This window comes from Clarias gariepinus, chromosome 2 (assembly GCF_024256425.1).
Source record: "Clarias gariepinus isolate MV-2021 ecotype Netherlands chromosome 2, CGAR_prim_01v2, whole genome shotgun sequence".
Taxonomy (NCBI): Eukaryota; Metazoa; Chordata; class Actinopteri; order Siluriformes; family Clariidae; genus Clarias; species Clarias gariepinus.
Genome location: NC_071101.1, coordinates 6,601,131 through 6,662,078, shown reverse-complemented (window position 1 = coordinate 6,662,078; position 60,948 = coordinate 6,601,131). Strand labels below are relative to the sequence as shown.

Sequence of the window (60,948 nt, the reverse complement as noted above, 5' to 3'; positions counted from 1 at the left end):
ATTGATGATTTTAGATGTATCCTCATCAAACTGGTGCCACAGCTTGTGCTGCTTTGCTGGAGGCCAATTGATATGTGGGACTACTCTGCTTGGACCCGGAGTGTTTGGCACTTGGAGGTTTAGGCGTCGATTCTGTGCGCTGTGCTGTAATCTCCTGTACCAGGCATTTCATCCGGCCCTGATGGATTTTTATAGGTCCATCCTATTAGTGTGCTCACTCCCTACCTCTCGGGCACCCCGGGGGTATTTCTCCGTGTAGCTTATTTGGGTATTTCCTTACAGAAGTTGCAGGTTGGGCTTCTACCGCTTCCTGCCCCAGGTGCCGTCTTTCCGTGCTGTCACCGACTCTCCAGTCGTCACCAAACTATACTCGGTTGTTACCCGCCTATTCCTGGGAGTCACTGGACAAGCCAGTTAAACAGTACTTAGATACTTCTCTGGATGCGCTGGGAAACTTCATCTGTCTTTTTTGACAGAAAAGTTGAAGAAAATTATCCAAATAAAAATTAGCTAACAATTGCTCAACAGACACTCAAGACTTTGGAGGTGTTAGGGGAGGTGTTATATAATCCTACAAGTGGATTATAAGAAAATAAACTATTCACACACCGGCATCTCGTGTGGTAAGAGAAAATTATTTTCTAAATTTGTTTCGAAATAGTAATTATGGTGGATACGTGCTGCTCAGTAAAATGTAGCTCTTTGTTTATTTATTTTTTTATTATACATTTTTGTATTGTTTAAATTCTGCACTTTGTTTTTAAGTGAAAAAAACTAATGCTATGAAAAACAGGTTACATTTAATTAATACATTTAATTGTTCAGTTAGGTTGTGAAGTTATTGACTTAAGAATCATGAGACCACTCGTGTCTAGTGTCACTTCTCAGCCAAGGGAGACAATTTTGCCTAAGAACTCAACAAGAATGGTTCAAAAACATCCTTTAAGAGCAATTTCTCGTGTGGTCAATCCTCAACAGGCAGGTGAACAGAAATCAAACAAACAACAACAACAAAAAAACAAATTCTGATGAACACCAACCATTGATTATGCAAGAATGGGCTTCCATCAATCAGGATGTGGCTCAGAAGTTGATTGACAGCTTGCCAGGGTGAATTGCAGAAGTCTTGAAAAAGAAGGATCAACACAGCAAATATTGACTTTGCATAATCTTGATGTAATTGTCAATAAAAGCCTTTGACACTTATGAAATGTTTGTAACTATACTTCAGTATACCAGAGTAACATCTGACACAAATATCTAAAAACACTGAGACAACATTTTTAATTAATTAATTATTTATTTATTTCTAACAAACTTTCTTTATAGTCCTTGCTTTGTGCGCTGGGACACAGTCATGTCGGAATAGAAAAGGGCCTTTCTTAAACTGTTGCCACAAAGTTAATAAAAAGCATAGCATTGTCCAAGATACACATGTCACATACACAGTCATACACAGTTAGATATGCAGTGAAATGTTTATATGACCGCAAGTGACCTCAAAAAATAAAGAAATATATATGAATAAAAAGAAATACAATAGAAATTAAATTTAACAAGGATAAAAATAAAATATTCTGTACAAATAAGGACATTATGTACAATATAGCAAAATATATTTTTTTTAAATAGAAATTTTGTGTAAAATATAGAAATTTAGTGTGTTTAAGAAAAAGGAAGTAAACATGACTGGGGTTGTGCAAATATGCATAAAAAGTGTCTTTTTAAAGTGTCTTGTGCAATGATCCAGAATGAAAATATAAATATGTAAGTGTAAGAGTGCATGAAGGTGTCCAAAAGTGATTTCATTGGGAAAAAGGGGCCTAATTGAAAAATCTTGAATTCAATAATTAACAGGTTTGGCCAAAAACTTTTATCCCTAGAGAGAGAAATCCCTAGAGCTCTATGTTATAGTGACATCTAGTGGTCAAACCACGTCATGTTTTTAACACTTTTTTTAACATCTAAAACAAATCTCAAGTAAACGAGCTGTGTTTTAGCTTCAAATAGAGAATTGTACTAAAATGATAAAAAGTATTTAAATTATAAATTTTGAACAGATATTAAACAAACCATTAAAATCCTATATATATATATAATCAGGACGGATTTATTAATATTAACTCAATTAAGGTTAAATTTAGTTGATAAACCGGACAGTAATTAAATAAACCCAGTAAATGAACGTGTTAAAGGAGCGGCATTAGTTCATCATCATGGTCTCTGTGCGTCATGGACGAGGGTCAGGGTCACGTGAGCGCGCGGGCTTTTTTTTATGACGTCATTGACGTCAAAGTGACCGTTGAAGCCGCAGAGCAGAAAAATCACAGTGTTTCCTAAAACAAACACCTGGTTATTATTCATTTACAGCCGGGCTGGTCGGGTTTCGGCGCTGCAGTGATGAACTTGTTCCTGAAGTTAGTTATTGACGGGTTGGAGTTTATGCCGCGCCCCCTGCTGTACGCGGCCGGAGCTGCAGTCACCGCGGCGGGACTTTATTATATACGGAGGAGCCGCGGAGACGGAGAGACAGGACCTGAGCACACAGTCACCACTGAAGGTCTCTCTCTCGCTGTTATAAGCATATATCATCTAATACTGTTATATACTGTAAATAATATACACACAGAAAAAGGGAAAAAAAATCACTTGTAATAAGAAAAGAAAAACTTGTATCAATACTTTAATACTAATTTTATTGCTATATGTTATATATTGATATATATGATATATTATATTAATCTAATATGCATCATATTATATATATATATATATATATATATATATATATATATATATATATATATATATATATTATTATTTATTTATTTATTTATTTATTTTTTAATTATTATTACTTTTATTTTAATGTATTGATGTTGTTCACAGATGTTTCCTCACTGGATCCGAGCTCGGTGTTGGATGTGTATAGAGTCAGAGTTACTGCACACACTGACAGCACCGCCCCTGAGGTACTCCCCAAACCACAATCACACACTTACACATATATCCAGTGATCACAAAAAATGTCAACAATTAAACAAAAAAAAGCATTAAAAAAAAGATGTTTACATGATCTAAAATTGAAATAGAAATAAGCATATTTAAATTATGCACACGACTTATCCGGTCAACACAGGCAGGAACAAGGTTTAAACCTCCTGGCCCTCAAGGTGCGCGACAACAGTACTAACCACTAAGTCACTATATCAACCCCACAGCATCTGCTATTTCCAAGTGCTAACCAGGCTCTACAGTTTAGTTTAGTCAACTATTAAAATATAAAAATCGACAAAACTAATATACTGCAATAGCTGACTCACCTTAAAAAGTATATTATAGTTGAAAAACGTAAAAAAATATATAACAGTTGACTAAACTAAAGGAAATAGCAGGTGCTGTAGGGGTGACATGGTGGTTTAGTGTCATCCTGCACCTCGAGTTTAGACACAATGCTCATATGTCTGTAAAAATATCAAACATTCACCTGTTCAGACGACAGGCTTTAATACTTCATAGGGAGGAAATGAGAAAACCTTACGCATGAAGTTTCCTCAGAATTTGGTGATGAACTCTGATTGTTCCTCTATCATACACTGTATTACAGATGATAAGTAGATTTAAACATAAGTACTGAAGTTTAAACCGCTTGTGTTCTATGTTTGTGTTACAGCTGTGTGATTCAGAGGCTGTCATGACCCGGAAGGTACGTTTTCTTTGATGTTGCTGGTGGTGCGTGTGTGTGTGTGTGTGCCCTTATATTCTTTGTGTGACAAGTGATGTGTCTAGTGTTTAAAAGTGTCTGTGTGTACAAAAATACATAAAGGTGTCTCAGAATGAATCTGAGAAGGAGGATTGGGATCCGGTGGAGTCCATTGTTCAGATGTTGAGTGAGATGTTTAAGTCCCAGGAGAACACACTGCAAGGCTCCGTGGAGGAACAAGAGAAAGAGCTTTCTGAAACACACCCCGAGTCTGATGAAATGAGGGTAAGTAAAGTAACTAAGTATTGCTGCGCACAGGCAACTGATGCCACGTGCATGAGGCGTATAGCACAGGGCTAATTTGCAGCCCCAGTCAATAGCGGCCAGTCAATATGGGGCGCTGTGGCGCCGCCCCCTTAAAGTTAGGCAGAGAAGAATGCTTTTTTAACATGTAATTATTTAACATAATAATTATTTATTTTTATAATGAAATAAATCCATTTAGTCACAATATTTCGCTGTATTTCTTAATATAATTTATTTACAATAAAAAAAAAAGCTAAACTGTATTACATTCATTTGTGTTTGTGTACACGGGGCGCTGGACAAACGAGTGTCTATGTAGGCACGTTAATTTTTGAAAAGCATGTGATTTGGGTCTGAACTCAAATTGGATTTTTTAAAATCATCCTTGGGGAGGAGCACTGTGCGCCCTGAACCCTCCCACTTTTGTTCTTAGTGAATCAATATTGTTTTGAAATATTTGGGCTCATGTGATTGGACCATTCTCAACGAGTCTAATTAATGCTCAGCGGATTGTTAGTTAATGTATTAAATAGTGATTGATGTGAAAGCAGCTAAATATGAGAGAAAATTCTGTAATTTCTTTGTTAAAAAACCCCTTCACAAGGCGATCGGATGAAAAAAGTTGAAGAGTTGGACCAGATCTTCTAATTAAGCAGCAGTCAAGTGATCGCGCCCGAGATTACACTCTCTGCTTTTCCAGCACTTTTTATGGCTATTTACAGGCGATTATTAAAAGTTTAATTTAAATTTAGTTTGCGCCCCAAAAATATTTTTTGCACCAACCGCCACTGGCCCCCGTCCCATGTTAGGCTTTTACATCGAAACAAAACAAACATCAGAGAAAAGAATATATATTAAAAACAAAACAAAAGAAACACTGACACAACCACGGACATGCACAACTCCATACCAAGGCACAAATACAAAGTCTATGACATCCAGGACACAGTGAGAAAACACAAACTTTGCCAGTGTGAATCCAGAGATCCAACCCAAGCTGCTCAATGCTCACATTGCTGTTGCGGTTTTAGCCATTGTTTCAGCTTTGTGGAGAACTCACCGAGTGCTGTTTGTGATTTCATTTCTAATGGTAATGTGTTCCATAATTGTGAACCTATCATTACATTACCCAGTTTCATTAAGGTGCTAGTGTAGAAACAGGACACACTGCACCTGCGGGGGATTACATGAGGTTAAAAATGTTGTCTTGTCATTACAGGATCAACTGGACCAACTGAAGTCTAATAGAATAACAATTACGGCACACATAGGCATTGTACACATACAGATTGCTGTAGCAAATACTAGTTTACTAAAGAGCACAGTCGATTATTGTAGTAAATACTACAGTTTACTATGGTGTGTGGTCAGTTACTGTACTAAATACTACTGTATACTACAGTGTTTATTCAGTTACTATAGTAAATTCTATAGTTTACTATGACATATAGTAAATTACTACAAAAAATACTACAGTATATATTTAATTACTATTAGATTCTAAAGTTTACTACATTATGGTGTTAGTTATTATAGTAAATACTACAGTGTGTATTCAGTTACTATGGTAAATACTAACAGTTTACTATGACATGTAGTTAATTACTATATTGAATACTACAATACTACAGTTTATTATGACAGTAGATCATAATAGTGTAAGTAACACAATAATTACTGTAGTAAAAACTACAGTTTACTATGGCATACAGTCAATTACTATAGTACATACTACAGTGTTTATTCAATTATTATTGTTAATACTACAGTACTGTATGTATTTAATTACTAAAAAATACAGTTTACTACATTATGTAGTTAATTACTATAGTAAATACTACACTGTGTATTTAGTTACTATGGTAAATACTACAGATTTTTACGATATAGTCAACTGCTATATTAAACAATACAGTGTGTATTCAATTACTATAGTATATATTACAGTTTACTAAGGTGTGTAGTCAATTACTATAGTATATATTACGATCTACTAGGGTGTGTAGTCAATTACTATAGTATATATTACGGTCTACTAAGGTGTGTAGTCAATTACTATAGTATATATTACGGTCTACTTAGGTGTGTAGTCAATTACTATAGTATATTTTACGGTTTACTAAGGTGTGTAGTCAATTACTATAGTATATATCACGGTTCACTAAGGTGAGTAGTCAATTACTATAGTATATATTACGGTTTACTAAGGTGTGTAGTCAATTTCTATAGTATATATTACAGTTTACTAAGGTGTGTAGTCAATTACTATAGTATATATTACGATCTACTAGGGTGTGTAGTCAATTACTATAGTATATATTACGGTCTACTAAGGTGTGTAGTCAATTTCTATAGTATATATTACAGTTTACTAAGGTGTGTGGTCAATTACTATAGTATATTTTACGGTTTACTAAGGTGTGTAGTCAATTACTATAGTATATATCACGGTTCACTAAGGTGTGTAGTCAATTACTATAGTATATATTACGGTTTACTAAGGTGTGTAGTCAATTTCTATAGTATATACAGTATTACAGTTTACTAAGGTGTGTAGTCAATTACTATAGTATATATCACAGTTTACTAAGGTGTGTAGTCAATTTCTATAGTATATATTACAGTTTACTAAGGTGTGTAGTCAATTACTATAGTATATATCACAGTTTACTAAGGTGTTTATTCAATTACTATAGTATATATCACAGTTTACTAAGGTGTGTAGTCAATTTCTATAGGATATATTACAGTTTACTAAGGTGTGTAGTCAATTACTGTAGTATACAGTATATTACAGTTTACTAAGGTGTGTAGTCAATTACTATAGTATATATTACAGTTTACTAAGGTGTGTAGTCAATTACTATAGTATATATTACAGTTTACTAAGGTGTGTAGTCAATTTCTATAGTATATATTACAGTTTACTAAGGTGTGTATTCAATTACCATAGTATATATTACAGTTTACTAAGGTGTGTAGTCAATTACCGTTGTATATATTACAGTTTACTAAGGTGTGTAGTCAATTACTATAGTATATATTACAGTTTACTAAGGTGTGTAGTCAATTACTATAGTATATATTACAGTTTACTAAGGTGTGTAGTCAATTACTGTTGTATATATTACAGTTTACTAAGGTGTGTAGTCAATTACTATAGTATATATTACAGTTTACTAAGGTGTGTATTCAATTACTATAGTATATATTACAGTTTACTAAGGTGTGTAGTCAATTACTGTTGTATATATTACAGTTTACTAAGGTGTGTAGTCAATTTCTCTAGTATATATTACAGTTTACTAAGGTGTGTAGTCAATTACTATAGTATATATTACAGTTTACTAAGGTGTGTAGTCAATTACTATAGTATATATTACAGTTTACTAAGGTGTGTAGTCAATTACTGTTGTATATATTACAGTTTACTAAGGTGTGTAGTCAATAACTGTTGTATATATTACAGTTTACTAAGGTGTGTAGTCAATTTCTATAGTATATATTACAGTTTACTAAGGTGTGTAGTCAATTACTGTAGTATATATTACAGTTTACTAAGGTGTGTATTCAATTACTGTAGTATATATTACAGTTTACTAAGGTGTGTAGTCAATTACCGTTGTATATATTACAGTTTACTAAGGTGTGTAGTCAATTACCGTTGTATATATTACAGTTTACTAAGGTGTGTAGTCAATTACCGTTGTATATATTACAGTTTACTAAGGTGTGTAGTCAATTACTATAGTATATATTACAGTTTACTAAGGTGTGTAGTCAATTACCATTGTATATATTACAGTTTACTAAGGTGTGTAGTCAATTACCATTGTATATATTACAGTTTACTAAGGTGTGTAGTCAATTACTATAGTATATATTACAGTTTACTAAGGTGTGTAGTCAATTACTATAGTATATATTACAGTTTACTAAGGTGTGTATTCAATTACTATAGTATATATTACAGTTTACTAAGGTGTGTAGTCAATTACTGTTGTATATATTACAGTTTACTAAAGTGTGTAGTCAATTACTGTTGTATATATTACAGTTTACTAAGGTGTGTAGTCAATTTCTATAGTATATATTACAGTTTACTAAGGTGTGTAGTCAATTACTATAGTATATATTACAGTTTACTAAGGTGTGTAGTCAATTACTATAGTATATATTACAGTTTACTAAGGTGTGTAGTCAATTACTGTTGTATATATTACAGTTTACTAAGGTGTGTAGTCAATTACTATAGTATATATTACAGTTTACTAAGGTGTGTAGTCAATTACTATAGTATATATTACAGTTTACTAAGGTGTGTAGTCAATTACTATAGTAAATACTACAGTGTGTCACTTACTGTAGTAAAAACTGCAGTTTACTACGGTATATAGTCAATTAATTTAGTAAATACTACAGTATAGTGTGTAGTCAATTACTATAGTAAATACTACATTGTGTCTTTGTCTTAAATGCTTCTTGTGTTTTACTGTATGTGTGTTTGTGTGTCCTTAAATTCTTTGTGTGGAGCTTCTTTCCACAAAACATTTCAGTATGTTCTGAGAAATGATGTGTCAAGTGTTCAAAGTGTCGGTATGTGTGCACAAAAATAATTCAAGGTGTCTCTCAGGCAGAAGACTGGGAAGTGATAGAGTCCATTGTTCTGCAGTTGAGTGAGATTTTTGAACCACTGTCCCAGGAGAACACACTGCGAGGCTCAGTAGAGGAGCAGGAGGAAGTGCTTTCTGAGACCCACACAGAGTCTGATGACATGAGGGTGAGTCTGATATCAGTACATTAAGCAGTTATATTGTTGTGTTAGTGTTAGAAACACGCTGTAACTGTGACAGTGATTGCACAAACACACTGAGAACTAATTATTAAATTTGTACAATGTCGTAGTTTAATAATTAACTATATGCTATAGTGAACTTTAATATTTAGTTCTACGGTGTAATTAAACTGCAGTTTATTATGGCATGTAATCAATTATTATAGTAAATACTACAGTTTAATAAAGTGTTTAGTCAATTTCTACAGTAAATACTACTACTAGTTGACTGTGGTATGTGACTTACTATAGTAAATGCTTCACTTTACTATGGCATGTAGTTAGTTACTTTAGTAAATACTCTAATATAGTCTGTAGTCAATTAGTACAGTAAATACTACAGTTTACTATGGTGTGTGGTCAATTACCGTAGTAATGTCACATGTAGTTAATTACTATAATAAAACTATGGCATGTCAGTTACTATAGTAAATGCTATACGATGGTACATAGTCAAATACTATAGTAAAAACTACAATTTAATATAGTGTGTAGTCAATTACTACAGTAAATATTACAATTTGCTATCGCACGCCAGGTCAATTAATTTAGCAAATAGTACAGTTTACTACAGAGTGTATTTATTTACCTTAGTAAGCCTAGTGTAGTAAATATTTACTAGTAAATACTAAAGTTTACTACTGTGCATATTGTTACTATAGTACAGTAAATACTACAATTTACTACGGCATAAAGTCAATTTCTATATTAAACACTACAGTAGAGACTTTCAGTACCCAAACGGTACGCTTTCTTCGATGTTGTTGTGAAGCTTGATTGTTTAGTGTGTGTGTATGTGTGTGTGTGTGTGTGTGTGTGTGTGTGTGTGTCCTCACAGTTTTTGTGTGAACCTTTTTTCCACAAAACATTTTAGTTTCTTCTGAGAAGTGATGTGACAAGTACTCAAGAGTCTGTATGTGTAAAAAAATACTTAAAGGCATCTGAGGCTGAATCTGAGAAGGAAGATTGGGATACGATGGAGGTGATTGTTCAGCTGGAGAGTGAGATGTTTGAGCCGCCGTCCCAGGAGAACACACTGCAGGGCTCGGTGAAGCAGGAGAAGGAAGAGCTCTCTGAGACACACACCGAGTCTGAGGATATGTGGGTGAGTCTGATAATCATTACATTAAGCAGTTTCATTGGGCTGCTAGTGTAGAAACAGGACACACTGTAACTGCAGGATCGCATCAGGTAGTGAGTTTTGTCCTGCCATTTTAGCATCATTACACTCAGACCCGGGATCTAAACAAAAAAACAGGTATTTGGTGCAAAATCGATGAATGGGTAATATCACACATTCTAAAGTCTAACACAATTCCAATAACGCTACAGCTTACTGTGGTTTGCAATTAAAGTGTGTGTGTCCATATATTTTTGTGTGGAGCTTTTTTCCACAAAACGTTCCAGTGTGTTCTGACAAGTGGTTTGTTAAGTACTCAAGAGTCTGTATGTGTACAAAATTACTTGAAGGTGTCTCAGACTGAATCGGAGAAGGAAGATTGGGATACGATGGAGTCCATTGTTCACCTGGAGAGTGAGATGTTTGAGCCGCCGTCCCAGGAGAACACACTGCAGGGCTCAGTGAAGCAGGAGGAGGACGAGCTCTCTGAGACACCCACCGAGTCTGATGACATGAGGGTGAGTCTGATAATCATTGTATTAAGAGGTTTCTTTTAAGGTGCTAGAGTAGAAACAGGACACACTGCAACTGCGGGATTGCATGAGTATTTAATAGTATTTTTCTTTGGGGCGGGGGGGGTCTTTACAAATCTTTCCCCACTTTTACAGTAAATTGTAAGAACAAGAAACTGAGATCTTGCACTAGTGATTGTCTTTTAAAACCACTATATCTATTGTCCAGATATTAATATTAAAAATATCACCCAAAAGGGAGTGCAGTTATGCTGGTTATTGGCACAGCGGCGAGGCAGCCAGAGTGCTAACGGCATCACAGTCGTACTATCAACCAGCACAACTGCATGTGTGATATCATTTTTATATAACAGTTCAACAAACACAATTTATTATCGACAGATTATGATTTGTTTGTTCATTTAACCAGTTATCTTGCTCTGCCAACACATATCCTTCCACGACTGTCAGAATTAACTAACTGCGACAGGTGAAGCTGGCGACCAGCAGTTAGCAAGCGACAGTTAGTGTAATTATCAGGGGTGAAAGTAGTTTTAAATTCTTACTGGTAGTATGAAGCCAAAAGGTGAGGAGAATAAACTATAAGGGCACTGGTGGCTCAGTGGTAGGTGTTTCGCCTGCCATGCGGAAGGCCTGGGTTTGATTCCCAGCCAGTGCCCAAACCCACCAGCTACTGGATGCAGTGCCGGTCCCAAGCCCGGATAAAATGTCAGGAAGGGCATCCGGCGTAAAACCTGTGCCAAGTTGTAGTGCGGACTGGGTATTCCGCTGTGGCGACGCCTTGCTGGGACAACAACATTTTGCTTTAGAATATCAGCTCCATTAACTTCCAGATTCTGGGGTTGAATCCCAAATAGTGTTACATGGAAAGCTAGTGCACTATGTAGGGTGTACAATCCCTTGTCCAAGTAGTGCCTTTGAGTATGAAATACAAAGGGATTTGGGATTGTGTTAGACGCTAGTTAGCTTTCTAGCTTGGTTTAGGCTTAAATAAAACAACATGAATGCAATTCGGAATGAATTCGAAGGTTTTTGTTTTTTTTCAATTTTCTCCCTAATTTAGTCGTGGCCAATTCCTCCTCGTCACTAGGGGGCTCCCACATTAAGGCTACTACTACCACTTAGTCGGGAGGGCGAAGACTATCTGTGTTTCCTCCGAACCGCGTGACGTCAGCCGACCGCATCTTTTCGAACTGCTTGCTTACGCACCGTTAGGGGCGGAGTAACACATTTAGAGGAAAGCGCTAGCCGCTCCTTCCACGTGTGCGAGCTCACAGACGCCCCTGATTGGCTGAGAGCCGTGATTAATGTGGGAGCGCAAGTACCTCTCATCCCTCCCCCCTGAGAGAGCTCGGCCAATCAGCTCTCTCTAGACCTCCGGCTGTGAGAGGAAAACAATGACTTTGAAGTTATTAGGCAGACAAAATGTTTAAAATGGAATTCATTATTAAATTTTTTTTCTTGTTGAAAGTGCTTCTGTGACTGGCTGTGAATGTGGGTTTTGGCAGGCAGCTGTTCTCTCTTCAGTACTGCAGACCGTACAGACCTAATCTCACCCACGCTGCAACCGACAGCTAGTGTAATTAACAATTGTTAGAAGACCTGGGATGCCGAGTGATAAACAATCCAGTGCATCTATTACCACTTCTTGAATGCCTCTCGTCCAATCCGATTGCTCGGTCGGAACTAATTGTCATATAGTTACTTTTTGATACTGAATGTGTCTCCTGTAGAAATTCATATGTTGTTCTTTTAGGACTCTTGGGTGAGGATAGATTTGAGAAGACGATGGAGAACAATAATGAACTGGAGAAGATCTTCTACCTGATGTCCAACATTTTCACACTGCTAGAGGAGCTCTCTCTGAGCCAGGTTACTTGTAAAGAGCTACTGTAATGAGCGTTCTTGTTTAGTCATCTTCATGTGCCAGTACTGAAAAGTGTCTTTACGTACAAAAATCATTTAAGGTGTCTCTGGTTGCAGCTAAAACAGCACATGGCACGGGACATGCTCAAGGCCGCCAAGTACTCTGCTGAAGAGCAGGAGAGATTTTTTAATCGGGACAGACACTCATAGGGTAAGCTTCTTTTCATGAAAGCACACATCTTGTTATAAACATTGTGTGTTCTGTTTATTCTTATTAATATTGTAAAATATTTTAGTCTTTTCTTATGAGTGATGTGCGAGTCCTCCTCTGTGTGTGCAGAAGTAAATAAGATCAATAAGATTTGGTTGTTAAACTTCCAGGCTTTTTAGGCTAAACTTACCAAGGATTGCCACCAATGCTGACCTGGTGACTGAGCAGACTGACCTCAGAGCTGAAGTGAACAGCCTGCAAGCCTTATTGCATGATCAGGAGGAAGAGCTCACTGAGAACACGGGGAAGCTAAATAAGATGACCTCATGAGAATTTAAGGGCTTGAGCCACAAGATAAATCAGGGAAGAAGGGGCACTGGGAAATCAGAACCCTTTTAGTAGCTCTCGTTTGCCATAATTGGTTGTTGGCTTTGCTTTCTAAGGCTTGTTTGGTCTCAGGGTCACGGACTATTCCAGGATCTCCGGATGATAGGGCGAGCACTTTACCACTTCCTCTTCTATGCCACTTTCCCCTTTACTATATAAGGCTCTGTCACCTAACCCCTTAGGGTGGTGGTGGGGAGAGGTTGGACCTCCAAAGATTTTAACTGGGCTACACCCAGATGTGTTTGTGGGTGAATGCAAGTGTTTATCACAACTTCTTTCAGCAACATTTGGATCCTGCCCCTTGAGCATTTCTCATTTGGCCCACAATTTTCATGCAAGACAATTTATCTTTTACACCGCAAAACAGGGAAAGCAGTTCCATGAAGCTAACGATATTGAAATTGTGACAGCAGGCCTACAGTCAGCGCCTCTTACCATGTGACAGCTCCTCACTTGACCAAGAAAAGAGAGCTCAATGCGCATTCAGCACCTTAGCCAGCTCCCATGCATGCTTGAGAATGGTGCACTGTGAATTGCCATGGCTGGCAGTAAATTATCACCTACCATCCTGGTGTCACCCACTCTCTATAAAAGGACCTCTGCAGTCCAGTCCAGTGGGTAATATGGTCTGGGTGCAAGGCCCATAGATCTGCTTCTTTTGTTCTGTCTTGGAGTGTTTCAGAGACTCCCTGAAAAAAAGCAAGCTACCAAGGAGAAGTTTTTCGTGAATGCTTAACTTGCCACCTTGGAATCCTCTTCTTCAACCACGGCCAGCCTGGCCCATCAATCAACCTCAACCACCCATTTTTGCCACCATAGGCCCAGAGATTGCAGCTAACCTTGCAGCCCTTGCACTAACTCACCTAATTTGACTAACTTGCTTTCCCCACCAACTGATACTCCTCACTCCCTTTTCCCCACACCTTGTATAAATCAAGTGCACTAGACTCTTCATGCTGTTGTCTTCGTGTCTGGTTTCTGGCCGACCCCATCGCAATCCATTACAAAATAATGAAATGGCCAGCCTAGACTATACTGTTCTCTAATTCTCTCTAGAACAGTGGTGTAACCGCAGCTAATATTTATTATATGTAATATATGTTTCCGAAAAAAGTATTTTTCAATAAATTGTTCTCTGCTGTGCAAAAGCTTCAAGCCAGCCTTCATTTCATTATATTTTCCTTCCAAAGCACCAGATTTTCTTGTGTTTCTTTAATTTAGTCTTGAGGAATAGTTCTCGAGGATTCCTAAAGGACCCTTTTGACCCATTTAATTTATGCATGATTTTGGTTATTGTGTTCAGTCCAGTCTCTATGCCTGAGCAGTTTCAGAATCATTTTATTTGCACCATTTACGCATAAAAGACATCTAACTTAAGCAGTGCACCAGTGAAAAACAGGTGTAGATGATACCAGATTTGTATATAGGCGATACTGAATTCTAAATGGTTGGAAGAGACTGCAACCTATATACATACATATGCATGTTATATATTGGTCAACTAACTGTTATCTCTTCTATTCATCTGCTCTCTCCTCCTCTCTCTCTCTCTTCTACTCTCCCTGTCTCTCTGTCGAGCTATACATGTCGCTCCTGAGCTGCCAGTGGTCCAGACCCCCCTCTGCCCTCTGGACCTGCCTGACTCGTCCAGGTATCACGCTTCTGGTTGGAGATCTCCTCGCATGGATGCCCTGTGTGGTCTGCTTGGGATGTGTGTGGTGACTGGGGACGGTTCCACTTTTTCCACAAAGTTGGGTCAGGCCTCAGCTGATGCTGACAGCTGTTCTCTGAGGACTTGTAACTGCAGTCACTCGATAGTTCAGGACTGGAGTTTTCTGCAGTCTAGCTGAGCCTCCAATAATGAACTCTATATTAACTTAAACACTTCCAGCCTCCTAATACACACACTGTTATCCGTTACCACCCAGATGAGGATGGGTTCCCTGTTGAGTCTGGTTCCTCTCAAGGTTTCTTCCTCTTGCCATCTCAGGGAGTTTTTCCTTGCCACTGTCGCCGTCGTCCTCGCTTGCTCATCAGGGACAATCTTATAATTTTCATTCATACACATTCACATTTTATAGAAACTTAAATAATTCTTTTGATGGTATAAAGCTGATTTGCGACAATGACAATTGTTAAAAGCGCTATACAAATAAAATTGAATTGAATTGAGTCAACTGTGGTGGCTTGAGATTGGTGAAGGTGAGTAAGCCAAAGCAAGGTTTGGGGAAAGGTGGGGGTCACATCTCAGCGGACTGTTTAGAACTGCAGGGTCTGGTCCAAGGGATCAGAGTCAGCGTATGAGCCAATGATAGATACATAACCATGAGATGCACAATAGGTACCCTACCGGTAATGAATGCCCTGCCAGCCGTAAAGAATTTTTAACTCCATAGTTTGACTCCATTTTTCCTACTAAAAAACTCTTGATTTTGAAATTTATCTAACAATATGATATAACCTAGTTGTAGTTTTGATAATCAGTTTCATTTAAAATTTTTGTAGGCACAGTACCTCACTAACTAATTAGGCCCTTAAATAACCAATTAATCAATTGCAGCCTGTGCCGCTGGCTTAGACAGAGGGTATGAGTAAGTATTGCAATGTATCTAATTTGTGACAGTATTCATATCAACAAAAAAAAAATTGGTACATCCTATCTTATGAACACCACATTGTCTTTCACTAAAATCTGCCCGTTTTAAAATATTTAATATAATGAACTTCAATGCTGTGAATCGTCTTGTGCCACTTTACCTTAGTAAACTGCTGGTATTTTATGATCTGCTGCACATACCTCTATAAAAGATACCGGATGTTTGTTAGTGACTTGTATAAATCAAATCTACAGCAGGTGGAAATGTTTTTTTTTTTTTTTTTTTTACAAACCTCCACAGCTATAGAATAGCTTTCAAATTAATGTTCAGGACTTAGACGCACTCAGAATTTTTAAATTTTAGGTAAAAAAAAATTTATAAATTTAACTAAGCATTTTTTTAAATAGATTTGCATTAGTTAAAGCTGAAAACCCATTTATTAAGGCAAGCATTTTGTAAATATTTTTTCTTTAGGTAAAGGTGCAGATCTGGGGGACTCATGGACATGGAGTATTATGATGATTGGTTTGTTTAGATCCCATCTTCCCCACTCTCATGACCGCACTTAGGTTTGTGATGGTGGAGTGACTGGTGGGTTTTTTTCCCTAGAGAGCCCTTATGCCTGTGTTACCTTCTTTCTTTACATTTTAGGTATGCAGTCATAGATACACTTAAAAATATATATATACCAACACCAGAGACATCAGAATTAAATTAAACTCCAGTCCATCTGTTCTTAAAAAACTAAAGATGGGTAGGTTTGTGGGTGCATCATGCAAAAAATAATAATAATAATAATAATAGTAATAATAAATAGTTTGCAGTTGAAACCCTACTATACTTGTTTTGTTTGTCAGAAACACAGGTTGGAAGAGCTGCAAGATGGATTGGAAATTACATATAATATCTTGAGCACGAGTTTTCCGAGCTGTTTCCTGCCCTTGCGTTTAGATGTGCTAGAAATGTGCACTTCCTTGGACACGCTAAAAGCTATATCATTTTTAGTGTTTTATTTTTGATACTTTGTCAAAAATATGCCAAATACCATTAGAATCATCCCCATTTATTGCACTTTTTGATTGACTCAAGCTGAATGAACCTCATGTCAGTTTCCTTCTCGCTAGGAAAATGATCCCGTTTAAGTGGAAGGAGTAATAAAAAGTATGATGTGGATCTTTCTAACTTCCTTTTTTTCTTTATTCTTTTATTTGATGTGTAATTTATTTCATGTCTTTTCCTGCTGACTGGCTGTTGTTTTTCCTCTGGGGTGGGGAGAGGAGTAGAAAAAAAGTTTTTAGGAGAATGTAACTTGTTTAGATTTCCAGTTAAAAAATACTTTAAAAAAGAAATGCACTTCTTGATGTGTAGAATTAAAGCTGATGTTAAACTTCCTTAAAGCCGACATGTGTAGACTGAAGACTTCAGTGAGACTGAAGAGGTTTAGTCCCTCAGTCATGATTGTTTTTTATTGAATCAAAACTAAAATATTTAGTCAAACCAATCAGGCATTAATCACGATGATGACGACAGAGCAGTTCAGCACATCACAGACAAGGATAAATTAAATATTAACAATGTGGTCCCTCTACTGTTAATGTAACGCATCAATAACCGGTCATATCCTGTAGAATATCTTATTTACATTCTCCACAACAGAGTGTGTGTGTGTGTGTGTGTTTAAAAGTTTGGTTTGTGTTTCTTCACTTCCACCATGAGGTGGTGCAGGTTGATGAGCTCCGAGCGCACGGCCAGGCTGCGGAACGTGGGCTGGGACAGGATCTTATGGAAGCTGTGGTAGTACTGGATGAGCTGCGTCAGCGCCCCCTGGTGGACAAACACACAAACGGGTATTTTGATCATTTGAATTAAATGTAATGTAATGTAAGAAAAGAATAAAAGAGGCGGAGTTCAGTAAGTGCGGGGACGTGCCTGGATGATGCTGGTGCCGTTTTTAAAGTTGGTGAAGGAGCGCATGACGTCCTGGCTTAGAGCCTCCACTGACTGCTTCCACGTGCTGGAAAAACCACGCACCAGCTGTGTGATACGAGCTGACACACACACACACACACACACACACACACACACACACACACACACACACACACACACACAGAGAACAGGTATTTACAATAATATATGTACCATATTTGTTGTACAAAGTGCCACAGGAGATCTTTTCTCCCAATGGGCATAAAACAATATAACTCTTGTCTGTAAGGTTTTCACTACGGGATAGAGACTGTCAGTAGTTCCTGTTCAATAATATTTTATGACACTACTGTTCACACAACTCAAGTTCCAAGTGCAATATCTGAGTACCAATACATTTGTGCAATATTTCTTTTTATTTACACATTTCTAGTGCAACATGTAACTTAAGTGTGTGCTATATTTAATTTTATTAGATTTTACTTCTCTTTTTGTTATTTTTCTTTACATTTTTATTTCTTTAATTTTATTTTTTCCTGTCTAATCACATTTTTTCCTAAATTAATCAGAACAACTGTATAACCAAGACAAAGCAATTTCCCTCTGGGATTAATAGAGTTCTTTGAATCTTGAATCTTGTCATAAATAATTAACCAGATGTGGAAAGTAATAAAATACATTTACTCGCATTACTGTAATTAAGTAGATTTTTTGTGTACTTTAAAATCTGTAATTTTACTAGTTTACTAGTTTACTAAGTATGTTTTGTTTAAAGTATTGTACTTCACTACATTTTAAATCATATTCGCTACTGAGTAAAAAATAAATGAATGAAAATAAAAAATAATACAAATAATACAGCGAGGAAGGAAACGAATTGCACCCCGGAAACAACTGCACTGATTGATTGATTGATGGGCGTGGAGAACAAACGCGCAAGAACCATGGAGACGGTTAAAACAGATGTCAGTGACGCCGACACGGCTGAAAGTGAAATGCCAACAAATTCTAATGATTAAACCCCGGGTCATATTGAAGCGACCACTTTGATCTCAAGCGCAACAAAGGGAACAGATTTATTATGCAAGTGTGTTCCATCCCCCATCCCACCCCCGCTGTTTAAAAAAAAAAGTAACTCAGTAACTTTTACTCTGAGTAAATTTTTAATGAGTTACTTTTTACTTGAGTAGATTTTTATAAGGTTATCTTTACTTGTACTTCAGTAAAAATTCACTAGAGTAACAGTACTTTTACTTGAGTACAAAATTTTATTACTCTTTCCACCTCTGAAATTAACAGATCTACTTCTGAAAATGTAAGTAATTAAATTAAATAACATGAATAATTAATTATCAGGGCTCGACCTGCGAACCTCCTGATGTACTGTACACACTCAACTCATTAATCAATCAAATTATTTGCAGCTCTTCTACCTTCATCGTTCTTCAGCTTGTCCAGCTGCCCTTTCTCTATCAGCGCCTCGCTCTCCTTCACAAACGTGATCATCCCACCAAACGGTGGTGCCAGGATCTCCTCAATGAACTCCTGACAAACACACACACACATTTTATTTGGATCAGGGTGGGCACTAATTACAGTAATCAGGACTCTCTGTAGACAGTAATGTAAACTGATAACGCTGATGGTCGACCTGCGTCCTGGCCAGGAGGAGCTGCTGAAATCCCTCCACCTCCTTACTGTCGTCTGCCGCTCTCTCCTACAACACACACACACACACACACACACACACTTTATTTTCTTTTTTTTTTTATTTATGATGAACAAACACTTATAATTTCTTATAATAATATTGTCATATGTGTGTGTACCATAAGAACCCCCAGCATCATGTCGTAGTTGTTGATGAGGAAGATGAGCTGATCTCGTCTGGAGGGAAATTCAGCCGCCATCTTTAATACAAAGTTCTCCACCTCGATCTGAGCAACACACACACACACACACACACACACACACACACAATTTGGGTTGTACTTAAACTCAATTTCGGTAATTAGTTCAGAGGGTGTAAATACTTTTGCCACTGTGTGTACCTGTAGCTGTCCCAGCAGGGCGTTGGTTCTCTCATTAGGGAACGTCTGGTTTATGCTCACTATGGCAGAGGAGAACTCAGCATAGCGCCGGGTAATCTACACACACACACACACACACACACTAATTAGTTTATCTTGTATTGTGGTGAGTAGAAATCTGTGTGTGTGTGTGTGTGTGTGTGTGTGTACATAGTGGGGTCTGGTGTCCAACACTCCAAGTTTTTGAGGATCTGTATCCCGGATGCTCTGGATGTTCATCTCCAGGATGAGCTTGAACCTCGGCCATAACATCTCCAATACGGCCTCCCAGTACCTACACACACACACACACACACACACACACACACACACACACACACACGGTGTAAGCTTGGATTTTAATCAGACAGATTTAATTTGCTGCAAATGCAACGTCACAATGAAGAGTCATGTTGTGCGAATTTTACGCCAGTGCAACTGGACACACACACACACACACACACACACACACACACACACACACACACACCGGTTCAGATCAGGACGCGGCCTTTAGGAAATGAATAACTGAACGGATCGGATCTGCTTGTCAATGTGTCACGTGACGTGTGATGCAGTCTCAGTGTGAACAGTCCAGGTTCACCAGACACTTCTGTGGTTCACCTCGTTAACTTTTCTACGTTTTGCTTTTAATCTTCTAGCGGCCGGTTCTTCTACGCTTCTCATTTCTCTTCCTTTATTTTTATAAAATCTGAACCTGTGTGTGTGTGTCCAGTGTTAAATCCACCTCTTGATTTGCCTCTTCAGAATGAGATTACATTTGCAGCGAAGGTGGTCCTGAGTTAGAAGCACATACGGACGTGGCACCAAAAAAAAAAAAAAAAAAACAGATCTAATAAGATCTTAGAGTCAGATTTGGGGCATTTTTATCTGTTGTGTAAACAAGATACAATAATAAGGTTGTTATGGTGTGTGTGTGTGTTACTTGTCGAGGGCGGGGATGTTTCTCTTGGCTGTGATGTTCTTGAAGCGGAGGATGATGTGGATGCAGAGGAACACAGCGATGCTGTCGTAGCAGTCTGACACGTACGTAGAGATGTTCTTCTACAGAGAGGGAGAGAGAGAGAGAGAGAGACACTAGTACATACATGTTATTTATGTATGTAATATATATATATATATATCCAGTTATTAATATTATAAGTTTATTATATACATTATATAATTAATCCATATCCATTTATTTAGATCTGTCTGTAATGTTGTAGTGTGTGTGTGCGCGTGTGTGTGATGTCTGTACCAGGAACATGCTGAGTGTTTTGCCCATGACGTTGTTGAACAGATCCAAAGCCGAGTTTCCGGTCACCATAAAGAAATCCGACAGGAAGAGGAACTCGCGGCAGCCGTTATCCAAGAGAGCGTAGTGCTGACTGCGGAACAGTGTCTCATACGGGTACTGACACACACACACACACACACACACACACACACACACACACACACACACACACAATAAGAAAAAATATCAGACAGAAGGGAATTGTGGACAGAAGTGTGTTGGAAGAGTACGAGTAAGGATGAGTGTGTGTGTGTGTCGTGTGTGTTACCCTGGTGTCCGCGCGCTGGACGGCGTGTGGGATCAGGATGGGCCCCTCCAGCTCGGCCGGACTCAGCACTGCCCCCCTCTGGCCCAGAGTGAAGATGGTGTTCCTGCTCTTCAGGGACGGTTTGGAGAAAAAACCTGCGCTGGAGTTAAAGAGTCACACGGCTACTGTTCATACACATAAACTAATAACCCTCTGAGCGAGATCGGTCAGATCAGTCGGGACCTGGGTTTTGGTAAAGGATATCTTTCTTGGCCGTGTCCTCCACGCCCATCAGATCGTCTTTATCCGCTACGTCTTCATACTGAGGGAGAGATCACACACGCCGATCAGAAGTATTTGTTTGTGTTAGGATTGTGTTTTGCCATATCAGCTATTTCAGGGCGGATTCATATCAAATATTAAGTTTATTTGAACCAATATCATATTATGTTATGATGTAAGTGATTTAAGTAAAAAAAGAAATAATAATAGATAAAAATGAATAAATATCACATTATAGCGTGGTCTTGGCCAGACGAACAAAATTTTACATTAGATTCTTTAGGTGCACTTTTTTTTTTTTTTTAAAGAGTTTTTCTGGTTTTTTCTTGCAGAACTTGTTCTGGTAAAAATTGTTGTGCTTATGGTATTAAAACTTGGGCAGTGCAAAAGTATGTGCTTTATGGTTAGAGTAGTTCTACAGCGCTGACATTTTGGAGCTTCTTCACCAATCAGGAAGCTGAATATGAGACACATGGCAGCAATTTCGGGTATTTTAGCTACAGTATGAAGACACGATCAAGACCATCTGCTGAAGTTCAAACTGAGTATTGGAACGGGGGAAGGAAGGTGATTTCAGTCACTTCGACCGTGGGGTTTAACCGTGTTTCCAAAACTGTTGATCTACTGCGATTCTCACACAGAGAACGGTGTGAAAAAGAGAAAATACCCAGTGAGGGCGGGTCTCTGGGTTAAAATGCATTATTGATGCCAGAGATCAGAGAAGAATGGACATTATTGGGGAAAAATAACTCAAGTAACATCTCATTATAACCGAGGTATGCTGAAGAACATCACTGAATCCTTTATAACACAATGAACCTTATAATAAAAGATGTGCTACAGCAGCAGTAGACCACACTGAGCGCCGCTCTTATCAGCTAAGAACAGGAAACTAAGGGTTGGACAATAAAAAAATGGACAACAGAAAGTTGGAGAGAATGTCACCTGGTCTGATGAGTCTCATTTTCTAAAACCTCTAAGAAATGTTTAAACACCTTGAGGAATCAGCGTTAAGAAGTTTTTGCACCACATTGTTAACATGTAAACCTAAACCGTAGCTCTGTGGATTTCAGGACATTTTTTTTTTTTCCGCACTAAAAACTTTTCCAGCTGACTTATGATAGGATTACATCCTGCTAAACAATCCACTCCAATACATTAACACTATCTGTTCCTCACCTGCACTTTGAGCAGTCGGCTGCTGTAGGACTTGAAGTAGCTGTAGTAGATCTTACTCATGGTGTCCACGTACTCGTCCCGGATTTCCTTCGCTACCGTCCTCTCGTTCGCCAACAGGAACTGGTAGAAGAACCTGCAGGGGAACCGAGGGAAGGGTTGTAGACAATCACACACACACACACAATACGGCAGTGTATTGTTAACCTAGGAAGTTGTGTCTTCTTATATCAAAAAAAGGAGCAAATAAAACTCTAGAACTTCATCATGATCTGACTGGTTATGATGTCACTGGGGATGAGACCACCAAACTGGTAAACACTGGTCATGCTGGTAAACTTCATGGACATATATATAACTGTGATAACTCATAAAATAGAGGTTTCATGACAATAGGCATACATTTTAACTTAATGTGTGCGCTTGTGTGTGTGTGTGTACCTGTGCTTGAGGAGTGTGTTCTGAGGAATTTGGTAGTTGGTCATCGGCTTCCTGAAGGAGTAGATTTTCTGCAGGATGAACTCACGGATCTTACTGACCGCCTGAGGATCACACACACACACACACACACACGTTTATGAACTAACATGCAGAAATATAGTGCATGTTAAAATTCTGATTTGTTAAAAATTCTCAAAACTCTTCAATTCAAATTTGTCTAGAAATGCTATGTAATTAATCTCAATTTAATTTAAAGATTTTTATTTCTAAACAAAATTTTTAGAACAAAAGTTCTAATTTCTCTCAACATTCTGAACATTAAGTCCACTTAAAATTCAAATGTATTTAAAATGGTTAATTTTACAAAATGTTAAATTGATCTCAGAATTGTATTTTATCCCAAAATTATTTCACAATTCAAATTTCTCAAAAAAAAAATTTTTTTTTTTTATACATTTAAATTTGTCTAGAAATTCTGGTTTAACAGCTGAAAAGTTAAGCTTATCTTAGAAAATGTACTAATCTTAAAATTCGAACTGATCTCAAGATTAAAGTTCTGATTCATTAAGAACAGACTTATAAACAATTCTAATTTGTTATCTGATTTATTTCTAATATGGCACAATCATTAGGAACGGATTTATATCAGCATGATGTTCTTGTTTGCTTAGTTCTCACATGATTCTCACTGACTGACTGACTGACTGACGCGTAAACACATAATAAAACTCTAATTCTTCTCCAGTTGGACTCGGAGTTATCTAATGCTCTGGTCAGATCCAGAAGATTTTATTATATCTTACACCTCTGGTTTATTAATCGCAGAACACTGAGGTAAACGTATGTTTAGTAAGTTAAGTATGTCATTATATCTATGCATTAGATTATACAACCTAATATCTGTTAATTATTGGATGGAAATTCAATTAAGTATCATTAATGAGAAGTCTGTATGATCTATATCAGTGAGCGTTGGTGTGTCAGTGGTAGGCTTCTTATCTGACACACAGAAACTCGTAATCAGGGCCCTAAACCCAGCTGGGAGGTCATGGGGTGCCTTTAGTGCCAGTCCCAAGGCCAGATTAAAAATAGGAAGGGGGTGTCTGAAAAGGCACCTGGCGTAAAAACATAATAATCATTTTTAAGAATGCGGATTGGATGATCAGCTGTGGCGCCCCCTAATGGAAGCAATCAAAAACAACATCAACAACAACAACAACATGAATAATCTATATCAGAGGTCCGTTCTTCGTACGTCGCTTGACACATCCGAGATGAATTGACACATCTAAGATGAGATCATCGTGCTAATTCCGATCTGGCTAAGTTGGTTCTTTGAGCTCACCTGTTGTTGATGATTAGTATATCTGGATTGAGTTGTCTAGGATTATTGCGCGCTCGTGCGTTGGTTTAAAAGGCGATATGAATCGACAGTAGAAACACTGATCACAAGCCCTTTGATTGGTTGACGAAATGGAAAAAGGGCGGCTCAATTTTTTTTGTAACACGTGGTATGTGCTGAAATGCCCCCCTGCCATGGATTGCCCCCCCCCCTACATAATCGCTATTAAATATTATATTAGAACATAAATTCAAAGGTTAATGGTTTACAAATTACAAAATACGCGAGACAATAAAATAAAATTAGCAATATGAAAATAAATATGTTGTATATGAAAAAATAAACATTTATTTTTTTTATTTATTTTTTCAAATACATGTATACTTTTATATTGTTTATTTTATAATAAAATTTGTCAGATTTTTCATTATAAACAATATTTCTTTTTTTATATATATAAATATTTATTTGCATATTCATGACAAACCCCTGAAAAATAAATGTGTTACAAAATAAACATTATACAAGAATTTGTATTAACGGTCTTGACGGCTGTCTCGTGCCTAGGGTTTATTATAATAGTAATATTATATTTGATAATAATAAACCTATGAATTTATGTTCTAATATAATATTTGATAGCGATTAAATATATATATATATATATATATATTCAAGATACTTTTCTTTTTCCACGTAGTCCGCTTCAGTCGTGCTTTTTAACCAATCAGATGTGACCTCGCCATTTCAACTAATCAGAACCCGCCAGAAGCGCTGCCGAGCTTTCAAGCAGGTTCAAACTTAAAAGTAAATATCACATTTAAAAATGTATTGTACAAGACACCTGACCTCATAAGTCCTAAGAGAACATAAATACTACACTGATTTAGCGTTTATTTTGAAGTTTCTGAGGCGAGTCTTTCAGTTTTGTGACCTTGATCTTGAGGCGATCGACGATGTCCTGGATGTCTGCGCAGGCCAGCGTCTCTCTGAAGCTCAGCTCCTTAGCGAAGTTGATCTTAGTGTTGAGCTCGTGGAGCTGCTCGAGGAACTGCTGCTCCGTTACGGGGCTCTCCAGGATCACACTGCACACACACACACACACACACACACACACACACGGAGAGAGAGAGAGAGAGAGAGAGAGAGAGAGAGAGGTGTCAAACAGACAGGATAGATATTCATACAAGCTTAACAGACAAGAGTGTGTGTGTGTGTGTGTGTACTTAATCATGATGGCGGGTACGAGCAGCTCATCCACCAGCTGGCTCAGGTGACTGCGTACGGCCTGTCTGTTCTTCAGCCTGACGCTCATACTGACCGACTGCTGCTGCAGCGTCTCGATCTCACTGCTGATGGACGACAGGTCGGCCTGGAAACTGCTCAGCATGCCCTCCATTCTCTACAGACACACACACACACACACACACCTTATAAGGATCATGTACAGATTTACACACTGATTTACATTTAAAATTGAGCTGTTGTTAATGTTAAAGTTCAGTAGCTTCACTATGGTTTTGAGGTCACATGATGGGAGTCAACATGATCCGATTCCTGATTGGTTGAACCTGATCACATGGTTACGTCTCACCTCCAGGATGGAGTCACAGGCGGTGATTTGGTTGTGTAGTGAGGCGATGTTCTGGCTCTCCTTAATGTCTGTACACCCTCTAGTCAAGGACTTGCATCATATTATTAGCTATTTGAAAGATAAAGTGGATTAGCTGATTAGTAAAGAGGAAGATAGAGATAAAGTAAGCGCACCCTCTCTTATATGTCATGACTGACCGAATCATGCAAACATTAGGGATGGCAATCACCAGGGATCACCCGATACGATATTATCACGATACCTCGGTGCCGATCCGATTTGTATTGCAATTCTGTAACTATCATGATTTTATAAATATCACAATTTGATATAATTTTGTTCCAATTCTAAACACAATTAATTTAAAAATAATTGCCTCCTACAACACAAGATGCTGCTCTGTCTGTCGATGTGTGAATGGTGTTGTACCTGTAGGATCATGGAGGAACTGCAGCAATTTACCATTCAAAATCAAACATACTGTATAGGAATTTAAATTTCATAGTTTAGAGTTCACCTGAAGGATTATAAAGGAACTGCATCATTTTACCACCTTAAATGCAAATGCGTAAAAACGCATTTTTAAAAACATCGTCAGTTTGTTGAATACATGAAATGCCGTACAATTGAATCGTGACATGTAACTCAATCAATTTTTTTCTACAACTCTTGAAAACATGACTGTTTTAAACGCTTTAAGGTGAAAATCATTACAAACGTTTTCCTTCTGCTGATTTTCTGACCCTTAATTAAAAGCTTCCACCTTGTTTTAACCCCACCCCTTTTCCCCAACACACCCCTTAGTCAATGTTTTTATGCTTTAATATTATTTCTTTTAATTATCAAACCAAAAAGTAAACACAGCAGATGTCGATTTCACTCTCCTCCAGACTAACAGGTGTCTTTTTACACTCTGAAGTGATTATTTTATTACACTAACACATCCTCAAGTTTGTTAACTTCCTAAACTACTGTGATTACACAAACTGTAAAAAAACTGAAAACCAAAAGTTACGGCGCGTGTGCTGTCCTGTGAACGGTCCTGTGAACAAGCCGTCGCTATGGAAACCACAGCGTGTTAGACCAAGGGTATTAATATAAACCTGCGCTCCTGTCAGAGCTGCTGTTAGAGACGATCAATCGATACCTGATGAACCCATCAGTTCACAGGATTCATTGGAACTAAAACTCCTGAGTGAGGATACAGTCTTTGATTGACGCCTGTTCGATACGCTGTAGCTCCGTCTCCACCTGCTTGGAGTACTGACGCAGATCCACGCCCTAAATGAAAAGAAATAAAAAACATATAGCACTCCTTTAACTGATATCAGAATTATATATTATATGAGGCTCAGAAACAGTGCTGAGTGTAAAGTGTGATTTGTTCAGTTTGTGCTAAACTGAAGGGAAAGCTCAGGCGGAAATGTTATAAATCATTGATCAGAAAGCTGACATGTCGATGTTCGTGTCTTCTCACCGTGCGGAGAGCTTCCTGCACCAGCTCGTCCTCCAGGTTGGCCTGAATGTGGACTGAAAAGAAAAAACAGACCTTGTTAAACTCGTTAAACCATTTTTACAACAGTAATCACCGGGGATGACCTGATACGATATCACGATACCAGGTGCTGATTTAATTCGTGTTGCAAGTCTTTAAGTATCATGTTTTTATAAACATCCCGATTCTGCTGTATATAAGAAACAGCTCGCTTTTACCATACAGTTTGCGGCGCTGCCTGCCACAGTGTGGCTATTTTACAGCACCACCCGCAGGATCATGGTAAAACTGCGACATCTCAATCTCAGACGCGAACATATAGAACCTTATTAAATTAATTAAAAATAAAAATAGATTTTTAAGTTTGCTACACATCTTTGAATTGATTTTTTTTGTCCCTTCTCTATAGTGTACGTGTGTGTGGTTGTAGTGAACTTACGGTCCACCTCGTCCAGGATCAACTCGTCCGAGGCCAGGTCCAGATCACCCAGGTTCAGCGGGGGCACGAGGTCAGCGTCTGACTTCTGCTCACATCAGAAAGAGAAACAGATTATAAAAATTTCTTCCCTGCACTTATACTGCAGTCTCATGTGGGCGTGGCCTGTTTAACCCATTGCAACATTAGCACTAAACACTGTCCGCCCAGGGGGCGCTAAAGAGCTCCTTTCTTATAAACTTTTTAAAAACTAAATGTAAAATTATAATTTATGAAATAATGATAATGTCATCCTCTAGCTTAAATAAGCACAAGTAAGAGTAAGAGCACAGGGTTCAGGGGCGGGGCTAATCATAAAGCAGGACACTGATTGGCCAGAGACCTGGCCTGATGACGTCAGTGATTAAACTCATTCACTAGACACTATGTTTAACATTACACACCCTATTAAGGACACTAGAGCTGTGACAGCGCGCACAGTGATGAAACCGAGCCAGCTTCCAAACATCTCAGAAGGATTAAAAGTATTGGCACCCTGCACACTCTAACTCCCGGAGTGTTCAGTGATTTATAATCTCACAGGACGTGGCATTATATTAAATATATCCCGAAGCTCATGATAATTAATATTACTGCGGTGACAAATACATTCTACGAGCAGATTCAGTATTTTCATAAAGAATTGCTAAATTAGCAGGTGGCTAGCTGGCTGTAACCTGGCAACCGAGTCTGAGTGACAGCGACATGATCCACAAACACACCATATATTTTTTATGAATGTTTATTATTTTTTAATAAAAACTTTAATTCATACCTCGTCCTGTAGGTAATCCATAGCGCTGATGGTGGAGCCGACAGCTGTGTTTCCCTCACTGCTAACAACATCATCCGCCATTTTAACCGGAAGTACATAATAAAAGTCCCGGCTTCATTTCCGGTCTAGTGGAAAACTTCATCACTATTATTATTATTATCATTATCCAGCAATTCTAGTAACATATTTTAACCACACGTTAACGTACCATAAAGTTAATAGATATTTGTATGGTTTTAATCTGGTTACTACTACAAGCTCTAAAAATATTACAAAATATATTAGTATTAAAATATTCAATGCTCTACCAATATTAGCATAAAAATACATGTTATTTAAAGAGAAATAATCAATAAAAAATTCTAAATCTGAATTTTACAAAATTTTGAAATATATTGCACAATATAACCATTGAAGTACTACAAAATAAAACAATACCATTGATTATTTTCAATTTCAAATTCAAATTTTATTTGTCACATACACAGTCATACACAGTACAATATGCAGTGAAATGCTTATACGACCGCCAGTGACCTTAAAATAAAAGACATTAATAGGTTATATATGTTAATAGGAAATAAATATGAAAAAGAAAAAACACAAAATATACAATATAAGAAAAATACATGAAAAATATATATTTTTTAAAGAAATACCTATTCTGTGTGGGAATGAAGTTGAATATAAAAAGAAATGTTTAGAGGGTGTGCAAATGACATTTTTTTCTAAATTTTTAAACTAATTGCTGGTGTGTTTATTTATTTATTTATTTATTTTAAACTAGCATAAGTATGTGTCAATTAAATTGTTACAAGTTAAAAGTTTGAGGCTGAAAATAATCTGACAGTCAACTTTAATGTAATCAGTGATATTATCATTATTTTAGGTTAAAGCTCATGTACATGTCCGTCTGTCTTTCTGCACGGCAAACTTATTTATGCAAAGAAATCACATTCTGTATTTTTTTTTTTAAGTTTGTCACTCCCTGTCCGGTAATCATAGAGTGAGTCACAGATGAGAAATCGAGCAAGCAAACATACAGACAGACAGACAAGTATAGAGAGCATCCTGATGGGAAACATCAGGACCTGGTTCAGGAACAGCACCATGCAGGACAGACGAGCACTACAGAGGGTGGTACGATCAGCTGAGCGCATCATCCACACCGAGCTCCCTGACCTGCACTTGATCTACAGCAAGCGGTGCTGGACCAAGGCCAGGAAGATTGTGAAGGACCTCAGCCACCCCAACAATGGACTGTTCTCTCTGTTGTAGTCAGAAAAGCGATTCTGCTCTCTGAAGACAAACACAAAGATGCTAAAGAGGAGCTTCTTCTTCCCGCAGGCGATACGTTTTTACGCTCATTCAGAACTCCACACAGGACTAAACCATTTTGCACATACACACATATGGACATTTGTCTTTTTGCACTTACTCTGGACATTCATGGACACTGAATTATAAATATTGTATATTGTATATTTTGCCTTACCTTCTATAGATATATTTTTCTTATCTAAATTTATTTTCTGTATTTTATTTTTTTTTATTCCACATTTATTGCCTATTAATTATCATTTTATTTATAAGGTCACTGGCGGTCGTTTAAGCATTTCACTGCATATCATGCTGTGTATGATTGTGTATGTGACAAATAAAATTTGAATTTTATTTGAAGTACATACAGAGAAATAGACATACAAACCTACAGACAGACATACAGACATAAAAGTACATGCAGACAAGCAGAGAGACATACAAACACACATACAGACCAAAAAAAATTCTGAGACTGGTTTTGTGTCCTCCAATGTGTGAAACGTAAAGATATTTTTGAAAGAGCGTGTTCTGACCCAATGTACAGAGAAAAAACTTTTCTTTCCTTTATATAAATGTAAACTATTATCACAAAAATTAACACCAACAGTGAGGAATACAAGTGTACACAAGAGCAATGGTAAAGTTTTTTATTTTATTTTATTCTAAATATATTCTAATTTATGAATAATCAATTAAATAAATGAAATTAATTATTTATTTATTTTTATTATATTTGGTTGGGTGGGGGACTTTTATTTGCCTTTTCCTCGCTCCGCAACGCACCGACTTCCGGTACAAGACGGCGTGATAGTCTCGCGAGACTTCCTGCACTTCCTCTTCGCGCGGAACCAGCTTCCAAGATGGTGAGTGTGAGTCTGAGCTTCGAGTGAAAGAGACTGAAAATCCTCCATCATCCGCGTCTCAGGGTTATATATTAAATATCTGGGGTTATATCTGACACCGGGGCGGCGTGTGGAGTTTATAGGACACAGTATTTATGAGTCATGACGGGGGTTTAAGGTGATAAAATCGTGAGACGCTGTGAGGTTGATGGCGGAGTCCAGAGCTGATGAGTGTTGATCACAAAACAGACAAAAATACACAAAAAAACAGAGATAAAGCTTTAGTGTTACCTCACCCAGAGTGATGTGGTGGATTATTACACGTTATAAAATCAGAAAAGTAGACGTGTGTAAAGATTGTGTAATGTATGAATGTAGCTAGCTAGGTATGCTAACTGGTTAGTTAGTGGTGTTAGCTTACAGTGTTCTAGAACTTTCTATCCTCAGTGCATTTAAACTGTATTGTGTTAAATCCCATTTATCTATCTCATGACCAGAGAGTGTGTGTGAGCTGTATTCAGACAGGGTTATTGTGTCTTCTGGAGCTGTTTAATGCAGGAGTGTATCTGCACATGTTGTGTCCAGAGAGATTGATGTGGTTTTGAAATATAATAAGCATAAGAATAATTCCAGATACGTTTACACACACAATGTAGAGATGTTTCAGGGAGCGCTTGCTTTTTCTTTGATTTAAATGTGCAGTAGGATGGGACGCGTCTGCGATGAAGCGACAATCTTGTGGGTTATATTAATTAAAGCGAGCAAAGATTTCCTGTAGACGTTATGGTGGTCATGTGACCATCACAGAGACGGTCTCTGTTTGACACTCGGATGTTTAATCACTTATTCTTGTTTGTTTGTTTTTCTCGTTCACAGTCTCTCGTCATTCCGGAAAAGTTCCAGCACATCCTGCGTGTTCTCAACACCAACATCGACGGTAGAAGGAAGATCGCCTTCGCCATCACCGCCATCAAGGTGAGCCGGGGACGCGTCCCTGTTCAAGAGTTTCGGGACACGGCTTTCTTTCTAACTCGCTGGTTTTATTTCTTTTTACGTTAAGGCATCGATTAAAAATATGCAGTGATGAGTTGATATTGTAAAAGACGGGTCTACATCACTGTGCTTAATTGGTTTAGAGTTGAATTAGAAGGCGTGTCCAGACTTTTGATTCATGCTGTAGTGTTTAATGTAGTCCATGATGATGCTGATGACGGTGTGTGTGTTCAGGGTGTTGGGAGACGTTATGCCCATGTTGTCCTGAGGAAGGCCGACATCGATCTCAGCAAGAGAGCTGGAGAGCTGACTGAGGATGAGGTATGAGGTCACATGACGCCGCCATTGTGTGTATTCTCAGTGTTTCAGGAAGTGTGTGTAGTAACGTTATGATCTGATTCGGTGCAGGTCGAGAGGGTGGTGACGATCATGCAGAATCCTCGCCAGTACAAAATCCCGGACTGGTTCCTCAACAGGCAGAAGGACGTCAAGGACGGCAAATACAGCCAGGTACGAGACCTCCAATGTTTTCCCCCAAAAATGCTTCATAAAGCTGTTTAGTCACATTACTAGTGCGTGTTATAATCAAAGTAGAGTTTGTGTAGGACGGTCATTATGAAATTTTTACCTACTTTGTGTAGAATGCATCTTCGAAACGCTTTTATTAATGATTGTGAATTTCTTAGATCTGTTCTTGGGTGCACGAGTGAGTGATGGATCTTATCTTTGAACAATCAGTATACTGAGTGTTTACCAGCAATTTCATAAACAGTGATTAGTTTTGTGATTGAGCACTCCAAGAGAATAATGATGCGGGAAGCGGATTGTAAGAAAGCTGAGACCTGAATCTTACATATCTTAATCTTACATGTATAATTACATTGTTTTCCTTTTTCCTTTTAAATCCAAAAAAAAAACTGCTTCCTTTCCCAGTCCCATCTTGTCTTCTTTATCATTCTCCAGTTCTGCTCTGTGTCTTTTGGTTGAAGTTCTGTAAGTTGGATCACCGCCACCTATAGATCTTTCTCTCAACTTCCCGGTCATTTAAAGACAACTTTCCGGTCCAGTTTTCTTCTTCTTCAAAAACATTATTGTCCCTATTCTTAAAGACTCGGCACTGCTTTCTACTCTCTTTAGTTCTTGAAGCATATTTAGTCTCTCCTGCAAGACAGCAGTACATGTTCCTTCAGATACATCATTAGTGAGCGTATAACTTGAAGAGCTAAAAAGATTTAATTCTTTAACTTAAGACTTGGATTGTTTGTTCAGGTGATAAATGCTGTAAAATATTTTCCAAGACTGAAGAGACTTGACCCAAACAATCCATACGGGTTAATAAGGTTTTTAAATAGTTGATTTTGTACATATTACCAGTAAAACTGATGGCAAGAAATATCATTATCATGGTTTTTGGTGTTATTTATCATGATTACTGACTGGCTTTAGAAACATCATGAATTTATTGAACTAACTATATAAGTATAAATAGGATTTTGAAATTAAACAAATCAAACTATGTTTAAAGACGAGAGAAACAGAGTGCGTGTGCCCCAGCTGGAATAAAAGCTTTAATTGTGGGATGAAAGGGCAAATTTATATGCTGATTAATTTGTGAGGTGGAAAATATAATTATTTCCAAAACAGAATGGCATGATTGTTAAATCTTGCCGTTATCCCGTTTTCATAAATTTTAATTAATTCTCCAGCCCTAATTTGCAGCCCGACTAAAACATTCCAGTGCACATTATTCTGTGTCTACGTCCAAAATCTTAACGGGTCAAAGAACCATATATATATATATATATGAGATCCGAAAACACCTCTAACACTGCTTTAACCTCTGAACTGTGTGCGATCTGACTGAACTTTAATCTAATTCTCAGTGCTGAGTTTGATCTGAAGCTGGTTCAATGTCGGATCTGATGAATCTTAGTTTGTCTTTTCTGTGTAGTAGGTGTCACTTGTTGTGTATTAAAACGTGAGTGTGTGGTGTCGTGTTCCAGGTTCTGGCCAACGGTCTGGATAACAAGCTGAGAGAAGACCTGGAGAGACTGAAGAAGATCAGGGCTCACCGTGGTCTCAGGCACTTCTGGGGGTGAGTTTAGTGTGTTATACTGTTTAACAACTGCAGTGTGGTGTAATCCTGATATAACAGAAGATCTTATGGACATGTCCAACTGGGGTTAGTTAAAGATGAGTGTATGCGACCTGTGCGTTTGAAGAATGGTGTCTGGTGAGCTGTGTGGATGGACGCTCTCCTGAACCCATTCGAGTCATGATATCATTGATGTTTCCTTGTCGGTTACAAAAAGAAATTTTATCATAACAGTTTATAACAGGATTATACTGTATTAAATATCACTGTTCTGTATTGTGATACTGATGCTTGTGTTTTTGTACTGACTGTCTCCCCCCCTCTGTTTTTCTGCAGTCTGCGTGTGCGTGGTCAGCACACTAAGACCACCGGCCGTCGCGGTCGTACCGTCGGTGTGTCCAAGAAGAAGTAAAAGTTCTCCCTGCTCCCCGATGTTAATAAAGCCACAGTTCATTAACACAGTGCTCTGTCTTTGTCATGATTAAGCATTTTTTAAGATATTGAGTACATAAGAATCTAAGACTCCAGTTTGGTCAGATTAATTTGCTCTTAAAGTTTAAGTAAACTTTTAAGCACATCATGCTTTTATGGTCCTCAGTGATCAGCTAACGGTCAAAACAGCTGTTTCTACTTGTTGTCGGGATTCAGCATCCAGTTCTCGCTCACTTGTGGTTCATTTTTATTTGTCATGTTCTGAAAAAAGGATGCTGTGCACTTATTTTCACCTTCTTGTTTGATTCATTAATTTTCAGGCAGAAATGTCTAACAAGTCAAAGTTCGGGGCTTTAAAATTCTGGATTTGGAGACAAAAATGTTTAAAATTATAAAGTTTAAATCTGTGACTCTGATCCGGTGTTACTTGCTGTTCTATGCAGAGATAATTTCCTCCTTTATTGCTTTAGATTGTTCTTTAGATTCTGATAGACTGATGATTGCTGATCAGTTTACAGCGAAAAGTCGAGGCCGTGTTAGATCCTTGCTCTGTAATTAGTTTTTGATCAAGGCTGAAGAATCAGGAATGAGAGAGCAGTGCTATAAATTTACCATGCTAAAAGTTTTACCATATGATGATCCCTGGTTCTGAAATACTGACCTCTAGTTGACGCTGACAACACTACGCGTAGGGCTAAGAAGTTTACAGTCTTTTGGACACAGTTGGATAGACAAAAATAGGTCCTTACTTGCTGATGTAAATAATTTAATAATTCCAAATAAAAAAATTATTCTTTTGTGTTGTGTTTGAGGTAAGGCACAGATACAACACCTTAGATCTCTTTAATATAATGTACAGTGTGTCCTATTGTGTTATCACAGTTGTCACATTCAGGACATTTCTTCCGAAAGTAAAAGACCTTTGCATGTCAACACAAAACAATGCAAAATTAAAAATAGAGCAAACTATATGCAGTGAAATGTTTATACGACCGCCTGTAAACTTAAAGAAAATTAAAGCTTATAAGAAATAAATATGAATAAAAAGAAATAATATAGAAAATAAATTTTACTATGATAAAAATAGAAATATACTCTACAATTAAGAACATTACACAATATAGAAAATATAGAGAAAAAATTTGGAAATTTGGTGTCAAAAAGACAGGTTGTGCAAATGTGTGTAGTCAGTGTTAAAGTGAATTGTTATTAAATGTCTTGTGCAATGGTCCAGAGATGGTAACAAAAATGTTAGTGAGGTGTGAACATGATCATGCATTGTGTTAAGTAAAAAAAAAAAAAAAAGGATAAAACATGCATATAAAATGCTATCAACCTTTTTCTCCAGGTTAATAATATTGTGAAAATTTAGTTTTTGTCAAAATTGGACTATGTTTTAATTCCATGTTAGTTTGTTTTATTTTGGGATTTGCTTCTACTGATCATTGCCTCACTATGTGCCTGACTTTGGTCTATTTACGTATGTTCTCTGTCTTGTATTTGTGGTCTGTTTGCCTGTTTATCTTCACTTAAATGTTAAAACTACAATTTCATCAATCCACCGTCTCTCAAACGTGTCGCTTTGAGGACAGCCGTGTTTCCCAGGGTGTGGTTTGCTTCCCCCTGGTGGGCTTTGATGGTACTGCCAGTGTCTAAATTGCTTAAAATGTTCTACAGTGACTTTATAATTAATGTTACATTATACAACAGTTAATTGAGTAATCTGATCGGAAGATTCCATGAGTGTAACTATATGTATGAGTGGGCGTGTCCCAGGTGTTGTCCAGTGGTTAATAACACTAACTGTGTGTTTTTTTGTGGAACTAGTGTATAAAAGCAATATCACACTTAAGGCTGTGCTGTTGTACTGAATATCATCACTGCTAGCATGATATTGTTTAATTAATTCATCTTAAACCTTTATGGATCAAGGTGAATCATGTTAAAGTAACTTTAAAAGACAAAAGTAGGACGTACTTACCTGCATTGTTGCTAATGTAATTTTTTATCTTATATTTTACCCAAAAGAGTGTCGTTATGGTACAGAAAATCTATAACTACAGATCTGTTAATGCACCTCATCACCTGGTCAAATAATTATAGTCTTGTATTTTTGTATTTATGATGTTGTGACATTAGTTTGGTTCCTTCTCGGTCTTTATTCTATTGTGCTTCATGTTGATGCTGATTTTCATTCACACACATGTGGGTACGGTACAGTGTTAGTTTAATGCATTTTATCTTATCATCATTTAAATACCGGTGCTTTTTAAACAGTATGTAACTCAGCGTGGTCACGTGGAGAACAATAATCTAGAGTTATTTAAAGAAATAAAAAAACTTCCAAACATTGAACAACAATATTTATCGAGCGATCAAAAGTATTGGAACAGAGCTAAAAAGGAACAAATGTGTGTAATATTAGCATAAACGACTTTCTCGCTAAAATCTCCATGAGAGGTGTGTGTGTAATGCACAAAGACAACACATGATCGCATTCATCTTAATAAAATATTTCTTTATTAGTGTGTTTATCTTTATAATCACATTTGGCAACTTTCATTAGAATTCCTAAAAAGCACCAGAGTAAACATTTCCACATCAGTAGGATGACAACAGGAAAACAACAACAACATTCAATTAACAACGTATTGCGTACTATTTTGTGTTAAATGTGATCTTGTATTAATGAAAACAAAAAGCCACAAATAAAACTACAATAAATAATTGTAGAATAAAAAAATGAATAAAAAAAAACCCGGCATAGTGTTGGTCCTGGGGGCCATGAGACACGTGTGTGTGTGTGTGTGTGTGTGTGTGTGTGTGCGCATTGTGAGTGCAGAGGGATTATGTGTGTGTATGTGTGTGTGTGTAGCAGTGATTAGTGTGGTCAGTGGCTCTGTTGTGTGTTCAGCTAAACCATTAGCATATTAATGCTCTCTCTCTCTCTCTCTCTCTCTGTGTCTCTGCTTCTCCTTTTTTAGTAACATTTATCACTAGTTTTGTTCATCTTTAAATGTCCTTCCTGTTTCTGCCTGCCTATCTGTCTTTCTGTCCCTCTCCTTCTCTCTCTCTCTCTGTCTGATCCCAGTCTTCGTCCTTTTCTTTTGCAGCTCCTGTCTTTATTCTTTGGCTTTGTGTGACCCCCCTGGCCTCAGCAAACACACACACAGGCAAACACACACATTCTCTCCTGGAGTGTTAAGAAAGGCTGGACACTCTGAAAAGCAGGAAAACCCCCACTCTGAGGTGAACGAGTGCAGAGTTGGAGTGCGGGCCGGTCAGAGGCGTGATGTCCATCCACAACTCCTGGTTTTACACGGGAACAAGAATTGCGTTTGGACAATCAGCTCCGGACCGGCAGGTAGATACACACGCACACACACACACCTGAAGAGGGGAGGAGAAAAGAAGAGAAGTGCAGAATGGAGGGAAAAAAAGAGGTGAAATGAGAGAAGAAAGGATGAGAGAGACTAGAGGAGGAGGAGGAGGAGGAGAAGAGTAAATAAGTGCCTCCTAATAGAATAGAGACGTGACGAGGAAAAGGAGAGGAGAGATTAAGAGAGAGAGAGAGAAAAGAATAAAGGATGAAAAAAGGAAATGGATGAAAATAAAAACAGCCAGGAAACGAAAGAATGAAGAGCATTTTGTTAATGAAGAAATTTTTTTAATCTTATTTGTAAAGAAAAGTTCGATTTTTAAAAATATTAAATTGTATTTTATTAAATAATTATAATGTATGAAATAAATATTAGATTTAATTCTAGGTCATGTAGTCATTTCTAATTTAAAAATGAAAATTTGAAGAAAAAAATGTTTATTTTATATTTAATAAAAAGAAATATTTATTATTATTATTATTATTATTATTATTTATTTTATTTTTTTCTTAACACTAGGACAAAAAGTTAGTGTATGTATAATTAAATGTAATATCGACTGCTTTTTAAGTTTTTAACTCATATCAAATATTCAATATTCAAATAATCAAATCAAATATTATTTAATCTTTAAATGTATAAACTCATCACCGCTGTACAGATTAAACCAGATGTCCAGTCGCTTTTATTCTAAAAACTCATCTTACTCTGATTAGATAAAAACTGATTTAATATCCTGCTTTACTAACACTAAGCTGTCTCTACATAATAATCACTGAAATATGCAAATAATTAAAACGTGTAATTTTGCACATTATTTGTTGAAAATTTTGGAAAACTGAACAAAAAAGTAAACAAAGGCCTAACAGAGACATTATATTTTCTTCATCTCTCTCTCTTAATCCTAGTGGAAAAAGTTTCCTGTTTGCGGTTCCACCTGTGATTGGGCGCGAGGGGGCGGAGTCTCATTTACTATCAGCCTCTTAACAATAGTGCTATGTTTACGCAGATGTTGTGTAAATTTCTTCTGCACAACACCTGCACACTGCAACGAAAACGACAGCAATTGGAAATTTCTTGAATCTAGTCAAACGTGTCAACAATTTTTAATTATAACAATAAAATAAGTAAATAAATAAGCAATAAACCAAATAGAAGACCTATTAGATTATCTGTAGATGAACATAAGTAGCTTATTTCTATAAAATAATGCTTAAAATTAACAAAATCATCTGCCTATAGAACAAAAAGGTTGGGCATAAAATGTAGTAATTAGTTTATTGTAATCTAATAATAAAAAAATTCATTAGATTGCAGATATTTTATACTTATACTTTCTAAGTTGTTTACTAAAATGTTTTCTTACACACTGAAATATTTTCAATCTAGTCAATTTAATTGACTATTTTTATTCTATTATTAGAATAATCATGATAAAAACAGACATTAATACTACTTGTATTTGTGTATTAATATGTTTAAATGTAAATTTTCTGCTGATAGAACAAGTAAATGAACGCTTAAACATAGTAAAATTTGCTTTACTGCGTTAAACAAGAACTAACTGTTTCCTAATTTTTTTAAACAGTTTCTTTTAGCAAAATCCAAGTTTCCTTTTCTCTCTCTCTCTCTTTCTCTCTCTCTCTCTCTCTCTCCACATCTTGTACTACTACATAATTTAAATGACCAGAAAGAAAACTGAGGCATATCCAAAAACCTAAATAAAGATTAAATGAATTTGAAGAAGAAGGTAACAAGGAAAAAAAGGGAAAAATATATACGATCAAATTTTGCACTTATTTTTGGTTATAATATAAGATAATGTTCTGTCATTATTCACTCACATACACAAAAACAGTTCTACACATACGATAAGTTCGTCAATTCTAAACTTAGAAATAAATGTAAATAAGCTATAAAGTGAAAATCCAGCTCCTAGGGAAAAAACACATCCCTGATTTCTAATAATTTCGCTTGTAGAGTTACACCTGAAACTCAAACTAAAAATCAGCCAACACCCTAAAAAGGGAAAAAAGAAACTTAAACAAATCCACATTAAAATCTGTCTGAAATCAATCAAAGTTGATATTTATATCTAAACTGTATATAAATCAGAGCTATAATAACTTAACAGGTTACATCATCCTAAAAATGTATTCTCAAGAAGTTCAAACAGAAAATGTAAATACAACTTTAAAGTGTGTACAGTTCTAAAGCTCACTTTTTTCCTTAATGCTGCTTCATTGTTGCTGCATGTTGTTAAAATCTTGTTATGCTAGTTTTTATGCCAGTCAGTTTGTAGCATTTATTTACAGTTTTAGTTACAGCTAACTGCTTTAAATCTTTAATTTGTTTCAAAGTGTTACATTTAAAAACAAGTTTTTTTTTTGCAAAACATGTAACTGAGTTACAGTATACACTATAGATAAGCTAGATTTTGTGCCAGGTTTCATAAGCTTTTTAAAAAAAAAACATATTTTACATAGTTAAATTATTTTAAGTTTGATTGTGAAAGTAGCTTTCTAAAGTTTAAGTGGTAGTAAGCTAGTTTTTTGGTAGGTGTTGGACTCCTTTACATTGTCAGATTGGTTGATGTTTATCCTCAAGACATTATCATTACAGTAAAAACAGTTTTGTAATTGTTGTCTCTAAGGGCTAGTTGTGTTTGTTGGGTGTTTTAGAATTATTATACGATAATTAGGTTAGTTTGAAAATGCAAGCAATAAACTAGAAAATATTCTCCAAAAATATTTTTTTTAAAGTAGGTTTTTTTCTTTTAATATAAAAAATGGGTTATTGTTTTTATTTATTTTATTTAAAAATCATTATTTTAACAAATAGCTTTTATTATTTTTAGTTTAATAGTAAACTTTTTTGTTCCCTTTTTTGAGCAGTTTTTATAAACAAAATACAAGTTTAGTTTTTCTTTCGAATGCTCATAAAATAAAATCAAATCAAATTTATTTTATTTTTTTCTTTTTACAAAAGAAATTGATTACCTGCATCATTTGCCTTATAAAAGCTTTCTGCTTAAATATAAGCAAAAGAGAAAAAAGTAACATTGATTTCGTCGGAATGTTTTTTAATTGTTACTTAAAGTTTCTGAGCAACATCAACACTTCCAATCCAGAATGCAGACCAACATCTGCACAACTAATGCTGGAGTAGTTTTGGATTTGTTTATTTTTATTTTTTAAAAAATATTCCTATTAATAAGATTCTAAAGTTACTAAAATACAGATCTACAGTAAATAAAGTAGAAATAAAATAGATTTGATCTGTGTCTTGTCTGATCTCAGAGTTGCGGTTTAGTTTTTGAAGCTTCTTCTGAGGAGGTGAGTGCTAGGCTGAGTGTGTATGAGAGCGAATGCGCGTGTGTGTTTGTGTGTGTGTGTGTGTGTGTGTGTGTGTGTGTGCATTCCCTCTTTTGAGTAGTAGGCCTCTGTCCTGACACCCACAGCTGCCGTCGCACAATAGAGCCGGTCCACGCAAAACGCCTCCGCTTCACACAAAGAGCCGAAACGCAACATCGCCGTAAAGATGTGACGCTGTAAAGATGTGACGCTGTAAAGCTGTAAAGATGTGAAGCTGTAAAGATGTAAAGCTGTAAAGATGCAGCATGGAATCAACATTCTACTGACGCCCTGTTGGGATAAAAAAAAAGCAATGAAGGAAGTTAAGACAGAAGCAATAAAAAGTTGTGTTCAAATCCCTGCCTCAGATTCACACTCGTTGTCTGATGTCTCCCTCTTTTTCGTCTTCTTCTTCTTCCACTGAGTCTTTCTTCTTCTTCTTCATCATCTTCATCTCGGCGCGTTCTTCAGTCGCACTTTATTTTCCACTCGGCTCTTTCTGCGTCCGCTCCCTGTCCGAGCTCGACCCTTACTGACGCTTTCTCCTTCTGTCCCCTACTTTTCCTCTCCCCTCTTTTCACTCCCCCATCTCTCTCTCTCTCTCTCTCTCTCTCTTTCTTATTTCATGCAGGACTGGGGTTTCCTAAGAGACTGGACCTCAATGGAGAAAATCTCCTGGGACACAATGTAGAAAGAGAGAGAGAGAGAGGGGGGGGAGAGAGGGGGGATGGATGGAGGAGGAGGGGGGGTGAGAAGGACAGAAGGATGCAGATGCAGAATGGACCGATGGAGAAAACCGACCATGTGACCCTGTCTGAGTGATTGGACTAAGACTTGGTGGTCGGGTTCCTGATCAGATTTATGAGATGATACACACGCGACACGTTCTAATTTGTGTTATTTTATTGTGAGTTTTAGTTGTCACTAGTGGACATCTAATCACGATTTAGATTTTTTTTTTTTTTTTGATTATTTAAAGAAATAAGAGGAAAGATATAATAACATGTCGATAAATTACCTACAAATTTTTTTTTTTTATTAAGTAAAGAATGCAGTCAGGTGCAAGACTTTACATTTTAATCATAATGTCATTAATAATACATCAGAACGTCTCAATGTCTTTATTAAATATTATTGAAAATAATTAAATATTACATCTCAGTGCTGCTGAACTCCGCCCTCTGATTGGTCGGAATCTTTTGATAAATCTTTTCAAACAGCAACTCTCACACTTATTTATTATTATTATTATTATTTTTATTATTATTATTAATGCCTACGTTCTAATATGTTTTGGTTTCCATAGCAACAGCTGATTCACAGGGTGTCGTACCGCAGACGTTTTACAGGATCGTTATCTAACATCTATGGAGTGCAAAACAAACACGCAGCTTTCTCTCCTACAGACACACACTCTTTTTAAACTTTATGGCTGTGACGAGGGACGACGCTCGTGCCATCCCCAACGCGCTTCCTCTCCCTGTAGAGAGCCAGGCTGACCTTTGACCCTTACAGTGAATAAACAAGTAAACACACGCACACACTTTGCTTGGCTCAGCAGGAGTACATCGACAAGCCAATCTGGTCTTCACAAACTTTTTATGGAGCTGTACTTAAACCCTGTGTCTGGATGTTTTCAGCTGTTTAACAAACACTGTGTGTGTGTGTGTGTGTGTGTGTGTGTGTGTGTGTGTGAGGATAAATCAGGCTGATAAAAGAAATCAGAGATGATTGTGAGATGAAAAGGTTAAATCATTAATAAATATTAAGTCGAGTCTAAATGTCGGTCTTATTTAAACAGAATTTGGGACAGCAGATGATTTCAGGCCGCATGTGGCCCAGTGTTCAAGTCAAACCGGGACTTTTGACTTTTGACACTTTAATAGTGCTTGGACACCATCTAGGTACAAAAGTTCTCTCAGTACGTTGGATCCATGATAGACCTGCCAGTCTGCTTCATGTCTGAAACCCCGGCCTCCCAGGAACTCATTTAATGGCTCAAACATGTGGAAATGTCTTGAAGCGAGATCAGTACTGTACTGGGGGATGTGCCGGGGGGGTTATGTACAGTTCACACAAACAGATCCGTCTCTTCCACAACAAGTTATCTGTCGATTTTCAATGATCAGGCGTCATTCACGGACATACAGCCTTGTTTTCCTGGGGCTAAGAGTCTTATCACCGTACTGTGCTTGAAGTCTTCTGTTAATGACAATGCTTTCATTTACAAAAAACATTTAATCACGAATCCCGGTTTAACTTGAACACTCCTCGTACATCAGAGTGTTTTCGTATATATCTCATCTTGTTGTGTGCTGATGCCAGTTTATTTCTCCTTTGGATTCTTTCGATACTTGAATCATTAACAGGTGACCTGGCGGACCAGCTAGGCTAATCTTTAGCGCTCTCACCTCTCAGTCTCTGAGTCCCAGGAAGGACATTGCTGTAGCTGAACAGTTTTAAAATGTATGTCAGCCGAGAGATAAAAAAATGAATGTTGTTTTGAAGTCGTCATCTAGTTATTCTTTAAACATTATCCCAACGTCACATGGGCAATGCCGGTGTCTCACTATCCCTAATGTTGCCAAATTTACATTACAGCAACGTTCTGAGAACAAACCTTTACATTTAGGCATTTGGCAGACGCTCTTATCCAGAGCGACTTACATTTTTATCTCATTACACAGATAGGGTTGAGGGGTTGAGGGTTAAGGGCCTTGCTCAAGGGCCCAACAGTGGCAACTTGGTGGTTGTGGGGTTTGAACCTGGGATCTTCCGAACCCTAATCCAATGCCTTAACCACTGAGCTACCCCCTTCCTCTTGAGACACCTGATACAGTGTATGTCCAAGCTTTTTCCTTTTTGATGTATTATTCCTTTTTCTCGCCCCGCTGTGTTTCAGGTGATCTGTTTCAATCAACCGTAACTCTGTCCCGATGTTGTCATCGATAACTATAATAAATATGAAGTGTGGGTGGTGAGGTGGTGAGGTTGTGATCCAGATAACATTCATCATCTCTGCGTTCACGGTGTTCACGTCAAGGTGAATTAGATTAGCCATGATAATGACTTCATCAAATCACATGACCTTAAGCCCTGTGTTGGAATGAGCGTGTGTGTCTGTGTGTGTGTGTGAGTGTGTGAGAGACTGAGGGGTTGGGGAGGGGGGTGGGGGGTGGTGGTCCAGGGCAGATTGTCCGCTACTCCAGGTTTGGACAGAGCTATTTCCAGGGCTCTGTCCATCTGTTACCGTAGCAGCGGTGGCTGAGGCGTTGCCATGGCACGGTCCGGACAAAAGGGCGTGGCGTGGGAACGGGTGCAGGGGTCACCGGTGAGGGTGAAGAGGTCAGAGGTCACAGCCAGCTGGCCAGCACAAGAGGAGACGAGGGTGAGAAAAGAGGGCGGGGCCTCGTCAGGCCGGACACCGCTGGACATTAACATTGAACTGTGTGCGAAGATGAAAGAGGGGTGTGTGTGTGTGTGTGTGTTGGGGGGGGAGACAGATAGGCTCTATGGGAGGCTCCTCACATTATCCTCGCTGTGGATACACCGCTGCCTAATCGCGCGTAGCATTTGACAGGCAATTGACTCGGGTCAATGTCCACGCAGACGCGCCTATTGAGAAGTAGCACAAAATTGCTCTGTGTGATTAATTTGTGTGTGTGTGTGTGTGTGTGTGTGTGTGTGTCTGGCAGTGTGTGCCCTCATATCCTTATACGGATAAAATTAGCTTTAATTTTGCCCTAAATCTGTAAGTGTGTAAGAGATAAGGTGCAGGCTTAGCGTTGCTACGCTACACGTAGACACACATGTTAGCAGAAACATGTCCAAAAGACAGACTGTGTGAGAGTTTGTCCGTTACGTGGACATCAGGATGTGTCTGATTTTAGTTCCTATTTAAGAAACGATAGGAAAGGGTGTGAGGTTTTGGGGATGGCAGGACGCCTTCTGTGTCTCTCTGGAGAAGGAGGAGGACATGAGACAGGACTTTAAATCAAACTGTAAACAGATTGAATTTAAAAGAAACTTTAAAAAAAACTCCCAAAAAACAGCAATAATGAAGAAATTTCCTCACTGTAGGATGAATAAAGGTATATCTTAGGTATATCTTATCTTATGATTTGCTCTTAAAAATCCCCAGGGAAGCAGTAAACGTTGTGTATAAACTCCAAATTAAAACCCAACCATGTTTATGGACACATGACCTTTTATTCATATTTAAATAATTTTTCATCTTTTTCCATCAGTAATATATATATTTGAGTTAGTTCTGGTAAAAGAGTTTTATTGGGACATGGAAGAAATAGATTGGCTTGTCAATTGCTTGCAAAAGACGTATAAATATTTCATTTAAAATAGAAAATTGGAAAATGGAATAATTAAATAAGGACCTAAATGTGAAGATGTTGTTGATGACCTCATAATGATTTTTACAATAGGAAGTTCTCTGTATTTATTTATTTGTTAGTTATTTTTTTATATCTATTATTCCGGTTTAGTTCTTGTACCACTTATCAATATGTTTAGTGCTTTAACCCCTGAGACAAAGGGAACATAGAATAGATGAGGTGTTCTGTACTAAAGTTTATGAATGTACTGCCAAAAAAACAATAAAGACAGAATTAATAAAATAAAAAGAACATGAGATTTAATCTTTATTATTTTTAAATCATGATTAATTACTAACATACAGTATAAAAGATTCAGATTATGTAAAGTGGACGTCCATGAACATTCACTGATAAATTGTTCCATAACTGGAGGCTTTAGGGACACAGACACAGTACAGACATTGTGTTTACAGACCTGAGGGTTTTATCCTCTCCTGTACCTCTGGCAAGGCATCAAGGAAGGGATCGAGCCCCGGTTCGAGCCCAGATGACATCGTGATGCCGCTGTTGGACCCGTGATTAAGGCCCTTCATCCGCAGTTAGTCGGCTGCATTTCTTGAGGTCCAGAAGAAAGAAGAACACCTCGCTCTAACTGATTTAGTGGTTGATATAAAATCCCTATCCTATGAGCAATTCTCCTAAAACAGCAATCTGTCTGTTACACTTAAGTTATTTCTCACTGAATTCCACTGAAGACATTACACAGGTTTTTATCAACATCTTTAAAGAGGTTTATTATGAATTTGATTAATTTGATCTCTTTAATTAAGCATATATATATATATATATATAACTAATACATCATCACTGCTGGAGTTTTAATCATGCTAAATATTCTGACGTTGCTCATCTAACATGCTAACATCGCCAATAGAGCTGCGTCCAGATAAATGCCGTGAAGACCAAAGAACTGGAGGTGGACTTCCACAGGGACACACTTCTCTATCCCTAGTCAACATTCAGGGAAAGGACATTGAGAGAGTGGACTCTTACAAATACAGCAAGCTGGACTGAATGGACAACGCAGTCACAGTTTATAGAAAGAACAGAGCAGACTCGATCTGTTGAGAAGACTGCGGTCTTTTGGAGTGCAAGGAGCACTACGGAACACCGCTTGTGGTGGCCTCAGCCGTCTTCTATGGAGTTGTTTGCTGGTGAAGCGGACTGGACAGGCTGATAAAGAAGGTCAGCTCAGTTCTGGGGATTCCCCTGGACACTGTACAGAAGGATAGTAGGAGGAGAAAGGAGGATGGTAGCTAAGCTATCATCATTGCTGGAGAATGACTTTCACCCCCCGTATGAAACAGGTTCATCTCTGAGCAGCAGTGACAGATTGTTACATTATAAGGGTCTGAAGGAACGATAACAAAGGTCTTTTCTCCCTGCTGCTATTAGACTGTATACAATCAGAGCTGCTCTAAGTGAACCACTCAGCGTAATGCGCACACTGTTATTACTGTTACTGTTATTACTGTTATATACTGTTGGTGCAATATCTTAACTTTTACAATATAGGTACAATATCTACATTATCTTAAATGTTTGTTTAATATATACTGTGCAATAACACCATTTTTAATTGTGCATTACCTATATTATTACCTAGTGCAATTAATTTGGAATTGTACCTATTGTATTGTTTTATAATAATAATGATGATGATGATGATTATTATTATTATTATTATTATTATTATTATTACCTAGTGCAATTCATTTGGAATTGTACCTATTGTATTGTTTTTTTTATTTGTCTTCTTTTTTATTTATATACTGTTCTGTCCCTACTTTATATTTGCATATTTTTTTTTGCTGCTCAACACCTGAAGAATTTCTCCATTTCTATCCACACGGGTCATTACCTCAGTTCCATCTGAGAGTCATTAGATCTCTGCAACCAAACTACAAGGTGACACAAAAAAACGGGAACTTTTTTACAATCCAATAAAACTAGAAGTGATAAAAGAAATAAGTTTTATTCATAGTAATTGAAACCTAAAACTTGCCGTTTACGAAACATTGATGGAACTTATAATTTTTTAAAAATTACGTCCTTTAGATGGCATCCTCCTGTACGAATACATTCTTGAAATTCCCGTTATTCCGTGTCACCTTGTTTAATGCAGTCAAACAACACTTTGTAAATTCTCCCAAATATCCCATCACTCCTCTCCCTCTACTGACTTCCTGTAGCAGATGTATCAGATATAAAACACTGATTTTCACCTACAACCCCAAAACAGATCACCCACCTACCTCAAAGCACTCTCACTTCCTGCGCTGCACCTTACAGAACAAGGACGGCATGCTTTAAGACTCTTCCTGTTAATATCCAAATAGCCACTGAGCCCCTGGCGGTCTACAAACCATGTCTAAAGGTCTTTCTCTTCCTGAAGTACAAAAATAGTAGTGGAATTAGTAGTGTTTGACTTACTGAACCAGGATCAGTATATATTCAGTAATAGAACTTTTATTTATGCACGTAAAGTCACTCTGGATAAGTTCTGATTGGCTTATCTGCTGAGAAAAAGCAATACCATGAACTGGCTCTGATGTGCATCTTGTTTTGATGAAATTTATGGTATAAACATAAAACATTTACAAAAGCACAGTATGGTGATGAGACTCTTAGCCACAGTAAAACATTTAAAAGGTGCAAATGATTTAAAGAAGGCATAAAGTACGTCCATAAATGATGATCCTGGCCGAGGTGGCTCGGAGCTCACTGCAGTAAACGTTTGGTGAGTGGATCCATTTCCACATCTTTTTGCCATTAAATTAGTTCTTGGGAGACCAGCATTTCAGACGTGAAGCAGGCAGTCCAATCATGGCTCTGGCGTTCTACCTTGATGGTGTCCAAGCACTAGTGAAACACTAAGTGCATTAGTGTAGCAAGGATTATATAGAGAAATAAAGGGAGTTTTTACCATTTAAACCATCTGGACTGTGGGACATGTGGAACCTTCAGTCACTCAGGCAGATCATGTTCTATTCATATCGTCATTTGATTGTGACTTACAGTAAGTAGCCAAAAAAATGTTTAAAGATCTCACAGCACAAAACCATATTCATGTATCGTTCCATATTAATGTATTTATCTTAAAAGGTAATTTTTTTATAGTGACAGCTCATTTAAAGTGATTTAGAAGATATATTTAGGCTAATTTACATAGATTAAGAATGTATGGTGCGTACTTTAGTGGATATGAAGTATAAAGTTATTGTTGTTTACATTTTTTTTTAATTCAAGGATTTAGTTTTAATTTGATTAATTGAAATATATATATATATATATATATATATATATATATATATATATATATATATATATATCACATATATATTATACAGTTTATATATATAGTTTATATAGTTATCCAGTTTACTTATTTATAAAAGATACATAAAGATAAATCAACTTTTGCTACTTATGATGAATGAATAAATAAATGACGATTACACATAAAATCAAAAATATCATGGAAATTATATAAAATCAAAAATGTAAAAGGCTATACTGGTAATCTACTATCTATACATCTTTCTTTTTTCCTTGATGCTTATTTTATACTCACTCATAAAGGTTCATTGAGTTATCTTGTGAAATATTTTTTGTTGTTGGAAAAGTAATGTTTGGAAATCTTTTTTGTGTTTTTGTACCAGCTCACTAACGCGAAGTCAAAACTGATGACTGATTTATGATCCTATCTGTTTATACTATCTGTTATCACCCAAATGTCTGGTTCCTCTCAAAATTTCTTCCTATTGCATTCTATCTCATGGAGTTTTAAAGATTTTTAAAATTCTGTAAAGATGGTTTGTGAAAATGGCCATTGTTAAAAGCGATCAATTGAGCAATACTGCTCAAGATTTTGAGCAGTATTGTCCTTGTAAAAAGGGCAACTTGTTGTTTAATTGCTGTGAAATAAGGGAAATAAAACACTTGGTTACAGGCTTTTATAGAAAAATAATAAATTTTACCATGGCAACAGTACATCTGTTTCATCACACCACATGACTTAGGTTTTTACTAAAATATCTTCCTGTTTCCTATTGTGCAATAAAAAAAACATATTTTATGTCTAGCTTTTTTTTCTCCTAATACAATGCAAAAACTTTTCGTTTTTAAAAGACTCGCACTTGACTTGCTCTGTAAAACTTCCTTGTTGCTTTAACCTCTTTACACAAAGATCCGAAACAGACGTGACTCTCAGGAAAGCGGGAAAACGTTTAGGATCCAGCAAACAAAAAGTTAACAGACAATCCCAAATTATAGCCTCTTTCACCCCTTCACCCCCCTCGCCAAACCCCAGTTAGTCTTTTACACGGGTGGCCAGCGCCTGTGTTTGTGTGCGTGTGAACAGAAATAGTAAAAGACAGCAAAAAAAGCAGCGCATACGATTACGAACACACAGAGAAAGGGAAAGGACCTTTACCTTGAACTCGGGCCGATCTGTTCCTAGCCATTTTTTGAGAGAAAAAATAAGTGTAAGGGGTCTGGGGTCAGGGGAGGGGTTCCGGGGTCACACTGGGTCACTTGGGGGTTTTAGAGTCAGACAAATGTGATTTGGGGAGCAGATGCTCGATATGCAGATGTCTGTAATGGAATCGAGCGATATTGAATTGGCCTGCTTATCATAGAGACAAAAGGCAGTCTTCCCGCCCGCGGCTTAAGGGTCATAGGACGTGTGTGTGTCTGTGCTTGTGGGTGTGTGTGTGTGCGGAGGAGTAATGGGCTGAACTTGAAGCGGGGTTCCTGGGAGACAGAGACAGAGGGTCAGCAACGGACTAGCTGGACAGCGGGTAGAAGATGGGGTTTAAGAAAAAAAAGGGAAGACGTATCACCACTACAGATTTTTACATTTTAGATTTTATATAATTCCCTTTTGATCTTATTGATTTTTGTTTAATTGTTGGTTAATCATCATTCAGTCATTTGTTTGTTTATTTATATTTATTAATCAGAAGTTGCATTATCTTTAAAATTTCTAGTAAAGCAAACTGAAAAATAAATATAAACAATTATTCCAAGACCTTTAATTAAAATAATGTAAGCAATGATAACATTATATACGTACATTTATATTATTTAGCATTTGTGTTTTTTTTTTCAAATATGTCCAATGTTCATGTATGTAAGTTGTCATATAATAATGTAATTAATGTTTTACTTTTCTTGGTTAAAAGCCCTCAAAATATATCTAAAAAATTGAAAATCACATTTATAATTAGTTTGTAAATCATTTATAAACCAGTGCACCCTATACCGCGCCTCTGATCCTTCCTTCTAATACCTTGTAAGCTAAATTAGACAGTACAGTCACTCTATAATATTTTTCCAGAAATGATTTTTTAAGTAGAAGATTTTAGCTGTTTTACAGCCAAAAAAAAAAAAAAAAAAAGAACAGGCCAGGAACATGTACAAAAAAGCCAATGTCTTCAATTCAAAGCCAATTTTCCCAAAGCCAGACAAAAGCAAAGGCAATAGGCAGGACACAGTCCAGGGAGAAAAACAGGATAGTTCAAAATTATAGCAAAGGCTATAATCAGGCTTTAATATGATATGATATAATATGATATGATAGACAAATCTTATAGTCCAGGATGTAATGAGTTTAAAGTTATAGAAGTAATGTAGTTCTGAGGATTGTGCTCTCTACTGGATGTGAGGAGCATCACACAAATGGCTGCAATGACCTTAACAGTGTTGACTCTGTACATCTTCTTATCCACATCCTTAAGCCTTGAGTATAACTTTTGTGTCCATATGTACTTGATCTAATGAAAGTTGTTGTTCCTGGAGCATATATATTTAATCTTTTAAAAGAAACACATTGGCTGGCAATGAAAATAAAATAAAATGTCGCAAACTCAGATTTTACTCAAATGCATTTACCTTTAGTTCCAGCCAACACTTCCTATGTCATTATCTCAACAACCTTATGCAAGATCACAGCATGTATTTCTGTCCAGAACTGCGTTTTTGGTTAAGGTGGTTCAAAACCACTCCATAAAGCCTTCTCCAGCATTTTAAAAATGTTAAAATGTCATTTAAACATTGAATTTCACTTTTGGATTAATACTTTTGGCCACATTTTAAAGCAAAAGATTGGAATTTTTATTACAAGCCTTAGTCATACACAGAAGTTGTACAGATGTCCGTCCTGAGACAAACCAGGAAGTGGTAGCTCGAGAGAGAGAAAGAGAGCGTTAGCACCTTAATATCAGAATCAAGAGGAGACAGGAAGTTTATAGCATGGAAGGTTTAACACATTAATATGAGATCAACAAGAAAGAGAGGAAGAGATTAAAATTAACTTATTTTATATCCAAGGACTCTTACAAACATGCACTGGGAAATGCTCTTAAAAAACTATTGTCTTTTCTTTCTGAACAGGATTTCCAAGCTCTGAGAACATTCTTTGGTTTTTTGGATTGAGTAAGTGTGTGGTTTATGTTAGGATTTCTCATAGCTGAGCAGAATTCAGTTTGGTAATTGGTTGATATTATGGTAAAAAATAATCACTACACAGAATGACCAAGCAAACTATAGCTTTTGTGGGAAATCATTTTTGATTGTACTTCTAAGCAAAAACCACTGTGTAGAATTAAAAAATGTGCTAATGATACATTCATCTAATATTTAAACCAACAAAATTCCAAGACAAAGCCTTTGGAACGTGCAATTTATGATCCAAAAAATTTAAACGTCAACAAAATCCCCAAAAAAATTGTATCCTACTTATACCGAGCGACATGCCACTTGACTTTAAACACATTACATTTTAAGTTTGCCTCACCTTTTTCATGACCATGACTAAAGCTCAGGGGCAATCTTTTGAAGTTGTCAGAATCAACTTGGAAAATCCTATGGTAAATTGTATGTTCCATTCTCAAGAATGGGCACATAATTTTGTTTAATACATACTGTACACATCAAATGGACAAACAGAAAACATTGTTTATCACAAGGAGTTGGAGTAGTTAGCTCATATACACTCAGTTAGCATTTTATTATTGCAAAGTTTGTTGTTATTATCTTTCAGTTCTTTTAATTAATTATTTGTAGAATATCATTTGTTCAATTTTAATAGAACTTTATGGGTCAAGTCAATAAATGTAATTAATTACATACTGTTGGTAAACCCCTTGTACATAAATAAATCTAAATACAGATTTAGTTTAATTAAACAGTTTTTTTTTACTTTAAATTAACATTTAACTTCGTGTTCATTTCAATATTTAAGGTTATCTATTAAAAAAAAGAAAAAGAAAGGTTTTGTCTGTACATTGGAGAACCCAAAACCAGTCTCAGAACATTTTCTGTCTGTATGTCTATCCAGATTTTGTCAAAGCATCAAAAACATAATTTAAAGAAACTTTGCAATTCCTTCGGTATCAGCTTGAAGTCAAACCTGTGCCAATGTTGTGTAAAAGTAAAGTTATGAGCAACTAGGTCCCAGATTATGAACCGAAAATTTTGACAGCATACTGTGCTTGCATCAAACTGTGGGCGCATCTTCAATCATCTACTAGACAGAATTTAATGAATCTCGGCCTGAAGTTTAACCTGCACCATAAGTGAAATCTAAATGTTGAGTAAAAGTGATGTTATGAACTGGATTTAATAATTTACTTTAAAATAATCTACTAATGTCCCACTACTGTCTCAATGTAAACAAACATCTGCATCAATAGATATTAATTAGAAAAGATAAAGTGGATATTTTTTACTGGGATTAGTTCATATTTTCACTGAAATAACAGCGCTGAAGTGGTATAAGTGAATTTTAATGCGCTGGAGTCGTTTTAAGGCTAAAGTTGTATCTTTACTAGATAATTCAATTAACATCAGCTATTATAGCTGAACTGCCTCCCACCCTACACACTGTATAAATGCAGATCATTTACTGCTTTCTGTTTCACCCAAATGAGGATGGGTTCCCTGTTGAGTCTGGTTCCTCTCAAGGTTTCTTCCTATTACCATCTCAGGGAGTTTTTCCTTGCCACTGTCGCCCTCGGCTTGCTCACCAGGGACAAACTGACCATTTTGATCCATACAAATTCACATTTCATACAAACCTAAATAATTCTTTTGACTATGTAAAGCTGCTTTGCGGCAATGAAAATTGCTAAAAGCGCTATACAAATAAAATTGAATTGAATTGAATTACTAGATCTACTTTTTCCGATTACCTATCTGAGATTCACTCTCCAGAGTGTATTTGACTGACAACGAAGAAAGTACAGCTTAGCGTAAAGAAGGTGTAATATACACAACCTTACAATTATTTTTTTATTTCTTTGTATTAACAAGTTAGGCAGACATGATTACATTAAAGCTGATCAGATTCTTTTTTTTTTAGCTTTAACCTTTCAAACTTCATAAAGTTTTTTAAAAATATTTTATTTACTTAAAGCTAACAATTATCCCTCAAACAGATAAAACTGTGTTATCAATGCAACGCCTCAGCGTCAGGATTCAAAAAGCGCGCATATTGTGGCGCGCGCTGAAGTCACGTCACGTGCCCCATCACGCGCGAGGTCTCGCGAGATCGGCGGCCGGATTGAACGCCACGTCGGTTAGAGACAGAGGCGCAGAGTGCATCAGATGAGCTGCAGCCCCAGAGTTCAGACTAAAATCCATTAATTAATACAGATTAACACAGGGCACATTCCGGAGAGGAGGTGAGTATATCATTATGTCGTGTTTTATTACATTATACAGCAAAGAAAAAACTAACAAACACACAAAGCTTTTTATTTCTGTGTGTATTTATGCAACATGTACATAGCTAGCATGCTAGCCGGCTAGTTTTGTGCATTAGTTTCTCATTGTTTACTCTTCAGCAGTGCTTACACATCTCTGTATAACTACAGAAGTAAATGTAGGAGTGTTATTCACAGGTATATCATTTAACAATGCTTGTTTTGTCTTTGTGTCCAGTGCAGGTCAGTGTAAAAGCAATGAATGAATGAATAAATAAAGCAAATAAATGTTTAGAGGAAGCTCTTTAACTCTCTGAGGCTGTGTTCCCAATGGATGTGCACTTCCTTTAAGTGCCCTACACAGTGCAGTCGTATATCCATCAGTGGGAGTATTTTGAGTATGGATGAAATGTCCCACTTTTTTGCGCAGGTTTATAATCAGTTTCTGTTCACTGATACACCAGGTGATATTGCTCAGACAGCGACTCAGCAATACTTCTTAGAGAAATTCGTATTCATTCGTATGTGATTTTCACTCTGGAGATCTCCTGCACTAGGTTGAGCTCCGTGGACAGTTTGCATTTCCACACCTTGCTCATTAAACACTGCAGTATTTACTCACCCTCCGAGCTCAGGGGTTGCCAGTTGGTAATTAAACATGTACATCCTTATCGGGGTTATTTACATTTACATTACAGCATTTGGCAGACATGCATTGAATGCACCCAAAATATACACTGGCACCTTGGCATACGAATTTAATCTGCTCTGGAGGCGAGTTCTTAAGGTGAAATTTCGTATTGTGAAGCACATTTTCCCATAGTAAATAATGTATATGCAAATAATCCGTTTCAGCCACCCAAAAATATTACGAATTTCCAATACTATAATCATATTTTTGCATTTAAAAACAATCAAAGCGTTTAGAAAAGATGTGCGAATGTAAATGAACTAAAATATGAAATAACTAGACATTAAACCTCACTGAACCTTAATTTATGATACCTCTTGGCACTGTGTGCTTTAAAAAACAAACTGAAAGAGACTCCCTTTTCCTCTTGCTACCGTCCTCCATAACATTCTTGATACCCATGGTACTGTATCTCCATTAAAATCTTACACGAAAAAACAAAACAATATGTAAGCTCGCTTGGCTTTCCACTAAAGTAAAGAGGTTTTGAATCGTACACAAATGAATATAAAATCTCTAAAAAGTATTGCTGGATGTATGCAGAACTTTGTCGGAGCTCCGTTCGATGCTATATGTTCGCTCGCGTGTCAAGATATATAATTTTTGCGATATTTCAGTTCTTAGGGCGAAAATTATTTGCATAATTCGTATGCTGAGCTACCACTGTATACATCTGGGAGTTGAGCGTTAACGGCCTTGGATAAGGGCCCCCCCCAAAAAAATTTTTTTTGATGGTTCTGGGGTTTGAACCTGGAACCTTCTGACCCATAGCTTGACGAGACATTAAATAAAGTGTTTTTATTTTTTTTCCCCTTCCAGGTGAGATGAGGGCCCTGTATGTGTGTGCGCTGCTGCTGGTGTTTGGTTTAGCAGTGCTGTCATGTGACCACGGGCATCACCACGGGCACGGACACGGACATCACCATGGGCATCACCATGGACACCATCACGGGCACCATCATGGGCATCATCATGACCACCATCATGGGCATCACCATGGTCACGATCATGGACATCACCATGATCACGATCATGGACATCACCATGATGGGGATGTGAAGATGTTTCACGGTGCGAGCAAATGGAGCGCAGAGGCAAATATGCCTGCTGGGGAAGAGGAGGAGGAGCTCCACCAGGGCCACGCCCACGAGCATGATCATGCTGACAATCATGAATCCGCTCAGGAACAAGCTCACGATCATGGACATGATCATGGACACGCCCATGAACACACCCACGATCACGGACACACCCATGGACATGACCATGGCCACTCGCACGAACACGGACACTCCCACAAACACAGCTCTGTCAAACAGTCGCAGGCTGAGAGCCGTGACTCCGTGCAGTTGTGGATGCAGGTAAGAATATCAATAACAGTCAGCGTTCACACTGGAGACTCATTCAATGAACCTTAAACAAGGTTGCACTAAACCTAACCGTATCTTACACGTACACGTGTGTGTGAGTGAGCCGTTACTATAGAAACCATAATGTATTAGAACAAGCACATTATTATAAACCTATAATGTCCTGCCGCTGCTGCTGCTGTGCTTTTGTTCAAGCCTGCTGTTATAGAAAACTCCAGAATGTCTAAAATTCTTGAGTGAGTGAGAAAAACAGTGTGACGAAGTAAATAAATGAAATAATGCATCATGTAAAAGTTGCAGTAAGAAGAGTCAACCACTAGATGTCAGCAGAGGTGCAGTTTTAACACCCGTGTCAATGAGACAGAAACGATTGAAAGATGAAAGACGGTCATGTTTAAACTAGAGCTGAGAGATGTGTCCAGTGAATTGAATCTACAATATTTTAAAACGATAGAATCGATTTTCATTTTTCAACATCAACATTTTGCAGGCAGTGGGAGCGACGTTGCTGATCAGTGCGGCGCCGTTCCTCATCCTCTTCCTCATCCCGGTGCAGTCGAACTCGGATCAGCACCAGAACCTGCTGAAGATCCTGCTGAGCTTTGCGTCGGGGGGGCTGCTGGGGGACGCCTTCCTGCACCTCATCCCTCACGCGCTGGGTTAGTTAGTAACACACACAGGAGGGCAACCTGGACACAATCCATCAGATTTTTGCTGACTCACCTGCTTGGGAGACTAATTTCACCCTTTTTTTTTTTTTTCTGTTTTATTTCCTCTCGATGTCCCTTCAATCCAGCACCTCACTCTCACCATGGAAATAAGGACGAATCAGCCGGCCACGATGAGTCACATGGCCATTCTCATGGTATGTATAAGGAAAAAAGAAAACAAAAAGGATGAGTCTGATAGTGAAGGAGATCATCTCACAATGTTTGTGTGTGTGTTTAGGTGCTGCACATGATCACATGATGTCTGTGGGTCTGTGGGTCCTGGGAGGCATCGTGGCGTTCCTGGTGGTGGAGAAGTTTGTGCGTCTGCTAAAAGGAGGGCACTCGCATTCACACTCGCACTCGCACGGTAAGATTCGACCACAGGAGAAATCTTCTTGTTTAAGAAGTGCAGAATGTTTGCAGAACACGAATGAAGGTTATATTTTGTCTTTGCAGGTTCTTCGAAATGCAAGGACAGTGACGGGGAGGAGCAGGAGAAGAAGGAAGGAGGGAAAAAAGATCAGAAAAAGGACAAAAAGGGGAAAAAAGCAAAAGAGGACAGCTCAGGTAAGAGACGCTGAAGCTTCAACAGCGAAGTTGAGGTTAAGTACCAGTTTTACCTTTCTTGTTGTGATGACATCATAATTCCTCTCTCTCTCTCTCTTTCTCTCTCTTTCTCACTCTCTCTGTAGATATTAAAGTATCAGGTTATCTGAACCTGGCAGCCGATTTCACCCACAATTTCACGGACGGACTGGCCATCGGCGCCTCTTTCCTGGTTGGTCCTGCCGTTGGCGTGGTAACCACCATCACCATCCTTCTGCACGAGGTGCCTCACGAGATCGGAGACTTCGCCATCCTCGTCCAATCAGGATGCACCAAGAAGAAGGTGCACAAATTCAGTGTTCTGATTGGTCAACTTTGGAGTTTTTAAAGGCCAGGGCCCGTATTGACAAAGCTTCTTAGAATTCTCTCAGATAAATTCTATCTCAGCTTAAAAAGTCCTAGCTGGGAGTCCTAGACTAAAAGTGATTTAGAAAACTTCTCAGAGCAACCCTGAGTAAAAAAATTATAAAAACCTTTAGTAAGTGAGTAAGTACCTTTATCTTAGTGAGGGGGTGTGGTTCAAGGACTGTGATTGATGGATGAAAATCTGTAAAGGTCTTAAAATGTGCTCTTTGTGGAAAGAGAATATATGATACTAGAACAGACAGTGAAATCATAAAAGTTTGTATATAAAGAAATCATATAATCATGACAACGGGCTACTTTATACAAAGTTTCTGTTATAGGATAAATATCTTATTTAATAAGTTAAACAGCCCAACATGTCTACTTTTTGAAGCAACCAATTTCCATACAGTAGTTACTATATTTTAGTTCTTACATTTATTTACCTGTAATCATTTTATTCTTTGTAATCCACTTTAGATTGATGGGAGCAAAATGGCTCAGCTTTTACCAGTTTACATTATTACAGGACAGTCTGTTTAAGTTGCACTTTTGAATGGTATTTAGCCAACAATTCAAGAGAGATGGAAGGAAGTAAAAGAACAAGAAAACCAAATTGGACAAAAGAGCAGTGTTTACTTTTAGCTTTATGTTCAGTGTTTGGAGAATATTTCTTCTTTTTGCCATTTTGTCCTCTGCTATAAAAACTCTTAAAAGTCCACCTCTTTAACACTTTTTACCTTCTGAGCTGTTTTCAGGGCGAAGATGTTTTGTGAATCATTTTTACCTTTACTAATATTTAGTCCTAAACAAAATTCTAAGTAAATGTCATAATTCTAAGAATTTTCTTAGAATTTCATCACTAGAAGCAACTTTTAGGCTTAAGAAGCTTTGTGAATACAGGCCCTGAAGATTTAAATCATCTTAATGACATGTTGTTGTCAGTTTAATTATGTGTCTAGTCTGTAATAGAGTTTGGGTAAAATCTATTTTTTAAATTTATAATAGAGATGAGAGTGAGCACAATTGTCTGGTTTTCAGTTTCACATATGAATGATTTGTACAGAGTGCAGGAGTTTTCGTTGGCGTCAAATCATATCCCTACAACGAGGTGTATTTTAGGGATTTTTACTCATTACAATTGATGGAAAATGTACAGGAACTCCACCAGTTATCAATTATAATCTATGATTATTCCATTAATATTAAGAAGTAACCGGGATGTGAACATTGTTTTTATCAGGTAATTTTATTTTATGATCCACACTTAATGAAAAAATGTCAAAGTAAAAAATTATATATAGCTACACACACACACTCTTGGCTTTTGGACCCAATTCAGCACCTAGAACCAAACCATGACATCATCAATGTATAAATTTCAATACCGCTATTCTGGTCATTTGACCTCTCCCCTATGTTATTTGCCTCCCCCCACCCCCCCACCATTAGGCCATGTGTCTCCAGCTCCTCACTGCCATCGGCGCGTTAGCTGGCACCGCCTGCTCCCTGTTGGCCGAGGGAGTGGGTGCAGCCGCCACCGCCTGGATCCTGCCCTTCACGGCCGGCGGCTTCATCTACATCGCCACGGTGACGGTGCTGCCAGAGCTGCTGAGTGGGCGCGCGAGCCTGGGCCAGTCGGTGATGGAGGTCGCCGCCATGCTGTTTGGCGTCGGGATGATGGTGATCATTGCCGAGTACGAGTGAGACGCAGGGAGAGACTGAATTCTCAGGGGAAGACAAACAGAAAACCATGTGTAAATGTGTCGATGATTACAGTTGAGTGTGTGTGTGTGTGTGAGAGAGAGCCTTTGATAAAGAAGTGCACTAAAAGATATAAAGTCAGAGCTCATTTGTGTCCAAAAATGGACCAACATGATCACGTCCTCAGCTGAAACCGCACACACATACACACACACACACACATTTACACTTATTTTTCTGATTGCTATCCAAATGATGCACAATTTAAATTCTTTGAATTTAACGGCAAACGTCTGTGTTGCTTTCTGAAAAGTGGAAACTCTCGCTGGCTCGCATTCTTATAACATCAGAAATATCCATATTAGTGTCCTGGTTACAGCGTAGTGGACACATTCGCTTTGATTTTACCTCTTTCCCCAAAAGCAGTTTCTGTTCCTTCACTGATTTATTATTTTTTTTATATATATATACAATTTTTTTTTTTTTACTTTTTTTTTATTTTATTTGGGACAAATGTTGAAATATCGTCAGCGAATCACTGTAATAGCTACATCACTGGACAATGAAAGGTGTGATGTGTTTAATGGCTTCAACGTTTTGTGTCCCATGTTATGATTGTCCAGCCCGCCCCAATAGGTAGTGGTAGTTGTATAATGACATATTGGTCAGCATAAGGGGCAGAAAAGTTTTTTTTTTTTTTTTTTTTTCCTCTGAAAAGCAAACACTCCTGTCCAGAATGAATCTGTCCCTGTCCCATCACTTAAAGAGTCTAATCTAGTTAATCTAATGATTTTTTTATTTTATTTTAATGTAATTCTCTATAATGATGTGATGAGGTAAGAGCTAATCTTTAAACCCTGTTAATTTTATTTTTTTATTGTCCTCCACCTTCAGGTCACTGTGTCTATAATGACCTGTCTAGTTCTCTAATATGGATATGTCTCCTTTTCACTTTTGGTTTTTGGTTGCCGGTTTGAGCCAGCAACATGCAGTAAAATGTAATGAGCGTACATCCAGCATTACAATGTACAAATCCCCCCCCCACCCCTTTCAGAGATGAATCTTTTCTGTCTCTCTCACAGGTCATCATGTTATTTTATTTTGTTTTTTACGGTATTGATTTGATATTCGTGTCACGTCCTCCCTTTGTAAACGTACCCTTTTTGTGGTTACTGAATCAGTCTGTTTTGTTTGTGCCGAGAATCAATTCTAAAATGTTGAATCAAGTGACAATATTTATTCAACACACTATATGGCTATTGAGGATGTTTATAAATATAAATATTGGCACCCTCTCTTGTTCTGTTTGTGTGGTGGACGGAT

At 37.4% G+C, this 60,948-nt stretch overlaps 4 protein-coding genes across 4 annotated transcripts; 3 read left to right on the top strand and 1 right to left on the bottom strand.

Annotated features, from left to right (window-relative positions):
• The first annotated feature begins 3,543 nt into the window (after window positions 1-3,543).
• On the top strand, window positions 3,544-12,377 carry LOC128514049 (uncharacterized). Its single transcript, XM_053487694.1, has 7 exons — window positions 3,544-3,564; window positions 3,674-3,706; window positions 3,827-3,988; window positions 8,643-8,789; window positions 9,781-9,948; window positions 10,314-10,481; window positions 12,253-12,377. The coding sequence occupies exons 1-7, from the start codon at window positions 3,544-3,546 to the stop codon at window positions 12,322-12,324; spliced, it is 771 nt and encodes a 256-aa protein (XP_053343669.1). The 3' UTR covers window positions 12,325-12,377.
• Window positions 12,378-16,723: 4,346 nt separating this feature from the next.
• Window positions 16,724-28,765, bottom strand: vps52 (VPS52 subunit of GARP complex). The gene is made up of 20 exons (XM_053510671.1): window positions 28,683-28,765; window positions 27,872-27,956; window positions 27,415-27,467; window positions 27,143-27,218; window positions 25,938-26,005; window positions 25,570-25,745; window positions 25,278-25,428; window positions 23,002-23,102; window positions 22,564-22,696; window positions 21,369-21,424; window positions 21,124-21,259; window positions 20,817-20,972; window positions 20,502-20,620; window positions 19,727-19,850; window positions 19,538-19,633; window positions 19,316-19,423; window positions 19,138-19,203; window positions 18,920-19,031; window positions 17,487-17,605; window positions 16,724-17,381 (listed from the first exon to the last, which is right to left on the bottom strand). Exons 1-20 carry the CDS (start codon window positions 28,761-28,763, stop codon window positions 17,235-17,237), a joined length of 2,163 nt encoding a protein of 720 aa, XP_053366646.1. The 5' UTR covers window positions 28,764-28,765; the 3' UTR covers window positions 16,724-17,234.
• Window positions 28,766-30,790: 2,025 nt separating this feature from the next.
• rps18 (ribosomal protein S18) lies at window positions 30,791-34,392 on the top strand. The gene is made up of 6 exons (XM_053510682.1): window positions 30,791-30,868; window positions 31,724-31,822; window positions 32,075-32,161; window positions 32,249-32,350; window positions 33,844-33,935; window positions 34,272-34,392. Exons 1-6 carry the CDS (start codon window positions 30,866-30,868, stop codon window positions 34,345-34,347), a joined length of 459 nt encoding a protein of 152 aa, XP_053366657.1. The 5' UTR covers window positions 30,791-30,865; the 3' UTR covers window positions 34,348-34,392.
• A 19,688-nt stretch (window positions 34,393-54,080) lies between these two features.
• slc39a7 (solute carrier family 39 member 7) lies at window positions 54,081-60,920 on the top strand. Its single transcript, XM_053510684.1, has 8 exons — window positions 54,081-54,178; window positions 55,710-56,251; window positions 56,751-56,919; window positions 57,057-57,125; window positions 57,209-57,337; window positions 57,427-57,537; window positions 57,663-57,859; window positions 59,374-60,920. The coding sequence occupies exons 2-8, from the start codon at window positions 55,715-55,717 to the stop codon at window positions 59,626-59,628; spliced, it is 1,467 nt and encodes a 488-aa protein (XP_053366659.1). The 5' UTR covers window positions 54,081-54,178; window positions 55,710-55,714; the 3' UTR covers window positions 59,629-60,920.
• The last annotated feature ends 28 nt before the right edge of the window (window positions 60,921-60,948 follow it).

Bases quoted from the DNA above. Each gene is read 5' to 3' on its own strand.
- LOC128514049 (XM_053487694.1), top strand. From the start codon at position 3,544: ATGAAGTTTCCTCAGAATTTG. The intron at 3,707-3,826 runs GTACGTTTTCTT...AAATACATAAAG, and splicing joins AGGCTGTCATGACCCGGAAG to GTGTCTCAGAATGAATCTGA. The intron at 3,989-8,642 runs GTAAGTAAAGTA...GGTGTCTCTCAG, and splicing joins CCGAGTCTGATGAAATGAGG to GCAGAAGACTGGGAAGTGAT.
- vps52 (XM_053510671.1), bottom strand. From the start codon at position 28,763: ATGGCGGATGATGTTGTTAGCAGTGAGGGAAACACAGCTGTCGGCTCC. The intron at 27,468-27,871 runs GTAAGTTCACTA...TTTTCTTTTCAG, and splicing joins GATCCTGGACGAGGTGGACC to TCCACATTCAGGCCAACCTG. The intron at 17,606-18,919 runs GTAGAAGAGCTG...TGTGTGTGTCAG, and splicing joins CAAGCTGAAGAACGATGAAG to CTCGTATCACACAGCTGGTG.
- rps18 (XM_053510682.1), top strand. The intron at 31,823-32,074 runs GTGAGCCGGGGA...GTGTGTGTTCAG, and splicing joins TCGCCATCACCGCCATCAAG to GGTGTTGGGAGACGTTATGC. The intron at 33,936-34,271 runs GTGAGTTTAGTG...GTTTTTCTGCAG, and splicing joins GGTCTCAGGCACTTCTGGGG to TCTGCGTGTGCGTGGTCAGC.
- slc39a7 (XM_053510684.1), top strand. From the start codon at position 55,715: ATGAGGGCCCTGTATGTGTGTGCGCTGCTGCTGGTGTTTGGTTTAGCA. The intron at 56,252-56,750 runs GTAAGAATATCA...AACATTTTGCAG, and splicing joins CCGTGCAGTTGTGGATGCAG to GCAGTGGGAGCGACGTTGCT. The intron at 57,860-59,373 runs GTGCACAAATTC...CCCCACCATTAG, and splicing joins CAGGATGCACCAAGAAGAAG to GCCATGTGTCTCCAGCTCCT.